The 71,832-nt window shown below is 39.8% G+C and overlaps 8 protein-coding genes and 1 long non-coding RNA gene across 11 annotated transcripts in view; 2 read left to right on the top strand and 7 right to left on the bottom strand.

The window, feature by feature from the left end:
• The window catches only part of LOC135337286 (uncharacterized), a 6,089-nt gene extending 804 nt beyond the window's left edge, over positions 1-5,285 (bottom strand). Inside the window, exons 1-2 of the mRNA XM_064533200.1 lie at positions 313-5,285; positions 1-219 (exon numbers count right to left, since the gene is read on the bottom strand). The exon at positions 1-219 is cut by the window's left edge and continues 57 nt beyond it. Of these exons, the coding sequence (XP_064389270.1) occupies positions 1-219; positions 313-5,074 (4,981 nt within the window). The 5' untranslated portion in view covers positions 5,075-5,285. The remainder of the gene's footprint in view (positions 220-312) is intronic.
• Positions 5,286-19,865: 14,580 nt separating this feature from the next.
• Positions 19,866-22,573, bottom strand: LOC135337285 (uncharacterized). The gene is made up of 3 exons (XR_010395041.1): positions 22,359-22,573; positions 21,828-21,965; positions 19,866-20,173 (listed from the first exon to the last, which is right to left on the bottom strand). It is a non-coding gene; the product is annotated as an uncharacterized LOC135337285 (long non-coding RNA).
• A 99-nt stretch (positions 22,574-22,672) lies between these two features.
• Positions 22,673-23,927, top strand: LOC135337284 (uncharacterized). Its single transcript, XM_064533199.1, has one exon. The coding sequence runs from the start codon at positions 22,720-22,722 to the stop codon at positions 23,806-23,808; it is 1,089 nt and encodes a 362-aa protein (XP_064389269.1). The 5' UTR covers positions 22,673-22,719; the 3' UTR covers positions 23,809-23,927.
• A 5,360-nt stretch (positions 23,928-29,287) lies between these two features.
• Positions 29,288-33,613, top strand: LOC135337961 (uncharacterized). The gene is made up of 2 exons (XM_064533980.1): positions 29,288-29,387; positions 29,448-33,613. Exon 2 carries the CDS (start codon positions 29,452-29,454, stop codon positions 33,355-33,357), a length of 3,906 nt encoding a protein of 1,301 aa, XP_064390050.1. The 5' UTR covers positions 29,288-29,387; positions 29,448-29,451; the 3' UTR covers positions 33,358-33,613.
• Positions 33,614-34,821: 1,208 nt separating this feature from the next.
• Positions 34,822-43,333, bottom strand: LOC135337283 (uncharacterized). Of its 2 annotated transcripts, XM_064533198.1 has the most exons (4): positions 41,574-43,333; positions 36,006-40,961; positions 35,611-35,886; positions 34,823-35,556 (listed from the first exon to the last, which is right to left on the bottom strand). In XM_064533198.1, the coding sequence occupies exons 1-4, from the start codon at positions 43,318-43,320 to the stop codon at positions 35,267-35,269; spliced, it is 7,269 nt and encodes a 2,422-aa protein (XP_064389268.1). In that variant the 5' UTR covers positions 43,321-43,333; the 3' UTR covers positions 34,823-35,266. The 2 variants fall into 2 exon arrangements, with proteins under 2 accessions (XP_064389267.1, XP_064389268.1); XM_064533197.1 differs by having other exon boundaries at positions 34,822-35,556; positions 36,006-43,333.
• Positions 43,334-43,340: 7 nt separating this feature from the next.
• On the bottom strand, positions 43,341-48,789 carry LOC135337225 (serine/threonine-protein phosphatase 6 regulatory ankyrin repeat subunit B-like). The gene is made up of 3 exons (XM_064533119.1): positions 48,689-48,789; positions 43,420-45,067; positions 43,341-43,352 (listed from the first exon to the last, which is right to left on the bottom strand). Exons 2-3 carry the CDS (start codon positions 45,052-45,054, stop codon positions 43,341-43,343), a joined length of 1,647 nt encoding a protein of 548 aa, XP_064389189.1. The 5' UTR covers positions 45,055-45,067; positions 48,689-48,789.
• Positions 48,790-54,466: 5,677 nt separating this feature from the next.
• On the bottom strand, positions 54,467-56,609 carry LOC135336918 (uncharacterized). Its single transcript, XM_064532796.1, has 2 exons — positions 54,929-56,609; positions 54,467-54,875 (listed from the first exon to the last, which is right to left on the bottom strand). The coding sequence occupies exons 1-2, from the start codon at positions 55,188-55,190 to the stop codon at positions 54,667-54,669; spliced, it is 471 nt and encodes a 156-aa protein (XP_064388866.1). The 5' UTR covers positions 55,191-56,609; the 3' UTR covers positions 54,467-54,666.
• Positions 56,610-61,464: 4,855 nt separating this feature from the next.
• Positions 61,465-71,832, bottom strand: part of LOC135337554 (spondin-1-like) — an 11,555-nt gene continuing 1,187 nt past the window's right edge. The window contains exons 3-11 of one of the 2 annotated variants that reach the window (XM_064533482.1): positions 68,978-69,107; positions 68,479-68,595; positions 68,139-68,223; positions 68,023-68,075; positions 67,590-67,631; positions 63,580-63,741; positions 63,135-63,314; positions 62,486-62,654; positions 61,465-61,881 (exon numbers count right to left, since the gene is read on the bottom strand). In XM_064533482.1, the coding sequence (XP_064389552.1) occupies positions 61,716-61,881; positions 62,486-62,654; positions 63,135-63,314; positions 63,580-63,741; positions 67,590-67,631; positions 68,023-68,075; positions 68,139-68,223; positions 68,479-68,595; positions 68,978-69,107 (1,104 nt within the window). In that variant the 3' untranslated portion in view covers positions 61,465-61,715. The remainder of the gene's footprint in view (positions 61,882-62,485; positions 62,655-63,134; positions 63,315-63,579; positions 63,742-67,589; positions 67,632-68,022; positions 68,076-68,138; positions 68,224-68,478; positions 68,596-68,977; positions 69,108-71,832) is intronic. The other variant, XM_064533483.1, reaches the window with a different exon arrangement.
• Positions 69,355-70,833, bottom strand: LOC135337555 (uncharacterized). The gene has a single exon (XM_064533484.1). The coding sequence runs from the start codon at positions 70,630-70,632 to the stop codon at positions 69,562-69,564; it is 1,071 nt and encodes a 356-aa protein (XP_064389554.1). The 5' UTR covers positions 70,633-70,833; the 3' UTR covers positions 69,355-69,561.

The following is a 71,832-nucleotide window of genomic DNA, read 5'->3' as shown; positions in this document are numbered from 1 at the left end:
GAGCTTCTACCAACATGTTCCAGGTGGGTTCTTGAGACATCCACAGTCGAATTACTTCCTCTTTCTTAGCAATGTCACCAGGGAAGGATGTTTCGTTTTCAATGGCATCTAATTTGTTCCAGGAGATCGAAAGATTTATTCCCAGCAGTTTCCATTGAGCACTATTTACTCCTTGCAAAGCGGAGTGAACCAAGAAGGTATCCATCGGAAACAACCAATCTGTACAATAATAAATATGTGTGTGTGTGTGTGTGTGGGTGGGTGGGTGGGTGGGTGTGTACGTGTGTGTGTGTGTGCATGTGTGAAACTTACTCCAGTAAGATATGGACCATCTTGTTGGGCTAATCCAGTCTTTGATTGGAGTGGAAAAGCATCTTCCTTCTTTATCCATGACTCGCTCAGTGCCCTCTGCTAATGCTTCTTCAATATCTCTAAGAGGGTATTTAACTGCATTTCTAGCATTTGGAAAAGGTTCATCTTTGAGGTTGCTCGGGTCAAGGAGAGAAACAGTAGGCACTATTCCAGCACAGAATTCAACCTTTGCTTTGACTACTTTCTGAATAACTAGTTGCAGAGTGTTGGAACATTCGACTTGATTTTTAACGTCACTCCTTGCTAGTACGATCAGCTCTTTACTATCAGCGTCTTTAGGCATATCGACAAATACCTCCACTCCATTCTTCATAAGCCAATGCAGACCAGTCGACCAGACACGACAGCGAGGATTAGCAGCATTTACCTCCGTAATCAAAAAATCGGAAGCTGTAGTGGAGAGTCTGTAACTTGTGGGCAGACTTTGTTTTAGTGCAAAGTTGTGAGAGAGGTGAACGATAAGCACGTGAAGAAATCGTGATGGGAAGAAATCAAATCTGTTACCATCACATTCAGCATACCATCCCAAAGTAATTTTATCCTCTTCAGATTGTGGCCATTGAATTTCTTCGAGCTTGAGATCACACAGAGCAGGGAAAAATAGATGAGATTTCTCTTTAGTGGCACTATCTGTTGGTACTGTTCCAGGAGTTTCTTGAGAAAGAGTGTGGTCCTCTTCCACATTCAAATTCTCAATTTCTTGACAGTACTGCAGCTTAAGTAGACTTTCTTTTGTGATGTACTCTGGCAGTACTTTCTCAAGTAGTGATTCTGGAATAATGCCTACGCTGAGCTTGAGTTGATCGATGTGCTTGGTAAGGTCCGCTTTAGCAGACTTCGAAAACAGTTTATTGTGTACATCCGATGTGAATGTTGATATCTTGAGAATGATTATGTGGTTCTCAATGGAGTCCCCTTCTCTCTCTATCACCATTAGCAGACCCAAATCATGTAACTCTCTTATGAGAGGGTATAGTGATGATGAATTTAGTAGTAACGGAATTCCAGTCTCTTCAATGTGAGATATAAGGAGGCTCACTTTGCAAGCTGGAACATGTTCAAAGTCTTTCTTCAACAATCCCAAGACAGTGCTTGTCTCTGGGGAAAGTCCGATGGGGGATACTACTTTGGAGAATCTCTTGGTAAGCTCCTTTATTTCATTCACTACAGCTCCTCGTCTACGACAATCAAGAGCAACACTTTGATCTACGTGTAGATCATCAATCTTGGAGCTACTACAGAACTTTTGTGATATGCTGTCCAGCACACATAATGATTGTTCAACTGATGTTTTTTTAACGACATCAGCATGGCTTCCCACTGGTAAAATAACTGTGTTTGAGAATTGCTTAATATTGTATGATAGAAATGAAAGCCAGTAGCTGTATTTAGTGCCAGCAGCTTCTTCACCTTTACTCAAATCACAAACTATCAAATAGATATTACTTCCTTTCGATGTGTTGATTGACTCCATTATTGCAGCATGTGAGGAATAGTACTCGGAATCACCAGCAAAATCGTAGAGTATCATTCTTCCGTAAGCACTACTGTCATAAGTACTTGGAACAATGCCTGCAGTGTGAGGGGCAACAGTTGATGTGCTGAAGTAACTGATCAAACTTTCCTTTTTTATAGTCTCAACAAGCGTGGATTTCCCTGCACCTGGATTACCAACAACAAATAATCTTGTGAGGTTCTTTTCACCACCAAACTCTTGTTTTGCAAGTTTATCTAGTTGCTGGTAGATTGACTGGATCTCAAAATTATGAGTTTCAAAAATTGTAATAATTTTTTGGCTCCTCTGAGCTTTAGCTAAATCGAGGGCGGTCTTCCCATCTTTATTTCGCACAAATAGTGGAGCATTGTATTTCTGCAATAGTAAGCGTGCACAATGAGCTTGTTCAAAGAGAGTTGCTGTGTGAAGAGGGGTGTTGCCATTATTATTAACTTGAAACACTGTCCAGTACTGGTACTCGCAAAGGATTTTTATTAGCTTCTCTTCTTCAGTATGCGGAGTACGACACAAAATATGAAGAGGTGTGTTCCCATCGTTGTCTCTAATTTTTGGATCAACCTTATATTCTGATATTAAATTGTTTAAAGTTTCTATATGACCATTCTGGCAAGCATAATGAAGAAGAGTTTGACCGTTGTAGCCTCTGGCATGTGGGTTGCAATTCAATTTAATTAAGGCATGTATCACGATCTCATGACCCCATTCAGCAGCTAAACACAGTGGAGTAGAGTTAACATTGTTAATGACATTGGTTTCAACTTTGTGCTGAGTAATCAAGTGTCTCACAGTTTCAACATGTCCTTTCATGGCTGCAATATGTAGAGGTGTGTTTCCATCATCATCTCTATCTCCAAAATCGAGGCCATATTCCATCACCAGTTTGTCTATCAGCTCTACATGGCCACCCTGGCATGCATAGTGAAGGAGAGTGCGGCTATTGTAACCTCGTACATGACAACTGCTGTTGAATTCTTTGACTAATGCATCCAACACAGACACACAACCATTCAGCATAGCTAGTATCAATGGAGTAGAGTTCCGATTATTAGTACAATCAATATCAGCACTGTGCTTACTGATCAAGTGTCTCACTGCTTCAACATGTCCGAATTTGGCTGCAATGTGTAGAGGTGTGTTTCCATCATTATCTCTACCTGTGGGATCGAGGCCATATTCCATCACCAGTTTGTCTATCAGCTCTACATGGCCACCCTGGTATGCATAGTGAAGGAGAGTGCGGCTATTGTATCCTCGGACAAAACAACTGCTTTTGAATTCTTTGACTAACACATCCAAAACAGGTTCATGACCATTCATCACAGCTTTCATCAATGGAGTAGAGTTCCATCTATTAGTGCAATCAATATCAACACTGTGCTTACTGATCAAGTGTCTAACTGTTTCAACATGTCCTGTAGCGGCTGCAATATGTAGAGGTGTGTCTCCATCATTATCTCTGTCTGTTGGATTGAGGCCATATTCCATCACCAGTTTGTCTATTAGTTCTATATGGCCACCCTCGCATGCATAGTGAAGGAAAGTGCGGCTATTGTAACCTCGTACATGACAACTGCTGTTGAATTCTATGACTAACCCATCCAAAACAGACACATGACCTTTCAGCACAGCTTTCATCAATGGAGTAGAGTTCCGATTATTAGTGCAATCAATATCAGCACTGTGCTTACTGATCAAGTGTCTCACTGCTTCAACATGTTCGAACATGGCTGCAATATGTAGAGGTGTGTCTCCATCATTATCTCTATCTGTGGGATCGAGGCCATATTCCATCACCAGTTTGTCTATCAGTTCTATATGGCCACCCTCGCATGCATAGTGAAGGAGAGTGCGGCTATTGTAACCTCGTACATGACAACTGCTCTTGAATTCTTTGACTAGCGCATCCAAAACAGACACACGACCGTTCAGCACAGCTTCCATCAATGGAGTATTATTCTGATCATTAGTGCTATCAATATCAGCACTGTGCTTACTGATTAAGTGTCTCACTGCCTCAACATGTCCGAACAAAGCTGCAATATGTAGAGGTGTGTCTCCATGATCATCTCTATCTGCGAGATCGAGGCCATATTCCATCACCAGTTTGTCTATCAGCTCTATATGGCCACCGTAGCAGGCATAGTGAAGGAGAGTGAGGCTATTGTAACCTCGTACATGACAACTGCCGTTGAATTCTTTAACTAACGCATCCAAAACAGACATATGACCATTCAGCACAGCTAGCATCAATGGAGTAGTGTTCTGATTATCAGTGCAATCAATATCAGCACGGTGCTTACTGATCAGGTTTCTCACTGCTTCAACATGTCCGAACATGGCTGCAATATGTAGAGGTGTGTCTCCATTATTATCTCTGTCTGTGGAATTGAGGCCATATTGCATCACCAGTTTATCAAGTAGTTCTATGTGACTACCATTGGATGAATGGGGAACCTCTTTTGATACGGCATAATGCAAAACTGAGCGTCCTTCTTTATCTCTCACAGAGAGGTCCATACTATATTCTGAAATAAGACTCTCCACGAGCAGTACGTGTCCTCCAAAACAGGCACAGTGGAGAACAGACAAACCACAGAAACCCTCCATATTAAGGTCTGCTTTCTTCTCTGTAACTAACCGATTAATCAAGTCTTTAAAACCAAGTGATGCAGCTACAAGCAGTGTAAAAAAGCCTTCTTCCTTATAATCTTTGAATTGAATATAATCAACAAAGAATTTGCTTATCAGATGCATAGTTTTCTCCTCAGCTTCAAAATTATTGTAGTACTCAAAGAGGACATCCTCAAACATTTTAACATGATGATCATCAACTCTACTACGGCTAAAGGAACATGGTAGTGCTATTCCATTGAAGAGTCGACCACACATTGAAAATAGGATCAGCATGACAATTATTTGTACATGTTTGTTCTTAGCAGCAAAGAACAATGGTGTATTACCGCCATTATCCAAAGCTCCTATATCAGCACCAAAGTCATTGGCTAGTGTCCAAACCATATCAATATGACCATTAGCACATGCAAGATGAAGAGATGTTTGGTTGTGCGAGTTTTTTAGGTCCACTTCATATTGCTTTGTTTTCAACAGCTCTCTGACCTCATCTAAGTTCCCACTGCTTGCAGCAGTGTGCAGGGCAGTATCACATGACTGGCAGTCATCAGCCATTTGTGACTATGCATTAGGTGTATCTGCAATGTGTGTTCAGTTGTAGGCCCTGATTAATTATGCTTTCCCCTCAAATGTGTCATAAAAGTTAAAGGAGCAGATGAGGGGATGTAGCCTTACTGCGCGAATTCTGTAGTTGTGTACAAATTATGCCATATAAGTGCTGCTATTATTCATGATTTCATTATTATTATCATTATCAGCCACACATGTACAGAGCACTTAGCACATTACAAACAAGGGAATGTTTAAAACGATAGTGAATCCGTAAAACTTGCATAGTAAGACGCTCTATCCCCTCATTAATACAAAATTAAACGCAGACATAAACACAGCACACAACATGACTCTCAGTGTTATCTTGCTGATTTAGAATTTCACATTCAACCTTTTTTGGCCATTTTTAGGACGTCATTATGCAAAACTTAATTAAATAACCTTTACCAAAAATCGACATTGATGCCAATACACCCATTTATATTTATGCTAAAATTATTCCGAGCATAATTTATCAGGGCCTAGTAGTATACGTTGCTATATTGATCAGAGAAAAGAGCTACAGAGTGAAATGCTACAACAAACCTATACATTCTTTTATAGTGACCACATGCAGAATTAATTTCTCTGTACCACAGCTATACATGTATATAGATCTGTGTAAGTGTACACTGACTTATTTACGCCATCAGTTTTCTATTTTTTCCATTCATGGCATAGTTAATATAACTTCGGTACATCACATTTTCTTTTGCTCAATCACTTTCTATTGAGCATGGATCACGTGATATTTAGCATGCACATGAAGTGCGGTAGAGGCTGGAATCATCTCACCTTATAATAGTGGATTTCTTCAAAACTTCTCTTGCAGATGACTATAAGTTGGTGTTTTTATGTCTGTGGACTCAGAAGTCATGTTTTTGTCTGAGTTTGCTCAGCAGAGATACAACTTGATGCTCAGATGCAAAAACGTGTAGATATTTAATGAAGCTGAGATCATGGGACAAGACAGTTCCACTAAATTGATTTTCTGAGAAAGGTCATGCAGGCTATAACCAGTCTCCAGCAGCCAGCAACACACTCACACTTGTCCCATAGGACACCACCTATACCCCACCATGCACATGTTTGTGTCTACCTCATAAACACCTAGGGGAGCAAATCATGGAGGCCATTGTCTCCAGCCCTGCCTGCATGTGTGGGGTATACACACCACATTGCATGCATGGGAAGTTAAAAACGTTTATATATCACGTTTTGTATTAGCAATAATTATAGCTTTATGTTATGCAGTGGCGGATCCAGGAAAAATGAAAGGGGGGTCCAAACTAACGAGCGCGCAGCGCGAATTTTTTGAGGTTACGCCCACTTTCGGTCACACGTGGCTAGGGAAAATCCCATACTCAGCCAGGGGAAGTCCCATAATAGACTTACGTAGAGCTAGCTATAGCTGCTACGAACAGTCAACTAGCTAGCCTAGGCTAACCTGAACACTCCTTTGGCAGTTGATACATCAAAACAACAGTACAATCATTGAATCAAATTACAATAGCTACAAAAACTGATAAATAGCTAGCTGGAGTCATTAAGCCTTCTAAAGTTAACTTCAAAAGGTGGGGTCAAGGGACCCCATGGACCCTCCTCTGGATCCGCCACTGTTATGTAGCACATCCACTGAGGCATCAGCATTTCGTTGTGTGTCTTATAACATTTTAACCAGCTCATAAATTGACTCCGCCCATCTCATTGCACTAGCTAAAGCAAAAAGTTGTATCATATTCTGCTTCTGAGCAAACTTGAATTGACCCATACGGTTTCCCTTTGTACATACGCCTGAAATAATAAGCTTGTGTCCACGACTAGGAATTTTGGACATATTCAACTTATTCCAGCCTCCTCTGTGATGGAATTGTAGCAGAGAATTCTGTACATTGTATTCTTTGTCTGTATATTTCAGGATATTATGCAGTTAAATTTATGATATTGTGCACATTTTTTCAAGAGGCCTGTAGAAGGCTAGATGCATGTGTGTTAGCCTCATTCCTATGCGCCCATTTCCTCTCCTTGTTATTGTTTGAGTGCCTGGTATCGACTGCTTAATTGCATATGCGCTACCTATTTAAAAAACACTATGATTGTGTAAAAACTGCATACTTAAAATCCACTTCACTTATCTGTCTCCTCCCAATTTACTAAATTTATAGATGCCATTTCACTAAATTAATCTCACACTACTTTACTAAATGTCTGTCCGAATTTAGTAAACTTTGTGCACTGTTTGTGACATTTATGATAGCTGGCCGCTCAGTGGAGGGCACCGTTTGTTACACTTTAAAGCGTCAATCAATAGCAAGTAAAGGTTTAAGGCTGCGCAGCGCGAGGACATTCATTTAGAGAACAATATTAAAGAGTGTGAGGACGATTTTAATTAGTAAATCGGGAGACCGATACAGTGAGTGTATTTACACATACATGATGTTTTTGCAAATGGCACCCATAATTATACCTATATTCCCAGAATCTGAGGAATTCGTATATCAGTAAAACAAAGATTTAAAAACACATTCAATCACGTATCTAGCTATAGTACATTCGCACAGTTCGATTCTAATAGCTCAGGTCCTATACTGATAGCTTCTCTTAGCTATGCTAACAAAAGACTTACATGCATAAAGCCATACATATACAACGACAATGGGATGACCGTAATCTGAACAGGCAAAAGTTTACACTAGCATTGTGACAAAGCCACAGGAAGAACAATATCTTGGAGTGAAGGGCTGCAACAAACATACTAGAGACTTCTGAATCAGTCAATTCCTGTCTCTATAATTATATAGTTAGCTAGCTATATAGCTCTGCATGTGTATATGCACAATGACTTATTACCCTGTGCGTACACAGCAAACAAAAAGGGTAGAGTGATTGGTGTTGTGTGGACACAAAAATGAGCTGTTTGAGCAAACTATATAGTCTACACTTTCATGGACTTCTTTAACGACATGCTGGTTGAAAAATAATAGGCTATACTTATAGAACTTGTAGGCAATATTCGAAGGCAACAGTTTTTATCGATCTAATCTTTGTTCTTTGCGATCATTCCCGATTCCTATCCTATTATGAGCATCTTGTTTGATTTGATGGATATTTCAGTTTTACGATACATTTCTATACACTGTTTCTGCACTGCGCAAAGCCCCCTTTATTCCCTCGAGGCCTGTAGAGGTGGCCAGATGTTCACATGTGACACTGCTCATTGTGTGTTGTGTGTCAGGTGACTGCTTACAATGCCACTATACACACAAACTGACACAATGCAATGTATTATACTACATGCACATGCATGCACATGCACACCACACGATGTAGATATACACTTTGAAGTAGTGGTATTGTGATAATGCTTAAAGCAGTATCACAACACACATGCAGTTTTACTGTATCTCTCGTGCGGCTACGCCTGGAGGCATAATAACTCTAGTCTATAATTAATTGCATTTTTGCAATGTTTATAATCACTAAATCCTAGTTCCTAGGATCCAGGGTCTGGGGGACACTGAATCCTCCGACACAGGTATATATATGGTAACTAAACCCCGACATATCCCGCATGGGGGGGGGGGGGTAGTGGGTACTGACATTGATGGTGCATTATGAACTCCTGCTATAATTATAGGCTATAGTTTCTAGGATCCATGCAGGACGTGGGGGACACTGAATCCTCCGACACAGGTATATGGTATGCAGATATATACTTTTCACTGAGTGGTACAAACAACACGTTAAAGAGAGCTATTTATTAAACAGTAAATCACACGTAAGTTCTGTGATGCAAGCTGAAGCGAGTTTTTACCTTATAGTCTAGCTTAGAAAACCACTTTTGTCTAGTCTTATGGGCCAACTGGTGCAGTCTCCTTGGTTGCTTGATAAATCAATGGTTAAATTCAAGAGTAGTTCTACATGTAGATTATCCTTGTAAAACAGGAAGTAAGAATTAAACAGGAAATGGAAGTGTGGGAGCTGGTCAACAGTCATCAAATTACACGAATATACTTATAGATACACGAGACATCTGACCCCCCTTGCATGTCTTGCAGTGATCTTGATGGAGCTAAATAGCCTGTTAACTACTATGGTCAATAGGCTTTGCATTTAAGCAAAAATTCTAGTGACAGTGCTTTGTTTGCAGCTATATATGAAAAAACCATTTTAAGGACACAAAGGGATATAAATGCCTGCAGAGAGCCAAACACTCAGTGTGCATAGTGGCCAGGCATCTACAAACAGATTAAAAACATGGTGGAGAAATGTCACACAAAGCGAAAACACAACCACAATGCAGAACAATTGATCAATGGCTTCAATATTTTGAACGTCTTTGGCCTAGGGACTGGCCTGTAAAAGAGCAATTACTCACTTGTCATGGATTACTATTTTGATAGTAAAACTCCCGACTACCATGCACATATGCCGAGGTCATCAAACTGTTGACATGCACCTATATATTGGAATTCCTGAAATCGTGTTGTCAGGTAACGGACCACAGTACTCATCAAAGGCACATTCTCACAAGAGTATTTTAATAGCATCAACACAATCAACAACAACTCTGAGAGATTCTGCATCAATGAATTTTGTTGATCTTCACAGCAAAAAAAGTGATGAACATGTAATCCAAACTGAATCTTACTTATTAATTTTCGATTTAAAAGGAACCAATGGTGAACACAAAAATAATCGTCCAATTCTGAAAATATCACAAGAGCCCAATTTAATATTTGCTCCGAATCCAGTAAACATTGAAGTAAGCTTTTCTTTGCCTCGCTCAAAATCAATGCACAGCAACTTAAAATCAGCCAGACTTAGTATTTTCTTAAGTTCATAATCTCCTCGATTGGTCACATCACACAATATGCTAGGTGCGTTCGAGACAGTGACACCTATTCCTTCTCTCATCGCTCTGTATCTATACACAACAATTTCCTTGGCACCATCATCATGCAGTAGTCATGGTACTTCTGCTCGCCTCAGACAGCCTCATGATCAGGCCGATAAAGTTTGATGGCACAATTGTGTACAACTCATTGCAACCTTGGCTGCCACTCAAGTATATGATAAGTGCTACCACCATGAAAATGTGCTGCCGAAGGTGATTGCTGACAAATATTTTCGCCATTTTCCAGTCGATATCTTTGGGCATGCAATGCAAGGCTCAATTTGATTCTTTGACGTAGCTTCAAGGTCTATATTAATTAATATGTCAGTGGATCTATACTTTTGTACAGCAGTGTATTGTTATTATTATGGAGTTGAAATCTAGTTGAAAACAGCTAGGTATTGCATGATCTGCAAATAAAGATAAGTAGAACGTGGGCATATATAAGGCTTGCAATTGTGATAGTCTGCATATAATTATGTATGAGGGCACAATTATCTTAGCTAAAGAGTTCAGTTAATCCCTCAATTATACTAATGGATAAGTGTATACAGCTATATATAAGGGATGCATGCATACATGACAGTGCATATAAGATTCTATAATAGTATAAATCTTCTCACCACCAATTTTGTCCAGCTATAGATCAATAATTATAGTCTTTTCTCAGCAAGTTTTAGTATGTAGATCATAGTCTAGTATGACTCTTTCTGAACTTCTCTCAATACGTTTTATGTAACAGGAAGCTATATGTATAGTTATTGTTGACATTGTATAAACTTAATCCATGCTAATTTGAATTTTAATGTTTATGTTCTTAGGGTGACTAGATTCTATAACTAAAGACACCAAATATATATTGAGTATGTATATAAGTAGCACATGAGGAGATGGAGTGTCCTACTATATGCATATAGTATTGCTTGTGATCATCAAAGATTCGTATAGGTGATGCTTGCATGCCAGCATTTCAACTTTAAAGTGAGCATAATCGATTGTAAGCACGTAAGACTTAACTTCTTTCTCCTGGCCAGAAAAAAGTGTCTTTTTGTAACCAAGTTTATTTAGGAATTCTATCATCATGAATACATCAGATCAACGTACTGTGTATATAGTGAGCAATTCATTTTGACAGTATTGTATAGTTGTGTGATTGTGTTGTGACCACGGCAACGTTCGTCCTATCTCTGATTCTGCAAGCGTTGGCAGTGAATCTCCTAAACCATCCAAAAGCATGGCTATATACATGCATACCCGTTTAGGGTAACTCTTGATCCAAGAGAGCCAATTCTCTATCATCAGTCTTGTATTTTTACACTTCCATTGTGGTCATACTTATTCTTCCTTTTTGGGTTGATGTTGTCTCATGTAAGATGCTCTGCTCTTTATGGATCCATCTTACATGAGACATCAACCCCTTTTTGTCCACAATTTGTATGGCTGTCAATTATTTCGCTCATGCGCATGCGCAATATACCTGGGCCGCCTTTCTCTTTGCGGTCGGGCTGGAATCGAGGCTACACCTGCCGGTGCTCATGGACTTGGACTTTTGGCATCAATCGTTTTTAACAACAATCATGTAGATCATTTCCCACTCCGAGTTTCCCGTGCAAAACAAAAATGCTCATCATAATTATAAATAGTCAATGTGTGTACTAATAGCTGGTAGGTTAGCTTTTGTAGCTTTGACACTTCTATACCCATGGTGTGTTTTCATTGTCTTTGCTTTCTCTCTATAAGAGCAACTTGGGCTTGGGGGCAGAAAAGTCGGTCTGTTGCTTAAATAGATGCAAATCGGCTTCTGTAATAATTATAGCTATAGCCTCTCCAAGCAACAGCTGATCAATATCTGCAAATCACAACACATTTATGAGGATTTGCAAAATTGTTGAACCCTCTGCGGTTCGCATGGCCGCACTGGTGTGATGCGTTGGCCGGCCCTCTGAACGAGGACGGTCGAGTGACACAGTGCATCTCTTACGCTCTGGCGTCACGATATTTCCATTGTGTAAATATACTTCCTTCTAGCAATAGATCGCCAAATTAAAACACCCATCAAATTGTCCAGTTACAGTTGTATAAGGGGTTTGAATTTTGCAGGCCATGGCAATTCCAAGTTAATTCTTACGATTGCTTTTTTGTTGGCTTGTCAATCATAACAGACAGGCAATCATAACAGGCAATCATAACAGAATCCAACCACAATACTGATCACATACATTGTGGTTGCGCGCAGTGCTTTGGAGTACAGAAAACCACTGTAGATTTTGATGTACTGGTTTGCTGCACTGAATAGATCCAGAGGAGGTACGACATCCGCATGTCAAAGGTAATGTTTTAGACACACATTCCTTAGGTCAAAGTTCAAGAATATGTGTGTTTAAGACACGCGGATGACACGCGGATGTCGTACCTCCCAGTGGCAGATCCAGAACAAATGAAAGGGGGTGGTGAAAGTTGCGCAGAGCGCAACATTTTTTTAGTTACTACGCCCACTTCCGGTCAAACGTGACCAGGGAAAATCCCATACTCACCAGGGGAAGTCCCATAATTTTTTCTTTTACTCCCTTTTTGGGGTAATGCATGATACACACATACTCAGTGTATAGGGCAGGTTAGTTCAATGTACAGTGCAATAATTATGCTGGTTAGTTCAATAATAGACTTGCGTAGTGGGGATCCAGGATCCAGGTCACTTTTCCTAAGCACAATGAGCATGCGCATTGGAGAGCCCTGCCCACAGATAAAATGCAGCTGTAGTAACTACAGTACAGATCACGATCATTCAAGCTGAGTTACTAGCTTGGTAAGTTGATCTCCAATGTGTTCTTGTGTGAAAGGGGGGTTCCATGGAATCTATGGAACCTGTCTGGATCCGCCACTGCCTCAGTATATTCCTTGCGCGCTCTTGTTTGTTGAATATACCTATGACCAGACAAGTTGAGCTTTTAGAGAACGCTTTGAAAGTTGTTTGACAAAACTGTGTAACGAGGTAAGTTCCTTAACATGCTACACAGTATAAATCAATTTTTTGTATTATTTTATGCAGAACCGAATTTCTCCTTTCTCCTTTTGAAGGACAAGCAAGTGAACAGTTCATTGGGGCTTTAACGAAGCGGAGACCAATTAAAGCCTATTTCCCTATAAGATACAAGTGAGTTAACTACTGTAAAACCTCGATTTAAGGCGATACTTTACGTTTTGCAAAAGAAGAGTTTTATATGGTGCTATATGGGTGAAATATCCAAGTGTCACATTAGAGGGTCGCCGACTTTACATTGTAATACCTCCAGGCTAAGCCCTCTGTCTTACACACCGCACGAGGGATACGGTAAAGCTGACTGTGTGTGTGTGTGTGCATGTGTGTGCATGTGTGTGCATGTGTGTATGTGTGTGTGTGTGTGTTAGTTGCTCTAGCTGTAACTGCTCAACGGTTGCAATGCGACGAAAACTAACAGCTTCTATATAGGCTTCTAGCCACGTTCTCTTGGATTTTGATTCGTGGATTTGCAAACTAAAGCTTTGTTCTCCAATTTTACTTACAGTGAAGGCTGTTGCAGTCTCTCCAAAATCTTTTGTAACATCATCTGCATGTGTGTGGTTGTGCATGTGTCTGCATGTGTGTAGACTGCTACAGCTGCTCAATAATCAATGAAGTGCAAATAAGTTTCTATATAATTATAGGCTTCTACAGTCATATTTTCTTGGATTTGCAAAATAATGTTTCGTTCTCGAGTTATACTTACAGTCTACACTAAGACTATAAATTTGGCTTCAAATGATGTAATTGTGGTTTTGCATCATAGTGAGTAAATTTCCTGTTTGTGGCTTGTAAATACTACAGTAATTCTCCGTAAATTTAATTATGGCTTCTGTTATGTCATTGTTTACTATCAGAATTGGATAAAGAAACAACTTTTCAGTTTTTCCAGCATCAATACCCAGGTCCTGAAGTGCAAGCCAGGTTCCAGAGTCACAGTACTAGTAGATATAGTATTCATGAACTGGCCACAGGAAAATTAGGATCCAGAACTGGGGAGTACTAATTTGCCCAGAAATCAAAGTCAGTCCAAACAGGATATATCCAATCAACTGGCCAATGTTAGAACACAAGACCTGCTATAAAAAAATACTGGCAAAGCGGATGCTGTTTATTTCTTTGCAAAGACTAACTTCTAGCATTATATTAGCTATATAGGCATGCAGTTTCAAGAAACTCTGGACACTCAAGTGGCAAGTAGGCAAGAGCTAAACTTACTCATTTTTGTCAATGTTTACTTTGTTGTATCTTAGTAAAACCTGGGTCATTAGTGTTCTTATTTGGTCTACTTGTAGTTACCAGTGTTGTCTATAGTCTAGCTCATCTGTATCTGTCCAGCACCCCCAGTATACTGTACGTCATATTTCTCTTGGTTGGTGGGTTGTTTGGGAAGTCAGTTAGATTGTGTAGTATTTTGAAAAGGTGGCATAGCACCGCAGCAAGGCGCCTCAGCTGCAGAGAAGGAAGCCTGGTCAAGGTGAGCAATTCTTCACTTTTCAAATTCCATTTCTTCAGACGAACTCTCATAGCAAATCTCTGGACTTTTTCTAAATTGTTTATTTCACACTTGTGAAATGGGTTCCATACAGAGGGTGCGTATTCCAGATGTGGTCTCACGAACGATGTATACAACTTTAACAGTGTTGTTGGAGAAAAATTCCCAGAGAACCTGCGATGTAGGAGACCTATCAACTTCCTTGTTTTATTACAAATCGTATTGATGTGAGTGTGCCAGCTCAAGTCAGCCGATATGGTAATTCCTAAATACTTGTAGTTAGAAACCTGCTGCAGTACATAACCATTTAGAAGTAGAGTTGGAGCCTTCAATGAGCGCGATGTTTTCTTAGAAACGGACATAAACTTACACTTGCCAAGATTAAATTATAATAATTTAGTGTTCAAAAAATTTGAGACTTTAGAAATGTCCTTTGAAGATTCACGTAGTCATTAGTAGATGTGATAACTCTGTATAAGGCCATGTCATCAGCAAACATATTTAGCTTACTGTCTTGAGAAATAACGTCTGTGACTTGGTTTATGTACGTAATGAACAATAGTGGACCCAAAACCGAACCTTGGGGCACACCTGAGAGAACATGTAAGCTGTCTGAGTTACTGCCATCAATACCCACAAACTGTTTCCTCTCCAGTAAGTAGCTATGCACCCAGTTTAGTAAATATTTGTTAAAATTAAGTGACTGTAGATGTTTCAGAAGATTGACATGGGGGACAGTATCGAATGCCTTTTTGATATCAAAGAAAACTATGCATACTTCTTGACCTTGATCCAGGGCTCTACTCCAGTCTTCTATCACCTGTATTAGGGCTGAGATAGATGAGCGTGATGACATGAAGCCCCACTGCCTTGGAGATATAGGTGCCTGGTCGCACAGGTGTTCCTGACAAAGAGACTTAACGTGTTTCTCTAAAATTTTGCTTATTGTATACTACTAGATATGTATACTACTAGCTGTCTGTTTGAATTATCTCAGGCTTACTATTACTATATGCCTTTGACAAAGGTTTGCTCCCACTGTTTGGCTATGGCCATTTAAATAACATGCAGTTGGTTCTATCCTGAAGATTATTCATCAAGTCAAAAGATAGGCTATAATTCGGTCTCTTAGATGACTATATATCCTAGCTAAATGCCTGATGTTGTTATTTATCAATTTTCTCTTTTCTAGCACTAGCATGCACATTCCCGATCTGTAGCTAAGAAGCCCGCGAGCATTTGTTGCAGGCTACCCAATTCTACTACCTCACGCAATGTTTGGATCAAGTGGAAGACCCTATGAATAATCTCTACCCAAATTCTGTTAGAGACCAAGCTGTAGCCCGGAGTCACCAGTTCTTTTTCTCCCCCCCCGTCCAATCAGAGAAAAGGAGTGGCTTGCGAGTCTACTTTTCATACTTCATCTTGTAGATGTACTCAGGGGCGTAGCCAGGATTTTGAGGAAGGGGGTGCTATTATGACGAAAGAGGGCGCGAAGTGCCCGATTTTTAGCCGCACAGCACCAAAATTTGGTTGACCGAAAGCCACACCTCTTATTAATGACGTAATAATTAATAGTTGGGCGTGGCCCAATCTTCTATTTGCATAGAGAAGCCTATTTTGCTACGAAAGAGAACTAGTCTATAGATCTAAGCCAGAATAGCTAACAGTTTAAAGACCAATTCGTTTTGCTTGCCTACTAGCTAGCTAACTGCAGCAAGATCTGGAAGAGAAGGGGGTGCTCAGCTAGACAATCAGGTACACTTTGTGTACAATCTCAGATAGAAAGGGGGTGCTTGAGCACCATGAGCCCCCCCCTGCCTACGCCCCGTGGTACTGGCTAACGGTTTACACCATGTATACTATTCTGTATAGCTTCACACACTGCTCAGTTTGCCTGGTAAATGCGCTTCAAGTACCATTTCACAGTGTGGTGGGAGGACAGATAATGCGGTTTACTCTCGCCCACGCTCAGTAGCAGTCACCAGACTTATATATATAGCGGGGCAGGCTCTCCTTTTTCGTTTCCTCTTTGTTCCTCCAATTTCTCCAGTATTACAGAAAAAGGAGAGGCTGCGAAGGAGGCTACAGTATAATATATAGTCGGTGTGATGTAATGTTTACTGTTTAATTTGCATGGTTTCTCTTTAATATACTTCCTGGAAGTCATCCTATGGTTTCCTGGAGTCAGTGATAAAGGTCGGAATTAACCTATTTTTATAAACTGAAGTAGTGAGTCCCTTAGTGTATAATTTTATATACCGGTAGTATGTCAAACGTATAAGTGAAACAGAAAATAAAAAATTACATAATATACACGTGATTGTCCAGTTTTATAATTAAGACGGGCTTCCCCTTGAATGGTAACGTATATGTATATATTAAAGTGTGGATTCGCAGAAAGTAAATTGTAGCATCATCTGTTTGCACAAACTTTCCTATTGTCGACATAGTGTTATTTTAGAGACAAATCGGTCTGGGAATGCAGGTCACTCTTGGTAAACAAGACAGTTACAGAGTTTCTGACATGTGTGAAATGATGATATTGTAGGTTCTGTGGACCCCTCTGGATACTATAGGACATTTCAAAAGAAAAATAGAAAACGAAACTGGCTACCGTCTTTGTTCTAGTTATATATAATTATATGCACCAAAACAATTAATTCGAATCTAGAAAAATGGTCTACGTTTAGAACGAAAAAAGTTGAGAATTGAGAATAGGGTGGAATATTCATAATATTACAGTGACCTGGTTGCAGGGGCAGATCCAGGAATTAAAAAGAGGCTACTAAAAAAAACGGTCAACTGTTTTTTAAAGGTTCTCAATGAGAGGACAAGCCCAATCAGTCAGGGGCGTAGGGAGGGGCAGGGCTTTGGGGGCTGGAGCCCCCCCTTCCTCTGCAAAAACCACACTAAGAGCCCAACCTTCTCTGATGACTGTCTTCAGCCTGGGAATTACTGGTATAGATTAGTAGCAGACAAACAGCATGTCCAAGAGCTAGCTATACTATACTAGTAACTTTGATTCTTCAGTGTAACTAGCTTCTTTAATTTAGCATGCATGCACATGCGCAATGCACTGACCCACTGTGCAACTGATTAATAATCTACCACAGAGGTTGATTGAGAGCAGCAGCTATGTCGCAGAAACTGGACCACTATTTCTCAAGGCCAAGATCTAGTGCCAACTTGCCAAGCTCTAGTACTGCCAGCCTGAGTATTGATGAAGAGCCAGCAAAGTAACTGATTAGCTATATTATCATATACATTGTACATAATAGTTAGACACTGTTTGGATCATAGCAACCATGAGTATTTAGCCAATCAGATTTGAATATTCTTATCTAATCTTTGCTACATGATTTTCTAAGTAAGTACATGATTTTCTATAAGTACATGATTTTCTAAGTTGGATAGAACACTTCCTTTAGCCAATCAAATTGCAGTATTTATTGCAAACATGATCTAAATGTAGTTAGCACTGTAAATATTAGCAATGTTTCGCATATTAATTGTTATTACAAGTACAACAAATTGTAACATCATTATAATTATTACAACTACAAGTAACAAGTACAACAAAATTAATTTTCCCGGAAATGAGTCATTAATTAGGAGGTGTGGTTTCCGGTCGCCGAAAAATGTTCGGTGCTTCGCACCCTCAGCTCAGCCCCCCCCTTCCTCAAAATCCTGCCTACGCCCTAGCCTCCTTCACCGGCCTTTGAAAGAAGGCCTGCTATCGACTGCTTGCGCATGCGCCAAATTATTGGATTTTTTCCCCGTAAATATTCCTATAATACTGGATACATCAGAGAAAATATCCTAAAAGTCATACACAGAGCTATATAGCTAGCTAGCTAGAGACAGAGCTGTGTAGGTTTGTTGTACTGCTATTTCTTCTGATAGAATCAGTAGCAGTAGTTAGTAGACTTTCACCAAAGTTAGTGTTAAATGGGCGTGGCCTGTCTCTTATCAGCTGTCACTCCTTTCAGACGATCGTCATCCACACTGTTGCAGGCTGTGAGTCTTTTGTTAACATAGCAGGCTAAGGGTAGCTATCAGAGAATGCTATCCGATGGGACCTTCAATCGAACTTTCTATCTACTTCCTTCAATCCACTTCCTTTGGTTGCGATGTCATAGTTTTACTGAGCATAAACGATGTTATCCAAAGCCCCCAGATACCGGGGGGATATTAGCGCATGCGCAAGCAGTCGATACCAGGCCCACTTCCCTAGTGGGAAGTGCGGCCTGGGATCGAGCCTACCTACGTCCCTGCTATCCACTTTCTTCAATCCACTTCCGTTCGTTGTGACGTCATTGTTTTACTGAGCATTATACGATGATATCCGGAGTCCCCAGTTTCTGGGGATTATGTGGTGCATGCGCAAACAGTCAATACCAGGCCCTCCCTCTCTTTGAGGAAGAGCGGCCTGGGATCGAGGCTAATTCCTGATCTGTAGCTAGCTAAGAAGCCCGCGAGCATTTGTTGCAGGCTACCCAATTCTACTACCTCACGCAATTAAGTGGAAGAACCTATGAAGAATCTCTATCCAAATTCTATTAGAGACCAAGCTGTAGCCCAGAGTCACCAGTTCTTTCCCCCCCCCCGTCCAATCAGAGAAAAAGAAGTGGCTTGCGAGTCTACTTTTCTTGCTTCATCTTGTAGATGTACTGGCTAACGGTTTACACCATGTACTGTTCTGTAGCTTCACATACTGCTCAGTTTGCTTGGTAAATGCGCTCCAAGTACTGTCCTGGCTTGCAGACTCTGTCCTTGAAACCGTGCCAACTGTATTTTATAATCAGTCATTCCGCCAGCGTGACCGGATGCCTATGAACTCAATGTATTTTATTTGCAATGGAAGATTAACTTCCTGTCCTTAGTTTATTGTTTGTGGTTTTGCTCATTATATATTCATGCTCTTTTTTCTACACTTGTGTATGTCATGCAATGCTTTGTTGTAGATTTAATGTTAAGCAAAGTATCAAACTATTGTTTTGTGAGCTCAAAGGGAGAAAAAGCGCTCAGTACAAGTCTCAGTACATAGAAGTGCTAGTGGTAGTGTATGTACAGTAGTGCAACAAAAATTGCGTAAACATTTTTTCTGACAGTCCTACAAAAAGGTTTTTTATTTGGACGAGTAGCCCAATGATAAAGGTAGGTTATAAAAAAATTTGGTGCTGTTCCATTAAAAATTTGGAGAGATACAGGCGTGCAAAAACTCCCCCACAAATCAATCACAACCACTGCTGTTAGTTTTGCACACCACGTGGAATGTAAACAATGTAAGTCTTTTTAACATCGTATCACTGCACACAATACTCTTAGTAAAAACAGTAGGTAGAAGGAATAACATGTATAACATACAATTTTATACAATTATTTCAGATCAGTTTATTATGAGCAGTAGAAGAAAATTGTCGTTCTCTAACTCCGACAGCAGTTTGAAATCGCGTGAACAATGCGAGCTGTGGAATGGTAGCGATACCAAATTCACAAGACCACAGCAGTGGAAAAATGAGTCAGCATGCTCAATTGCCATATCTCTGCTGATAGCTCCAGATGCACCCGTTTGCCAGGCATGTAGACGAGACATCGGACGAGTTGGATCTGACCCCGACTTCACACCTAGATGGGAGTTAGTGAAAGGTAAAAGGGGAGAATGTGTAATACATGAATGTACAGCTGAAGTATTTGCGTCAAGCAAATCCATATCAATGGAAATATTTTGATCAGCACTAGCCGCAACTGGACTCAATGCCACTGACAATATTAACAATCCCATACCACTCTGCAAGCATCATTACTTCATGCTCTATCACTACTCTTCACCAATGCAAACAAATTGTGTATCATGTAATGTGTCCCTTAAACGCATAAATGCTAGATCCTGCCCTAACCCTTCTGAAATTGAACACCACCTTCGTGACAAAACTGAATTTGAGGGTAATATTAAGGATACAGACAAGGTTTGCATGAGTTGCTACAAATTTCATTTGTCAATCTTAGAACAACAAAAAGTAACAAGCACAGACAAAGACCTTGTGACGTTAATTGACTCTATCAACACCAATGAAGATGATAGTGTAGTGAACAACGCTGTGATTAAAACTGTAATTTCTGTTGGTCAGAAATTATTAAGAAATGAGGTGACCCTACTCTCTACAGTTCATAATATATTCTGTCTGCATGCAACAGAGATAGACTTAAGTGTTCATGCTTCACAAGCAAAGGAGCTAACTACTGCAAGGTGTCTTCTAGGCCATCTTAGTTCACACTTGGGCATCATATGTCATACAGTTGCAAAGTTAAGAAGTATGGCACTCTTGTGTATAGGCCTAACACTGACTTTGTTCTAGCTATAAGTAGACTGCTATGGGAACAAAGTAAACCTATTGTCATAGAGCCACTTGAACATCCCATAGAGACCCCAAAGAGTGTTAACACTACAATTGACGATCTTAACAGTTTGAATAAAATAATTCATCAAGAAATCGGAAAGAAATTAGAAGATGAACGGGTGGCTCCCTTCGATTTTAACGACATAAAAATTAATGAGCAAATTGCACAGACGGACAAAACACTATGGAAAGCTATATGCTCTATCACACAGTCTGTAAGGGAATCAAGGAGGAGTATCACTATGGATGAGACCCAAACACACACAAAAAAAGTACGCAGATACTTCATCCTGTGTTGTATTCTGTTTTGCACTGATGCACGTTGCTCCCGGCCTTTGCACCAACTACTTATGAATGTGGTAGAAAGCCAAGGAGGCTCGGCAGTGCTGATTAAGATTTTGAATCGTTTGGGTGTTTGTGCATCAGCAGATACACTTTCCCGTTTTGTTCAGCACAAGATACATACAGGTGTATTGAAAGCTATGAAATGCAAAGACACTTTCATGGCATTATCGGTTGACAATATTGACTTTAGACACGGGTTCAGCAGAGTAAACGTAGGTCAGCAAATAGGATGTTGGAGTGGAACTAATGTCCAGTACATTGAACTTAACCCGTCTTTAGAGGTTATAAAATGATTTATTAATCCTATAAAATCAATACGAGAGCAACATACACATGCAGTGGATCGATAGTATTAGGGACAACATATGGAGTCGAACCAAGTTCGAAAACCAAATGATACCATCTACTGATGCCCTACACTTTCACTGGAAGAGAACATGCTGGATTATGCATATGTGGAATCAGACAGACAAAAATACGATCACCCTTACTGACATGAACAATTTTGGCTGGAAAATTATTGACAAAGAACTCACGATTGTTTGGGACTCAGAGGAGAACATCAGCAAAATCCAAACACGAGTAATTGCCCTCCTAAAAGGCTGCCGGTGCACCACAGGCTGTGCAACGGGACGATGTGGATGTAAAAAGAAGGACTCACTATGTTCGGAGGGCTGCGAGTGTGTGAATTGCAAAACATGGAGCAATCAAACACAGCAAATGCAGTCACAGATGACGTAATGTTAGAAGTGAGTCTTGAAGAGTGCATACAATCAGATATAATGGAAGGCGAAGAAGTGGAAGAGGTGGACGAACAAATGGACTGGGTATTTGGGCCTAGTCTCAATGAAGAAGTGGAACATTTATCAGACACAGAGGACTAAGATTTTCTATTTCTAGTTCAAATTTTTATGAGCTACATGTAATGAGAGGTATATTAAACCACTAAGCTAATACACTAAGCTAATAACACATTCCTATTTGTACAAGTGTAAACTTTTTTTCTGACAACATTCACCTATTCCAACTTTGCACACTAGCAAAACAATACTATATGTACAACATACCTAAAATTGGAGTTGTTCCAGATCATGGCTATCGTTCAGTGTTGGGTCAAAGTAAGACAATGCCCTCTTGTTTAACTTTGATCTGGGGCTGTTTGGGATCACAGCCACTTAGCCAACACGAATTTGACCATTTATACCTCAAATCCATGTTCTTTTATGATAGACAGAACATTTCAACAACAGACAGCAAGTTAAAAAGTTAGAAAAAGGAGTATAACTTTGAATATGGTCTTGTAACTAAGCACCACAATAATAATTACGAAATGGAAATGGCTCATAAATAGAACAAAAATTAGCAGTTGGTATCTTCTATATATAATTATATTTGAGTGGTTCTATAATTAGAGCAGAGCCAGTAATAATGGTGCTGAATAAACTCACTTTGAAGGTGTTGCCATCAGTTGTTTTGCTTGTTTTGCTTGTAGTGCTATGGTATTTACCAAAGTTGCACTTTACGGTGGCAAAAGCTTACAAGCCCTTGACGGAGCCGGGGATCATGAATGAGCAAGCCAATGTTATTGAACACTCAAATTTAAAGGATATAACGACTGAAAAAACAAGACTCACTACGGCGGTCACACCAACTCGCTTTATCTATCTAACACAAACAGAAAACTGTATTCCAGCTGATCTAAAGTCTCCCGAAGTGATTGGTGACTCTGAAGCATGTCAGTGTGATGTTATCATCCTCAGTTACAAAAAGAAGTGCGATGACACGTCATTGCCTCATGTCCAATACTTGTTCAACTCTAGTAAGTCTACAACCTGGACTGTTGGAAGAAACTTGCTTTACGAAGCAGCCAAGGAAAGAAAAGAAACGTACATCCACTACATTTTCATGGACGACGATGTTAAACTACATTTAATATCATCGGACAAACAGAATCCATGGAGGATGTATGAAGAGTCTCTCAAGACCTTCCAACCAGCTGTAGTTATCATCCAATATCACAATAAGAAGTACTCCAAAGAAATTTTTCCTGAGCGAGTGAATTGTGAACCCACACGATACGTACAAATATATTTCATGGATGCTATCTTCAACGCCTTTCACTATCAAGCAATTGACTACATACTTCCATACACAACAACATTAGATTCAGTAAGCTGGTTTTACTCACAAGTGTATACTAACATCAAGTGTAATATCTTATTTAATAAAGAGGTGGTTATTGACCCTCGCTTTGTAGTAGAAAACAAACTGCACCGCAATTACACACAGGGCGCTTTTACTCCGGAACACTGGATTAATATCATCTCTGAAATTCGGTCAGAAGTACCAGAAAAGTATCGAGCTTCAGTTGAACCTATTTTACAGCAATGGTTAACAAGTGATGACTCAAAGGGGTTACTGGGCCAACAAACATGCAAACGTGATTTGTCTGTGCATCCATACAGACCTTACGAGAATCTGCCTAAAAACAAAACTTTGGTCTATACCAAAACTTGACTATGTACATGTACCAAGCAGTACTGACTTTTATAGTGGTGATGTAATGTTTATTGTTAAATTGTATTTAATATGCATGCATGGTTTCTTTTTACAGGAGGTCACATTGTTTTCTATGGTTTCCTGGAGTCAGTTGTAGCTCATAGATAAAGGTCGGAATCAAGGTGTTATCCTACTGAAGTAGTGAATCCCTTTATAATTATACTGGTAGTAAGTATGTCAAACGTGTAAGTGACACAGAAAAATTTAAATTACATGTATATCCTGTTTTCATGCAGTTGCTAGGATATGGCCAGGGGATAACTATGATAATTCCCTCTGATATTTCTCCAGGCATGACATCATAGATCATGTAGATAATTTTGTCAACTTTAATTTGCACAGGCTGCCATATTAATCAATGTTTGGTTGTTTACTGTACTGTACTATAGATCTACAGTCTGTATTACTATTACGGTGATTACGGTCATTACATAGATTATGGTGATTACATGCATTACAGTGATTACAGTACTCGTAATACTCATACGATGATTATACCCATTACGATGATTACAGTGATTGCACCCATTACGGTCATTACATACGTACATTACGGTGATTACAGTGATTACACTCATTACGGTGAATACACCCATTACGGTGATTACACTCATTACTGTGATTACACTCATTACGGTGATTACACACATTACTGTGATTACACTCATTACGGTAATTACGGTGATTACGGTGATTACACTCATTACTGTGATTACACTCATTACGGTGATTATGGTGATTACAGTGATTACACTCATTACGGTGAATACACCCATTACGGTGATTACACTCATTACTGTGATTACACTCATTACGGTGATTACGGTGATTACAGTGATTACACTCATTACGGTGAATACACCCATTACGGTGATTACACTCATTACTGTGATTACACTCATTACGGTGATTACACACATTACGGTGATTACACACATTACGGTGATTACATACATTACGGTGATTAAATGCATACTATATGGGGTGCCAAATGTGTCAAAATTAAAAAAATTGCCCGTATTTATATATCTGTGTGTGTATTTATAAATCCACGTCTGTATTTATAAATCCATGCCAAGATTTATATATCTATGCTCAGATTTATAAATCCACGTCTGTATTTATAAATCCATGCCAAGATTTATATATCTATGCCTATATATATTTTATCTATGCTCAGATTTATAAATCCATGCCAAGATTTATATATCTATGCTCAGATTTATAAATCCACGTCTGTATTTATAAATCCATGTCCATATAAATTATATCTATACTCAGATTTATAAATCCATGTCTGTATTTATAAATCCATGCCAAGATTTATATATCTATGCTCAGATTTATAAATCCATTCTCCAGATTTATATATCAATGCTCAGATTTATATATCCATGCTCTGATTTATATATCCATGTCCAGATTTATATATCCATGTCCAGATTTATAAATCCATGTCCATATTTATATATCCACACCCAGATTTATTTATCCATGTCTAGATTTATTAAAATCGGCCTGGATTCGAGGCTACCTTTGCACTAGCTATTAATCACGTGAGTATCACATGACTGGCATTATAATATAAATCTGGGCGTGGATTTATAAATCTAGACATGGATAAATAAATCTGGGTGTGGATTTATAAATCTGGACATGGATATATAAATCTGGGTGTGGATTTATAAATCTGGACATGGATATATAAATCTGGGTGTGGATAAATCTAGACATGGATAAATAAATCTGGGTGTGGATTTATAAATCTGGACATGGATATATAAATCAGAGCATGGATATATAAATCTGGAGAATGGATTTATAAATCAGCTGGAGAATGGATTTATAAATCTGAGCATAGATATATAAATTTTGGCATGGATTTATAAATACAGACATGGATTTATAAATCTAAATAATTATAGATATATATATATGGACATGGATTTATAAATACAGACGTGGATTTATAAATCTGAGCATAGATATATATAAATCTTGGCATGGATTTATAAATACAGACGTGGATTTATAAATACACACATAGATATATAAATACGGCAATTTTTTTAATTTTGAAACATTTGGCACCCCATACTCATTACGATGATTACACCCATTACGGTGATTACACCCATTACGGTGATTACATACATTACGGTGATTACGGTGATTACACCCATTGCATACATTACGGTGATTACATACATTACAAAAAGTAAAGTGTATCTAGAAAGTGAAAGTACTAGGAGAAAGCAGTGATGTCATTGTAATGATGTCATGGATCGTGTAATCACCGTAATGTGTGTAATCACCGTAATGGGTGTAATCATCGTAATGGGTGTAATCACTGTAATGTATGTAATCACTGTAATCAGTGAAATTTATCAGCAGGTGATGAAAACGAGGTTGATAAAATTAATTATGCTGATGACTATACACATATCTTGTGTACCCAACTGACATATAAACTCCTCCCATCATCAGACCAGCCACGAGGCCGGACCAGCTGAGACTGTCCTATATGCCCTCACCCCCTCACTACAGACTACAGACTGGACCAGAGACTATCCCTCCCCCTCCGAAAGTCAAACGTCATCCTGCTGCATGTGTTGCTGCATGTGCATGTTATTACACCGACACAGAAATCGGCCCCATGGCATAGTGATACAATAATAAAGTCTGAACTGTATAGTTATATAAGGTCTGCATTCTATGGCTATATACATGCACAACTTCTTGTATGATTGTGTTGTATTTTGTGTTATTAATACATGTATACTTATATAGTAGAGATATAGAATGGTTGTGCTGTGATTGTGTCCCATGTATATATATACCGTATACTGGTGTGTTATTAAGTGCATGCGCCTGTATTTACACAGCAATAAGCCCCCGCTGACTGATTTCCCCCAATAATCACTCATACCGTCAGATTGTGGTATGGACTGCAGGGATATACTGTGGGTGCAGCTTAGTGGGCGTGGCAGCAGTAGCAGGACCATCTCAAGAACTCTCCCCCGCCTGAACGCTGTCTTTCCGCCTCAGGCTATTCTCTAACTTTACTGTAGAGGCTGTGGGGTAGAAAATGAAGGGAGTGGGTGGTGGTGGGTGTGGGGAGGAGTGTCATAAGTGATGAGGCGCATTATAATTATGATGAGGGTATATAGAATGAGAGAATGGGTAATGATTATGATAGAATAGGAGAGAGGTAAAATACGAAGCACACACACCAATTTCCCACTCTCTTTATGTTCCAACAGTGAGGTTTGCAACGCTGCATGCATGTCCTGTGAGTTGCCGCTTCCCTCTCATGCCTGATGGTCAATCTTTGTGTTGTCTTTTTCTGCCTCCTCTGAGTGGAACAGACATCAGAGTACGATTGCCTAACCTTTGTCCTCAGCGCTCTTCAGTTGGCCGTGATATAAGGATCGAGTATACTAACAATAATTATAGTCGTCAATAGTACGTGTGATCGAGCGACTGGTTGCATACGATATAATTATACCTAAAAACAGGTTTTCTATAGAACAGGGCGATTAACATCTAGGCTATCTATTGAGTTAAAGTAATGTATTTACGTAGAACACACCCCCCACTCCGTGAAGAGTAACATGTTCACGGAAATAATTTTGGGGATCATTCTCCCATGCATTTTTCCCCTCAAGAGAAAGTAACTACTGAATTGCTTTGTCTAGCTAACAGAAGTGGTCACCACAATCAATTTGGGTAAAGGAAGTAAACACACATCAAATTGTGTAGGAGCCAAGTATGTACACATGCACCACAAATGAATGCTTGCTTGGTCAGTGACTCATTGCACTGTCTATTAATTGAGGTTAATCTAGCCACATTATTAAGCTTCAAAATTTCCCTATAGCATACGTATACACATATCTCCACTTCCTTATTATTACAGGCAGCACTGGTCTCCCCATGCAAGATTGGCTGCTATGAACAAATTTCCCTCCTTTCACAGTTAACGGTATAATAAAGAGCTTGCCCTAGACAACATTCTGAGAATTCAAGACGGGAAATAAATTCTTTGTTGGAGTGACCCTTGATCAACACATGCACACAAGATTCACAGCACTGAGTTCACCCCTAACTAGAGGCCTTGCCCAAATAAATGATAATGAGACTAATATATAATCGGCCAGCCTATAATAGGCAAATGTTGGAATAATAGAAGCACTTAACCTGAATAGCATGAGTAATACCATAATATAATAATAGACGGAATAATTATAAACACATTTTTAGTCTGTGCTGAAGAATTCTCTCATACTTAATTATTTACTCCGGTATACAATCCCCAAACTCAGGTCAATGACATGCATCAATAATAGTTTGTTAGAAGATTATATTGAAGCTTCTGAAATGTCGCAACATAATTATGAAGACTAATGCGAGCATTAAAAAATAGCTTAATAGGCAAATGAGTATAATATTATTAGGCAAGGCCTACCCCTAATCTCTTAATCACATATACACATAAAGAGCGTGCAGTGTGCTGCGATGTGTGTGTGTATTTGGCGACTAAACGGCTGTGGTTTTGTTGCAAAAGTAACAGATGGGAGTATATTTAATTTACAGCAATGGCCATGTGGTACATGAAGCCATCATGGAACACAACACACACCTGAAGCATGGTATCGATGCAGGAATCCTCACAGCAAAAACACATAATTATGTTTTATGAGATGCATCATCGTATTTTAATGTTAAAGCAGATAAAGCACGATCAAGGACAATTAAGATAAAGTCGACTGATAAGGTATCATGGACTAGATTCTCTTGGGCCGAAAACATCCAGCTGTTTAGGAGGCCATTACTTTACTGAAGTTAATACCAAAACGTACTCTGGATGAAATGTATACCAACCACATCTCACAATGTAGGGCTTCATGCTTTACATGTTAGGGCTAGCTTCCAACAGGATGTTTTTGGCTGCACCCTTATCCTGGGGAAAGTACAAACACATGGGAAATACCAAGAGTTCATTAGGAAGAGTACGCAACTCCATTTAAAACCAACCTGCGTCACAACCACATGCTGTTGTATAAACTAATTTGCAATGAATAAACATAGTGATGTTTGATAATTATCACTAATGTTATTCATTTATTATTCATTTACAGGAAAGGCAATGAATAATATAGCCTCGATTCCTTAGGCTTTGTGAAGGAGGCTATGAATAACATAGTTACTAATTGCCTTTCCTGCTAGTTGCGTTACAACAGCCAGTATCTGTGACGTAAGACTGGAGGAATGCTTTTTGTGTACAGTCTATATTGGAGTTGCGTACTCTTCCTAATGAATTCTTGGAAATACCCAATAGGCCAGACAACACAATAACAGCGGATGGCCATGCCATTATGTGGTTGAACTAATGCCTTTTATGCAATTAACAATTAATTTCCCCTAATGGAGGGGATATGCATGCATGCATGGCAATCACTAAGACACAACATTTAAAGCGCTCGTTGACTAGCAAAATTAGTTAAACAGAAAAGAGTGCAGCATCAATTACAACAGTGAGTTGAAATTTATAATTTGTTGCATAATTATATTAATCATCATCACATTCACTTCAGAGAGATGCTGTCTAGAGATTTTCTCACCTGGTTAGTACTACTACTGACCCTAGCTACTGTTACCAGGAGTGAGCACTATCACATTGTGCCGGTGGATTCAACCGACTTGTGTCATGGATATCGAAATGGAACTTGTTTCACTCTCGAGCAGCTTGTTCAAACAGACCTGTTATCTGGTGGAGTCAATCTCACCTTGAGCTTTCTACCTGGAGATCATGTGTTAACTGAGCAGTTATTGATTCGCAACTTTTCACACGTGCACTTTACCAGCCGGAACAAAAGTATAACTGTAGTCAGATTCGATAGCAATGCTACGTTACGTTTTGTTAGTATTACCAAATTGAGTATTAAACACTTGGGTTTCATTGGAGTGAATGTTGGAACACGAAAATCACATCAAGGTTTGACCATTGACAGTGCCCACGATGTCTATATCAACGACTGCTACTTTACGAACTTTTTTGTCTTCCTCAATCAAACTGTCTTGGGAAACCACATAAATACTCAAACTGTAACAATTGAGAGCACTTTCTTTGTGAACAACACTGGTCGGGCACTGCACATTGAGGCTGATGATGTGTACATAACAAATAGCAACTTCACTAGAAATGATGGAGGTGCAGTTTACATTCAATCAAATAGCACACTGATTAGCAACACAGAGTTCAACTACAACAGTGCTGTGACTGGAGGAGCAGTAGAATTGGTATCTGGTACTGTAGTGATCACCTGGTGTAACTTCACAAATAGTGAAGCTTTTCAGTATGGTGGAGCGATTTATGTTGACTCAGGCAGTGTGTCTATCTCCGACAGCACACTGACAAACAGCAGTGCTGACAGGAGTGGTGGAGCGATTGGTGTCTACTCAGGCAATGTGTCCATCTCTGACAGCATACTGACAAACAACAGAGCTGACTACGGTGGAGCGATTGATGTTACCTCAGGCAGTGTGTCCATCTTCGACAGCACACTGACAAACAATAGAGCGGACGGGAGTGGTGGAGCAATTGGTGTTCACTCAAGCAGTGTGTCTCTCTCTAACAGCACACTGACAAACAACAGTGCTGAAGGGAATGGTGGAGCGATTCATGGTAACCTAGGCAGTACTGTGTTCATCTCCAACAGTACACTAAAAAACAACATGGCTACCTACGGAGGAGGAATATTTTTGAGAGAGAGTACACTCTTTGTAAAGAAGCCAATAAAAATCTATCACAACACAGCACTGAATGGTGGAGGCATTTATGCTCATTCAAGCAGAGTCGAGTTTCAATCTGCGTTACCAATTCGTTTAGGTACAAATACACAAAGTGAAATTGTCAAAAACATTGCTGAGAATGGTGGAGGTATATATGCAGTAGCTACAACTATAAAACTAACTCGTTCACACGTTAACATCGACTCAAACATCGCAATTGCTAAAGGAGGTGGAGTGTTTCTACAGCAAAGTTCGAGCCTGTACATATATAAGAAAGACAATGAATATGAGGCTCAGAATATATTTGTCACGTTAATGTTTAACAACAACTTGGCTCAGTACGGAGGGGGAATATTTGTGGCGGATGACACAGAGAGTGGTGCCTGCAGAGGAGGAGTTATAGAAACTGGTGCTACTCAAACCATTTTTGCTGAATGCTTTTTTCAAACAATTAAATTGTATAACTATGGCTACGGATTCGCAAACTATTTCAACACGTTCATGACTAACAACAAAGCTACTCAATCAGGAGCAGACATCTATGGAGGTCTGTTGGACAGGTGTACAGCAAGTCAAAGTGCTGAATACTACTTTTCTTCAAATGGATTAGACTACATAAATAACACTATAAAATTCTCCACCGAATTATCAATCTCTTCTAGGCCTGTGCAAGTAATTTTATGTAACTATTCACAAAGCGACATTGTTTTTACAAGAAAAGGACACACATTTAAAATCAGTGTTATGGCTATTGACCAAGTTGGAAATCCAGTGAATGCTACAATTCACAATTCTGTTATCACTAGTAGTGGTGTTGTTCGTCTCAAAGAAGGACAGGCTGAACAAGTAGTTGGCAATCAGTGCACAGAATTAAAGTACAATGTATTCTCACAAGACAGCTCTGCTCAAGTGGAACTCTATGCTGAAGGTCCATGCATCAATTTGGGAATTTCAAGACAACTTATTAGTATTTCTTTTCTACCCTGCACATGCCCTATTGGGCTCAAACCAATTCTGTCCGATATTGTGTGCAAGTGTGACTGTGATCCAGTTTTGCAACAAGATTATCAGATAACAAGCTGTTCTGAGGAAATTGGGACCATACAGCTAGAAAGTAATAACAACATATGGATAGAAGTCATAAATACCACCAACAAAACAGGGTATGTTGTTAGTAACTGTGTATTTGACTATTGTGTAGAAAAACCAGTCAACATCAATCTAAGCAACCCTGACAAACAATGTGCCTACAATCGAAGTGGTGTCTTGTGTGGAGAATGTGAACCAGGACTCAGTCTTGCTTTGGGTACGTCCAACTGTAAAGAATGCTCTAATCTTTATCTTCTTCTACTAATACCAATAGCACTGGCAGGCATATTGCTAGTTACTTTAATTCTCATGCTCAACATTACTATAGCAACTGGAAATATTCATGGCCTCATACTTTACGCCAACATAGTAGTTGCTAATAGAGCAATTTTCTTTCCTAGTTTTAACAACTTTTTAACAATTTTTATATCATGGGTGAATCTTGACCTGGGAATCGAGACTTGCTTTTACGATGGAATGAACTCTCAAGTAAACGTGCTCCTTCAACTTGTCTTTCCCGCTTACTTGCTTCTTCTAATATTCTTCATAATCGTTTTGAGCAAGTACTTTGACTCATTTGCAAAGCTCCTCTCCAACAGGAACCCAGTTGCTGCCCTAGGCACACTCATCCTGCTATCTTATTCCAAACTCTTACGGTTTGTCATTGCTGCACTACAAAACAGAGTTTTGAAATATTCTGACGGATCCACCGAGACTGTGTGGCTGTACGACGGCAATGTGCAATATTTCACTCACGATCACATCCCTCAGTTTGTTGCTGCTATCATAATCCTCATTGCCGGTGTATTGTTCACTGTACTGCTCTTCTTTGGACAATGGTTTCCTCGCTGTTCCAAGGTTATGATATGGACCAAGAACACATACTACAATGGTTTTAAGGATGCATACCATGCTGCATTCCCTCCCAAGCATCGCTACTGGGTGGGACTGCTCCTCTTTGCTCTGATTGCTCATAATCTAGTAGTTGCCATGGCTCCAGACACATCTCTCCCTCTGCTATCATCTGGCTGTATTGCATTCGGACTGATAGCATTGAACAACCGAGTGTATAAAAAGCAACTTAATGAAACATTTTTTCTGCTTAATCTCGGTATTCTATCTATTGGCACTTTTTATGTTGTTGAAACACACCGACAGCAAGAAACACTGACCATTGTTTCAATGTCTATAGCTTTCCTCCTTTTTGTGACAATAATCAGCTACCATTTCCACCACTACATACTAAAGAAGACCAAAACATGGCTCAAGATAAAAGAAGTCGCAAAGAAATTGAGAACTAGTACTGCAGACAAAAGGAACGAACAACCTAACAACGCCATGGTAATGCATCAGCTTGCAGCCAATGAATTTGAAGACGATGATGATAAGGAACATAAAACTGAGCAAGTAGACATTGTGGACCCACCACCTTACACTAATGGAGTTGTAGAAGAAGCTGACTCTGATCATTACGTTACTCCTCCCATTATCAGATCAGCTGCGAGGCCCGACCAGTTGAGACCATTCTACGTGGATGAACTAGCCCCCCTCATCACAGAAGACAATAAACCAGCCCCTCCCCAACAAGAGTCAAACATTATCTCGTTGTTACACACACAATAGTCGGCCCTATAAACAACAATGAAGTATGAACCGTGTTTTATATAAATAGCAATAAAGTATGAACAGTGTTTTATAAATAGCAATGAAGTATGAACCGTGTTATAAATAGCTGAGGTACCTGTAGGCAAGGTATTCTATAGTTCTGTAACAGTCTTGATAAGAGACACACTTTTAAAATTAAATGCATATGTATGGTTGTGTTATTATTATGTCCGTTGTACTTAATATTTGATTCCAGATACGACCTACAATAATTATATATAGCAGCTTGCATTACAACTCAAAGGGAATATGAAAACAAAGCGTGTGAGCACCATGGAACTGGTTGATGCCTCGGCGTATAAGTGTTTAATGTCAGGAAGCTACTGATACCATAATTTCTAACTGTGTTACTTGCATGCAAGGAATGGTGCAAAAAGAAATTATTGTCCAAACAAACGAACATACTAGCTACCGTAATTGATACCTCACTTGCACATTCGCACACCGAGGCATGTAATGACAATGAGCTAACATACACACATGCAGGTTTGAATGCTAATTTTCATCCCTAACAGACCCACAGCAAATATCAATTAAGAATCCATCAAATGAATGCACTCTGAGTCATTTATAAACTATATAACACATGCAGTGGCATCTATCTAGTGTTCATGCTCAAACAGGAAAACACACATCACATGCATGCTCCTTGAGATGTAACCATAACTTGAGTTTGGAAGGTGAAAGAGAAAAAATGTAGCTCTAGGGAAGGTCTATATAGATATCAGGTGCGTTTAGCTCAATTAATTAGGGCCAGATTTTCCAAGAAAGTTTATATACTCTACAGCCTTCGCCCAGACTGATTCAACAAAATTAATGACTGTACTTTTTTTCAATCAAAGGGACCGGGGCATAAATACATGCCACTTCCCAACATGATTGTGCAAAGTGAATGCACTCTGCTTAAAGTGGACCAAAATGAATACCAAGTACCTTTGTAACGGTCGCTCCGCGAAATTTTATATCCTCGAAATATATAAATGTGTTATACATGCTATACCGTATTCATAAACTACAGCCTTTAAGTGTGCACAATATACTCTGGACTGTATACGACTCTCTTATAGATACTGTGGGCCTATATATACCGTTCCTTTCCACGTTCAGCACCTGAAACTCTCATACCTTTTATCAGGTCATGAACATTCAATGGAAACTTTGCTTTGAAAAGAAGAGTATGCATGCCCTCTCAATTTAAAGAGCACAGATAACATTACAATTTGAATCCAATTTGTAAGACAAATGCATTTGCGAACTCCTTTTTCCCACAATATGCAATACATAAATGGAATGAAATACCACTCGAGCTGCAGGAAAGCACATCGAAATGATACTTACATTAGCCTCATCTTTATTATTTTGTACACGCTGTAGTAATTTGTAAGTTGTGTATAATTATTATATAGGGCACACATTCTATTAGCTTATAATTAACTATGCTACTCGTGTACAAAGACTTGCATTATGCAGAAGTATATAAAAAATAAAATGTACATGTACAGGAATTTCCATAATCGCTATAACATTCATGACATTGGACAACATAATTAGCTAAAGCTATAATTATAGAACTAGACTAAGTGCAAATTGATCGAAATTCTACATCGAACAATAACAATTGACAACGTTAAAATACCAGTACGTATAACGGTTAACAGAAAGGTACTAATCTTGAAGGATGAAAGGTGGTGCATGAAATGATAATTTAAAGTAGAGTAGTATAATTATAGTATTGTTGCTAAGTGGCAAGGCATGACTTCTGAAGTTCAGTGACACAAACACGGTTCGTTAAAGAGCTATAGTAGGTGCAATTGAATGTAGCTGTATAGATATAAATTTGTGCTGTGATGCATGATACTAAACTTTCTCAGATATGAAACACTGAGAGTATACGGAGAGTACGGAGCTTCTCTCTTAACTGACCATAAGTTGCCGTCTCCCTGGCTGCCCACTTCTGCAGCATGACGAGTGCTTGTCTGGTCGGCTCTGCTCCTCTTATCTCTGCCTTAATGCTCACAATGTCTTCAGAAGTGAGGGAGAGGGGAGAAGCAAGACACTGCCATCGAGAATCAATGATAGCAGCAAGCGATTGGAGAACGTCCTCGCCGGGGCAGACGGATGAATTGCTTTCAAGAATTTTCTCTTGTAGAGGCACATCTATATAAAAATATATGCATGAATAAATGACTATAATTATTGTGAGGTACTTACTATGCTCTTGTGAGATTTGACTTGCTTTCTGGGACAATCCAATTGTAGGTTGACTGAGAGCCTCTACCAACATTTTCCAGGTGGGTTCTTGAGACATCCACAGTCGAATTACTTCCTCTTTCTTAGCAACGTCACCAGGGAAGGATGTTTCGTTTTCAATGGCATCTAATCTGTTCCAGGGGATCGAAAGATTCATTCCCAGCAGTTTCCATTGAGCACCATTTACTCCTTGCAAAGCAGAGTGAACCAAGAAGGTATCCATCGGAAACAACCAATCTGCACAATAATAAATGTGTGTGTGTGTGTGTGTGTGTGTGTGTGTGTGTGTGTGTGTGTGTGTGTGTGTGTGTGTGTGTGTGTGTGTGTGTGTGTGTGTGTGTGTGTGTGAAACTTACTCCAGTAAGATATGGACCATCTTGTTGGGTTAATCCAATCATTGATTGGAGTGGAGAAGCATTGTCCTTCTTTATCCATGACTCGCTCAGTGCCTTCTGCTAATGCTTCTTCAATATCTCTAAGAGCGTATTTAACTGCATTTCTAGCATTTGTAAAAGGTTCATCCTTGAGGTTGCTCGGATCAAGAAGAGAAACGGTAGGCACTATTCCAGCACAGAACTCAACTTTTGCTTTGACTACCTTCTGAATAACTACTTGCAGAGTGCTGGAACATTCGACTCGATTTTTAATGTCACTCCTTGCTAGTACGATCAGCTCTTTACTATCAGCGTCTTTAGGCATATCGACAAATACCTCCACTCCGTTTTTCATAAGCCAATGAAGACCAGTCGACCAGACACGACAGCGAGGATTGGCAGCATGTACCTCCGTAATCAAAGAATCGGAAGCTGTAGTAGAGAGTCTGTGACTTGTGGGCAGGCTTTGTTTTAATGCAAAGTTGTGAGAGAGGTGAACGATAAGCACGTGAAGAAATCGTGTTGGGAAGAAATTAAATCTGTTACCATCACATTCAGCATACCATCCCAAAGTAATCTTATCACCTTCGGATTTTGGCCATTGAATTTCCTCGAGCTTGAGATCACACAGAGCAGGGAAAAATAGATGAGATTTCTCTTTAGTGGCACTATCTGTTGGTACTGTTCCAGGAGTTTCTTGAGAAAGAGTGTGGTCCTCTTCCACATTCAAATTCACAATTTCTTGACAGTACTGCAGCTTAAGTAGACTTTCTTTGGTTATGTACTCTGGCAGTACTCTCTCCAGTAGTGAATCTGGAATAATGCCTACGCTGAGCTTGAGTTGATCGATGTGCTTGGTGAGGTCCGCTTTAGCAGACTTCGAAAACAGTTTACTGTGGACGTCCGATGTGAATGTTGATATCTTTAGTATGATTATGTGGTTCTCAATGGAGTCTCCTTCTCTCTCTATCACCATTAGCAGACCTAAATCATGTAACTCTCTTATGAGAGGGTATAGTGATGAAGAATTTAGTGGTAACGGAATTCCAGTCTCTTCAATGTGAGAGATAAGGAGGCTAACTTTGCAAGCTGGAACGTGTTCAAAGTCTTTCTTCAACAATCCCAAGAGAGTGCTTGTCTCCGGGGAAAGTCCAATGGGGGATACTACTATGGAGAATCTCTTAGTAAGTTCCTTTATTTCATTCACTACAGCTCCTCGTTTACGACAATCAAGAGCAACACTCCGATCTATATGTAAATCATCAATCTTGGAGCTACTACAGAACTTTTGTGATATGCTGTCAAGCACACATAACACTTGTTTAACTGATGCTTTTTTAACGACATCAGCATGGCTTCCCACTGGTAAAATAACTGTGTTTGAGAATTGCTTAATATTGTATGATAGAAATGAAAGCCAGTAGCTGTATTTAGTGCCAGCAGCTTCTTCACCTTTACTCAAATCACAAATTATCAAATATATATTACTTCCATTCGATGTGTTGATTGACTCCATAATTGCAGCATGTGAGGAGTAGTACTCGGAATCACCAGCAAAATCGTAGAGTATCATTCTTCCATAAGCACTACTGTCATAAGTACTTGGAACAATGCCTGCAGTGTGAGGGGCAACAGTTGATGTGCTAAAATAGCTGATCAAATTTTCCTTTTTGATAGTCTCAACAAGCGTGGATTTCCCTGCACCTGGATGACCTACAACGAATATTCTGGTGAGGTTCTTTTCACCACCAAACTCTTGTTTAGCAAGTTTATATAGTTGCCGGTAGATTGACTGGATCTCAGAATTATGATTCTTGAAAATTGTAACAATTTCATGGCTTCTCTGAGCTTTAGCTAAATCTAGGGCGGTCTTTCCATATTTATTTCGCACAAATAGTGGAGCATTGTACTTCTGTAATAGTAAGCGTGCACAGTGAGCTTGTTCAAAGAGAGTTGCTGTGTGAAGAGGTGTGTTGCCATCATTATCAACTTGAAACACTGTCCAGTGCTGATAATCGCAAAGGATTTTTCTCAGCTTCTCTTCTTCAGTATGCGGGGTATGACACAAAATATGAAGAGGTGTGTTCCCATCGTTGTCTCTAATTGTTGGATCAACTTTATATTCTGATATTAAATTGTTTAAAGTTTCTATATGACCATTCTGGCAAGCATAATGAAGCAAAGTTTGACCGTTGTAGCCTCTGACATGTGGGTTGCAATTCAATTTAATCAGGGCATGTATCACAATATCATGACCTCGTTCAGCAGCTAAACACAATGGAGTAGAGTTAATATTGTTAATGATATTGGTTTCAACTTTGTGCTGAGTAATCAAGTGTCTCACAGTTTCAACATGTGCTTTCATGGCTGCAATATGTAGAGGTGTGTTTCCATCATCATCTTTATCTCCGAGATCGAGGCCATATTCCATCACCAGTTTGTCTATCACTTTTATATAGCCACGATCGCTCGCAGCATGAAGGAGAGTATAACCTCGGATGTGACGACTTCTGTGGTAATTTTCGACTAGCACATCCAAAACAATCATGTGATCATTCAGTGCAGCCAGCATCAATGGAGTGTTGTTGCTATTATTGGTGATATCAATATCAGCACTATGCTTACTGATCAGTTGTTCTACTGTTTTAATATGTCCTTTAGCAGCTGCAATATGTAGAGGTGTGTCTCCATCATCATCTCTATCTGCGGGATCGAGGCCATATTCTATCACCAGTTTGTCTATTAGTTCTATATGGCCACCATCGCATGCGTAGTGAAGGAGAGTGCGGCTATTGTAACCTCGTACATGACAACTGCTGTTAAATTCTTTGGCTAACGCATCCAAAACCGACACGTGACCATTCAGCACAGCTAGCATCAATGGAGTAGAGTTCCGATTATTAATGCAATCAATATCAGCACGGTGCTTATGGATCAGGTGTCTCACTGCTTCAACTATTCCTGCCTTTGCAGCAATATGTAGAGGTGTGTTTCCATCATTATCTCTATCTGTGAGATCGAGGCCATATTCCAACACCAGTTTGTCTATCAGTTCAATATGGCTACCCTCGCATGCATAGTGAAGGAGAGTGGAGCTATTGTATCCTCCTTGTACATGACAACTGCTGTTGAATTCTTTGACTAACGCATCCAATACAGACACACGACCATTCAGCACAGCTAGCATCAATGGAGTAGAGTTCCGATTATTAATGCAATCAATATCAGCACGGTGCTTACTGATCAGGTGTCTCACTGCTTCAACATGTCCGAAAATGGCTGCAATATGTAGAGGTGTGTTTCCATCATCATCTCTATCTGTGGGATCGAGGCCATATTCTATCACTAGTTTGTCTATCAGTTCTATATGGCCACCCTCGCATGCATAGTGAAGGAGAGTGCGGCTATTGTATCCTCCTCGTACATGACAACTGCTGTTGAATTCTTTGACTAACGCATCCAATACAGACACACGACCATTCAGCACAGCTAGCATCAATAGAGTAGAGTTCCGATTATTAATGCAATCAATATCAGCACGGTGCTTACTGATCAAGTGTCTCACTGCTTCAACATGTCCGAAAATAGCTGCAATATGTGGAGATGTGTTTCCATCATCATCTCTATCTGTGGGATCGAGGCCATATTCCATCACCAGTTTGTCTATCAGTTCAATATGGCCACCCTCGCATGCATAGTGAAGGAGAGTGGAGCTATTGTAACCTCGTACATGACAACTGCTGTTGAATTCTTGGACTAACGCATCCAATACAGACACACAACCATTCAGCACAGCTAGCATCAATGGAGTACAGTTCTTATTATTAGTGCAATCAATATCAGCACTGTGCTTACTGATCAAGTGTCTCACAGTTTCAACATGTGCTTTCATGGCTGCAATATGTAGAGGTGTGTTTCCATCATCATCTTTATCTCCGAGATCGAGGCCATATTCCATCACCAGTTTGTCTATCACTTTTATATAGCCACGATCGCTCGCAGCGTGAAGGAGAGTATAACCTCGGATGTGACGACTTCTGTGGTAATTTTCAACTAGCACATCCAAAACAATCATGTGATCATTCAGTGCAGCCAGCATCAATGGAGTGTTGTTGCTATTATTGGTGATATCAATATCAGCACTATGCTTACTGATCAGTTGTTCTACTGTTTTAATATGTCCTTTAGCAGCAGCAATATGTAGAGGTGTGTCTCCATCATCATCTCTATCTGCGGGATCGAGGCCATATTCTATCACCAGTTTGTCTATTAGTTGTATATGGCCACCATCGCATGCGTAGTGAAGGAGAGTGCGGCTATTGTAACCTCGTACATGACAACTGCTGTTAAATTCTTTGGCTAACGCATCCAAAACCGACACGTGACCATTCAGCACAGCTAGCATCAATGGAGTAGAGTTCCGATTATTGATGCAATCAATATCAGCACGGTGCTTATGGATCAGGTGTCTCACTGCTTCAACTATTCCTGCCTTTGCAGCAATATGTAGAGGTGTGTTTCCATCATTATCTCTATCTGCGGGATTGAGGCCATATTCCTTTACCAGTTTGTCTATCAGCTCTATATGGCCACCCTTGCATGCATAGTGAAGGAGAGTATGGCTATTGTAACCTCGTACATGACAACTGCTGTTGAATTCTTTGACTAACGCATCCAAAACAGACACATGACCTTTCAGCACAGCCAGCATCAATGCAGTAGAGTTCTGATTATCAGTGCAATCAATATCAGCACTGTGTTTACTGATCAAGTGTCTCACTGCTTCAACGTGTCCGGAAATGGCTGCAATATGTAGAGGTGTGTTTCCATCATTATCTCTATCTGCGAGATCGAGGCCATATTCCATCACCAGTTCGTCTATCAGCTCCATATGGCCACCCTGGCATGCATAGTGAAGGAGAGTGCGGCTATTGTAACCTCGTACATGACAACTGCTGTTGAATTCTTTGACTAACACATATAAAACAGACACATGACCATTCAGCACAGCTAGCATTGATGGAGTAGAGTTCTGATTATTAGTGCAATCAATATCAGCACTGTGCTTACTGATCAAGTGTCTCACTGCTTCAACTATTCCTGCCTTTGCAGCAATATGTAGAGGTGTGTTTCTATTATTATCTCTATCTGCGGGATTGAGGCCATATTCCTTTACCAGTTTGTCTATTAGTTCTATATGGCCACCCTTGCATGCATAGTGAAGGAGAGTATAATTGTGATTTCCTCGGACATGACAACTGCTGTTGAATTCTTTGACTAACGCATCCAAAACAGACACATGACCTTTCAGCACAGCCAGCATCAATGCAGTAGAGTTCTGATTATCAGTGCAATTAATATCAGCACTGTGCTTACTGATCAAGTGTCTCACTGCTTCAACATGTCCGGAAATGGCTGCAATATGTAGAGGTGTGTTTCCATCATTATCTCTATCTGCGAGATCGAGGCCATATTCCATCACCAGTTTGTCTATCAGTTCAATATGGCCACCCTCGCATGCATAGTGAAGGAGAGTGGAGCTATTATAACCTCGTACATGACAACTGCTGTTGAATTCTTTGACTAACGCATCCAAAACAGACACATGACCTTTCAGCACAGCCAGCATCAATGCAGTAGAGTTCTGATTATCAGTGCAATCAATATCAGCACTGTGTTTACTGATCAAGTGTCTCACTGCTTCAACGTGTCCGGAAATGGCTGCAATATGTAGAGGTGTGTTTCCATCATTATCTCTATCTGCGAGATCGAGGCCATATTCCATCACCAGTTCGTCTATCAGCTCCATATGGCCACCCTGGCATGCATAGTGAAGGAGAGTGCGGCTATTGTAACCTCGTACATGACAACTGCTGTTGAATTCTTTGACTAACACATATAAAACAGACACATGACCATTCAGCACAGCTAGCATTGATGGAGTAGAGTTCTGATTATTAGTGCAATCAATATCAGCACTGTGCTTACTGATCAAGTGTCTCACTGCTTCAACTATTCCTGCCTTTGCAGCAATATGTAGAGGTGTGTTTCTATTATTATCTCTATCTGCGGGATTGAGGCCATATTCCTTTACCAGTTTGTCTATTAGTTCTATATGGCCACCCTTGCATGCATAGTGAAGGAGAGTATAATTGTGATTTCCTCGGACATGACAACTGCTGTTGAATTCTTTGACTAACGCATCCAAAACAGACACATGACCTTTCAGCACAGCCAGCATCAATGCAGTAGAGTTCTGATTATCAGTGCAATTAATATCAGCACTGTGCTTACTGATCAAGTGTCTCACTGCTTCAACATGTCCGGAAATGGCTGCAATATGTAGAGGTGTGTTTCCATCATTATCTCTATCTGCGAGATCGAGGCCATATTCCATCACCAGTTTGTCTATCAGTTCAATATGGCCACCCTCGCATGCATAGTGAAGGAGAGTGGAGCTATTATAACCTCGTACATGACAACTGCTGTTGAATTCTTGGACTAACGCATCCAATACAGACACACAACCATTCAGTACAGCTAGCATCAATGGAGTACAGTTCTTATTATTAGTGCAATCAATATCAGCACTGTGCTTACTGATCAAGTGTCTCACTGCTTCAACATGTCCGTATATGGCTGCAATATGTAGAGGTGTGTTTCCATCATTATCTCTATCTGTGAGATCGAGGCCATATTCCAACACCAGTTTGTCTATCAGTTCAATATGGCCACCCTCGCATGCATAGTGAAGGAGAGTGGAGCTATTGTATCCTCCTCGTACATGACAACTGCTGTTGAATTCTTTGACTAACGCATCCAATACAGACACACGACCATTCAGCACAGCTAGCATCAATGGAGTAGAGTTCCGATTATTAATGCAACCAATATCAGCACGGTGCTTACTGATCAGGTGTCTCACTGCTTCAACACGTCTGAAAACGGCTGCAATATGTAGAGGTGTGTTTCCATCATCATCTCTATCTGTGGGATCAAGGTCGTATTCCATCACCAGTTTGTCTATCAGTTCTATATGGCCACCCTTGCATGCATAGTGAAGGAGAGTGCGGCTATTGTAACCTCGTACATGACAACTGCTGTTGAATTCTTTGGCTAACGTATCCAAAACAGACACACAACCATTCAGCACAGCTTCCATCAATGGAGTACAGTTCCGATTATTAGTGCAATCAATATCAGCACTGTGCTTACTGATCAAGTGTCTCACTGCTTCAACATGTCCGAATATGGCTGCAATATGTAGAGGTGTGTTTCCATCATTATCTTTATCCATGGAATTGGGGACATATTCCATCACCAGTTTGTCTATCAGTTCAATATGGCCACCCTCGCATGCATAGTGAAGGAGAGTGGAGCTATTGTAACCTCGTACATGACAACTGCTGTTGAATTCTTGGACTAACGCATCCAATACAGACACACAACCATTCAGTACAGCTAGCATCAATGGAGTACAGTTCTTATTATTAGTGCAATCAATATCAGCACTGTGCTTACTGATCAAGTGTCTCACTGCTTCAACATGTCCGTATATGGCTGCAATATGTAGAGGTGTGTTTCCATCATTATCTCTATCTGTGAGATCGAGGCCATATTCCAACACCAGTTTGTCTATCAGTTCAATATGGCCACCCTCGCATGCATAGTGAAGGAGAGTGGAGCTATTGTATCCTCCTCGTACATGACAACTGCTGTTGAATTCTTTGACTAACGCATCCAATACAGACACACGACCATTCAGCACAGCTAGCATCAATGGAGTAGAGTTCCGATTATTAATGCAATCAATATCAGCACGGTGCTTACTGATCAGGTGTCTCACTGCTTCAACACGTCTGAAAACGGCTGCAATATGTAGAGGTGTGTTTCCATCATCATCTCTATCTGTGGGATCAAGGTCGTATTCCATCACCAGTTTGTCTATCAGTTCTATATGGCCACCCTTGCATGCATAGTGAAGGAGAGTGCGGCTATTGTAACCTCGTACATGACAACTGCTGTTGAATTCTTTGGCTAACGTATCCAAAACAGACACATGACCATTCAGCACAGCTAGCATCAATGGAGTAGAGTTCTGATTATTAGTACAACCAATATCAGCATTGTGCTTACTGATCAAGTGTCTCACAGCTTCAACATGTCCGAACATGGCTGCAATATGTAGAGGTGTGTTTCCATCATTATCTTTATTCGTGGGATTAAGGCCATACTGCATCACCAGTTTATCAAGTAGTTCTATATGACCACCATCGCATGAATAGGGAACCCCTTTTGATATGGTATAATGCAAAACTGAGCGCCCTTCTTTATCTCTCACAGAAAGGTCCATACTATATTCTGAAATAAGACTCTCCACGAGCAGTACGTGTCCTCCAAAACAGGCACAGTGGAGAACAGACAAACCACAGAAACCCTCAGTATTAAGGTCTGCTTTCTTCTCTGTAACTAACCGATTAATCAAGTCTTTAAAACCAAGTGATGCTGCTACAACCAGTATAAAGAAACCTTTTTCCTTATAATCTTTGAATTGAACAAAGAAGTTACTTATCAGATGCATAGTTTTGTTCACAGCTTCAGAATTATTGTAGTATTCGAAGAGCACATCCTCAAACATTTTAACATGCTGAGAATCGATCTGACTACGGCTAAAGGAGCACGGACGTCTTACCACTTTCTTCAAGAGGCATTCACCATATATTAATGATAGAATCAAAATGATGATTATTTGTACATGTTTGTTTTTAGCAGCAAAGAGCAATGGTGTATTACCGCCATTATCCAAAGCTCCTATATCAGCACCAAAGTCATTAGCTAGTGTCAAAACCGTATCGATATGACCATTAGCACATGCAAGATGAAGAGATGTTTGGTTGTGTGAGTTTCTTACGTCCACTTCATATTGCTTTGTGTTCAACAGCTCTCTGACCTTATCTAAGTTCCCATGGCTTGCAGCAGTGTGCAGGGCAGTATCACACGACTGGCTGTCATCAGCCATTTCTGTGACCATGCATTAAGTGTATCTGCAATGTGTGTTGTGTGTAGTATAGGCCCTGATTAATTATTTTCCCCATTATCATTCTCATAAAACAAAAATTAACTTATTATAAGTACGCAAACAAAAAACACAGCACACAACTGACACAAGATGTATCATGACTCTCAGTGTTATCTTGCTGACTTAGAATATTCACATTTTTTGTCATGAGGACGGCATTATGCAAAACTTAAAGAAATGACCTTTACCAAAACTCGACATTGATGCAATTATTCTTTAGACACTGCTAAAATTATTCCGAGCATAATATTTATCAGGGCCTACAGTAGTTACATATACGTTGCAGTGGCATTGTGTTCTGTGCTATTGATCAGAGAAAAGAGCTGCAGAGTAAAATGCTACAACAAACCTACATTTATAAACGACTATTAAAGACAATAATTAATTTATCTGTGCCACAGCTATATATAGCTCTGTGTACATGTACACTGACTTATTTATGGATTTTACGGAAGCGCCATCCAGTTTTATTCTTGAACTTCGACTCTGGAATGCACTCTATTCATAACTTATATACATTAAATGTTCCGTTCTGCTTAATCACTTATATAGTTGGAACTATCCATTTCACCTTATTGTCAAGCTAAGGTCAGTAATTGGATTTCTTCCAAACTTCTCTTGCAGAGGACTCAGAAGTTTTTTTTGTAGTCAAACTTTTCTCATCAGCGGAGATACAACTTGATGTGTTGTGTGCCAGGTGAAACTGCGTACAGCTCTGCTAAATTAATAGCTTAGCCATCTAGCCCTGCCACAGAGCTGGCTTCATGCTGGCATGTACTTGCAGTAGCTTGATTGGTACCTTGGCAGGTCTTAATACATGCGTGAGAGAATACCCTATTTCACAATTGTTGTGGGCTACATAACGCCCACGTTCCGATAAAAATCCTTTTTAGTTTTCGTCGCATTGCAACCGTTGAGCAGTTACAGTTGGAACAGACACACACATACTGTTGTATCTCTCGTGCGGCTACGCCTGGAGACATTACTACTCATTTTTTCAATCTTTATATGGTCACTAAATCCTATACTCTATAGGATTTAGTGACCATAAAAATATATAACTATAGGCAGGATCGAGTTCATAAAGAGGAGTATCCAACTATGTCAGTTGGATACACGTTTGGGTATAATAGTATGTCACATACTACGTCACTCTCAAACCACATTTTAACAAGTGCAAAAAACATTTTGTGAAAAAATGGGGAAGAGTAGGGTTGGAAGAGCATGTGCACTGAAGTAACAAAAAGTTTGAAAACAAGATTGTGGGTTGGTATAGTCTTGCATGCTCCAACTAGTTGAGGGTGGGGCACGATCTTTAATAGTTGGGTCCAGCACTACTTCTCGTTACACCTCTTTCTTTATTTGAGACGCTCGATCACCTATTTGACCATCAACTTGTATGTGTTTCTACATAATGACGCTTTGAATGAGGCTTTTTCAAATTAACGTTTCTTTCTGTTACAGCACCGAAACACTATAGGTGTAAAATTAATATTAAATTTGAGACTGTACAGATGAGCCCTGCCCACCCAAAACTCGAAGTAGTGCTGGACCCAACTGTTAAAGATCGTGCCCCACCCTCAACTAGTTGGAGCATGCAAGACTATACCAACCCACAATCTTGTTTTCAAACTTTTTGTTACTTCAGTGCACATGCTCTTCCAACCCTACTCTTCCCCATTTTTTCACAAAATGTTTTTTGCACTTGTTTGTAAAATTTTTTCACTGCATGCATGCGTTATTTTATAAATAGTCCTGGGAAACCACATACAATATTTTAAGCAATTACGTTTTGTGTCTATTCTAATGGGCGTTCCTTTTAGGGTTACTCATCTTGTTCACATCCTTTTGAGCAGCTCATCCAACATGCTACCCTACTTCTCACCATAATTTTTTTCACGAATGTTTTTTTACACTTGTTTGTATCTACACTTTTTTCTTCACAGGTACCATTTATCTATGGTGCTAGCTAGATTAAATATCTTCAGTAGGTGGCAATCCACCCGGCTTTACTATGATAAAAAAGAGCTAGATCTAGATCTAGCTAACTGTACTGAATTTTTACTTGCACTGTTGCAGTTTGTGTCTGTTATGATAATTTTCATGAAGTTTTTTGGTCTTATGCATGCAATAATTTATTATCACAAGCTAACTCAGAGCACGGGCTCAGAATGCAATGAAGAGCTTCACTTTGCGAGCATTAACTGGAGCGGTAAGAATCGACAGTGCAAAACACTACTGTTGCTATAGACCTCAACTGCTCAAGGGTTGCTAAGATAAGAGGGGTGTGGCCATGCTGTCTGCTTTGTCTGAGCATGCTCAGTAGGAAAACAATGGCGAACTGACCTCTGCACCTAATAAAGAAGCCATAGCTTACACCCTAGCAAATTTAACTTCGAGGGAAAGCAATTAGTTCTGGACGTACCCAAGGCGACAGAGGACACTAATATGTGTCTAGTTTGTGCTGTGGAGCTACAGTTCTCTAGATTATCTCGCGGAAGAACGTGAGGAGAAGATGAACAAAAAGTGGTTGTTTTTTTAGTTTTGCTGTTTTTATAACTTTTTCATACAATGTTCAATTCAGTTCATATTTCACACAAATGCCACAAATGATATGGGCAACAGATTATAAACTCAAAATAACTTTGTCTTGCTTCTTGGGTGAGATCCAGAGGGGGCCTTTTTGCTGTTTTCGACCCAACCCTACTATTAGCACTACCGTGCTAATGATTTTTAAGTGGGTGCGTATATATAGGTGTGTGTAGTGAGTGGTTAATTGTAAAAATAATATCAGCACACACACACTTGCATGCCGGTGATAGTTATGTTATGGTTTGTACACGTTTGATTTTATTCATGCATGGCTAACAGTTTACACAACTACAAGTGTTTGTCCAATGGAATGTGTGAGGGAGTTACACCTCTTTATGCACCAGAGGAGGTCCGACATGCGTGCACGAATCACTACAAGTTCAGTGCATTTGGCCTGGATGACTGCAATGACATAATGTACTGAACTTGTAGTGATTCGTGCACGCATCTCAGACCTCCTCTGTTTATGCACCTATCAATGTCAGTTCCCACTACCCCTACTGCGGAGCATATAGTGGGGACATAGTCGGGTTTTAATTGCGGGATAGGGTGGGGAATTTGACTTCCTCAGTATAAAAACCTTCAGCAGTAAAGTATAGCACGTGCACACCTTAGTGCATATCATCCCGGGGTTATTAAGTGGGGGTACGGTATGGGAGGAGAAGTGGGGATTCGATTTCAATCAGGCCCCCAGGGGTCAGGCATTTGATAGTAATGCAAATCAAATCCCCACTAAACCCCGACATACCCTGCATGGGTATACTGACATTGATAGTGCATTATGAACTTCTGCTAAAGGATAATTATAGTTCCTAGGATCCATGCAGGGCCTGAGGGACACTGAATCCTCCGAGACGGGTATATGGTATGCAGATATATACTTTTCACTGATCAGAATATAAGTTGAGTGGTACAAACAACACGTAAAAGAGAGCTATTTATTAAACAGTAATCACACTTAAGTTCTGTGATGCAAGCTGAAGCGAGTTTTTACCTTAGAAAATCACTTTTGTCTAGTCCTGTGATGGGCCAACTAGTGCAGTCTGCTTGGTTGCTTGATAAAGGCTTTTTCAATTTACAAGTAGTTCTACAAATAGATGTATCCTTATCAAACAGGAAGTAAGAAATTAAACAGGAATGGAAGACAGTGTGGGAGGCTGGGACACAAGTCATCAATAGCAGAAGCACATGAGCTCCTCAGCAGTCATCAAATCACATAAATACACTTATAGGGTATACAATTGCAAGGGTATTATGAGACATCTAAATATTGGTATACCTAAATATTTTACCATTGACCCCCTTGTCTTGCAGTAATCTTGGTGGAGAGCTAAATAGCCTGTTCATTATAACTAATGGTCAATAGGTTCTTTCGTGTCAGCAAAAAATTCTATAGTGACAGTACTTTGTTTATAATCTCACACCAGCCCCGATTAAAAATTGGGTCTGGACTGGAGAACTTCCTAAACAAAGTTGTGCACTGCCCTAAGTGCATGGCTGTAAACAGTGGTCACAAATAATATTCATAGTTGATGACGTACAGTGTATGTAGTGAAACAACAGTTCAGCAAATAAATGTATAGGTCACTTAGGACTAGAACATCCATGCAGTGAGTTGCTCTCTAACAACAACATATCTTCAATATACTTTTCTTATACACTATAGTTCACCCCCCTCTATAACACTGTATCACAAAACCGAATGTACAGAAAAATCTATAATATCATACACAAAGACCATCTACGTACGTTCCATCAACTGTTCCAAGCGCATAATAATTATAATACACACATGCACACACACCTTCACTTAAAGCACGAGAGCAGACGAAAGACGTACACAGTAGAATTTGTACAATTATAAACATACTTAATTTGTACACGCTATAGTAATTTGTAAGTTGTGTATAATTATTATATGGGGCACACATTCTATTAGCTTATAATTAATTGTGCTACTCGTGTACACAGACTTGCATTATGCAAAAGTACATAAAAATGTGTGTCTTATAACATTTTAACCAGCTCATAAATTGACTCCGCCCATCTCATTGCACTAGCTAAAGCAAAAAGTTGTATCATTCTTCTTCTGAGCAAACTTGAAATTGACCCATACGTTTTCCATTTGTACAAATGCCTGAAATAGCTTGAGTCCACGACTAGGAATTTTGGACATATTCAACTTATTCCAGCCTCCTCTGCACTTCATGTGTGCGCTAAATACCCTGTGATAGAATTGTAGCAGATAATTCTGTACACTGTATTCTTTGTCTGTATATTTCAGGATATTATGCAGTTAAATTTACGATATTGTGCACATTTTTTCAAGAGGCCTGTAGAAGGCTAGATGCATGTGTGTTAGCCTCGTCCCTATATGCCCATTTCCTCTCCTTGTTATTGTTTGAGTGCCTGGTATCGACTGCTTAATTGCATATGTGCTATACTTATAAAAACACTATGATTGTGTAAAAACTGCATATTTAAAATCCACTTCACTTATCCGTCTCCTCCCGATTTACTAAATTTATAGGTGCCACTTCACTAATGATGCTACTTATAGAACTTGTAGGCAATATTCGAAGGCAACAGTTTTTATAGATCTAATCTTTGTTCTTTGCAATCATTCCCGATTCCTATCCTATTATGAGCTTCTTGTTTGATTTGATGAATTTTCAGTTTTACGATACATTTCTGCACTGCGCAAGGCCCCCTTTATTCCCTCGAGGCCTGTGTAGAGGTGGCCAGATGTTCACATGTGATACTGCTCATTGTGTGTTGTGTGTCAGGTGACTGCTTACAATGCCAGTATACACACAAACTGACACAATGCAATGTATTATACTACATGCACATGCATGCACATGCACACCACACGATGTAGATATACACTTTGAAGTAGTGGTATTGTGTGATATGTGATAATGCTTAAAGCAGTATCACAACACACATATCGTGAAGTTTTACTGTATCTCTCGTGCGGTTACGCCTGGAGGCATAATAACTCTATATAGTCTATAATTAATTGCATTTTTGCAATGTTTATAATCACTAAATCCTAGTTCCTATAGGATCCAGGGCCTTGGGGACACTGAATCCTCCGACACAGGTATATGGTAACTAAACCCCGACATATCCCGCATGGGGGGGGGGTAGTGGGTACTGACATTGATGGTGTATTAATGAACTCCTGCTATAATAATTATAGTTCCTAGGATCCATGCAGGACGTGGGGGACACTGAATCCTCCGACACACAAGTATATAGTATGCAGATATATACTTTTCACTGAGTGGTACAAACAACACGTTAAAGAGAGCTATTTATTAAACAGTAAATCACACTTAAGTTCTGTGATGCAAGCTGAAGCAAGTTTTTATCTTATAGCTTAGAAAACCACTTTTGTGGGCCAACTGGTGCAGTCTGCTTGGTTGCTTGATAAATCAATGGTTAAATTCGAGAGTAGTTCTACAATCTTTATCCTTGTGGAAGGCTGGTCAACAGTCATCAAATTACATGAATACACTTATAGATACAAGAGACATCTAACCCCCCTTGTCTTGCAGTAATCTTGATGGAGCTAAATAGCCTGTTAACTACTATGGTCAATAGGCTTTGCATGTATAAGCAAAAATTCTAGTGACAGTGCTTTGTTTGCAGCTAATCAAGACCATATAATTAATATGCTTCTGGTCATACCAATGACAGAAATCCATTAAGGACACAAAGGGGTATAAATGCCTGCAGAGAGCCAAACACTCAGTGTGCATAGTGGCCAGGCATCTACAAACAGATTAAAAACATGGTGGAGAAATGTCACACAAAGCGAAAACACGACCACCATGCAGAATCATTGATCGATGGCTTCAATAATTTCGGAACGTCCTTGGCCTAGGGACTGGCCTGTAAAAGAGCAATTACTCACTTGTCATGGATTACTATTTTGATAGTAAAACTCACGACTACCATGCACATATGCCGAGGTCATCAATCTGTTGACATGCACCTATATATTGGAATCCCTGAAATCGTGTTGTCAGGTAACACACCACAGTACTCATCAAAGGCACATTCTCACAAGAGTATAATTTTCTCACAAAACCAGCAGTCCACGTTACCTCCAAGCGAACAAAGCGTGGCTAAAAGAGCAGTTAAAACTATCAGAGCGTTTTTAGACAAAACCCCAGTTTTTTGATGGGTAGATGTCTTCGCACGACATTGCCAGTGTTCCCAATCCCACACTGCCTAAACGAAAGGAGATGATAAAGGATAGGCAAAAAAGAAACTTTGATGACATCCGGCCTCTGATTTAGAGCTCCTGAAACAGGCGAAAGTGTCTGGATACCTGATGGTAGCATGCACAGAGGGAACGGTAACTGCTATGGCTCCCCCACTGTGTGCACCGAACTGAAGATCGTGGGTGCCTGTGTAAAAATGTGTGAGCTCCTGAACAGGCTCTAATTTATCCTCATCTTCTTCTGATGGCGGTTGTGGCTCAGAGGCAAATACTTCTCTTGGGATTACAAGTACACTGTCATCTTTACCTTCTGAATCATTGTAAGGAGCACAATTTGCTTCCAAGTCCAATGGTAATTGCTCCTGGATTGGACATAGTACACTTTCACAAACTCGCTTCAGTTTGAGCTTCAAAAGAGCTCCTTTTCCATTCCATGAAGAAATAGCATCAACACAATCGAAAAACAACTCCGAGAGATTCTGCATCAATGAACTTTGTTAATCTTCACAGCAAAAAAAGTGACGAACATGTAATCCACTGAATCTTACTTATTAATTTTCGATTTAAAAGGAACCAATGGTGAACACAAAAATACTCGTCCAATTCTGAAAATATCACAAGAGCCCAAATATTTGCTCCGAATCCAGTAAACATTGAAGTAAGCTTTTCTTTGCCTCGCTCAAAATCAATGTACAGCCACTTAAAATCAGCCAGACTTAGTATTTTCTTAATTTCACTAACATAATCTCCTCGATTGGTCACATCACAGAATATGCTAGGTGCGTTCGAGACAGTGACGCCTATTCCTTCTCTCATTGCTCTGTACACAACAATTTCCTTGGCACCATCATCGATCAGTATAGTGCGATTCAGCATAAACTTCCAAAATGTTGTTTTACAATTAGACATAATAACTCAGTAATGAATCACTAAGGCCACTATTCAATTATGCAGGTCAACTAAGAGGTGGTGGGCCTACATTTTGTAGGATTCAATTTTCATGAATACACTTAACGCTTCACTAATTGATTTGAACAATGGATTGATTGATTTTGCTTCAAAAGGATTCAACTCCTCCCCTGCTCAATTTTACAACACCAAATTTGTTATGCATGCCTTACATTCCATTGCAAACCATTCTACGCTCAGGAATTTTAAAAATGTCAATGCAGTGAACCACAAGTCACTTTTAGGGGTTTTTCCTATAAATGGATTCTAGTCAATCACTGTACACATACAGACATCAAAACTTCATATATAGCATTATAAGTGGATGAAGAAAAAGTTACGCTCACAAATTTTGCGCAGATGGTACAGGGAACAAGTTCTGAGGTAGTTTAGGAGTGAGCGTGGCCTAACATTCGTTTGGACCAACCTTTTGTGCCATTTTTAACGTCTTCCATTAATTAATTTTTTCAGAAATAAGTTCCTACACTCCTAATAATGTAAGTAATCACTAGTGAGCCTTCAATGAAGCTGTTGTAGAATACTCAATTTTGGAGTGCAAATACAATTTCGGAAGTTTATGCTGAATTGCACTATAGTCATGGTACTTCTGCTCGCCTCAGACAGCCTCATGATCAGGCCGATAACACCATCAATGATGTTACTTTCTTGAACATTCAGTAACTTGCTCCCACGAAGCATTTCTTTAATGTTCGGGAATTACCAACCATACTGTTTGAACTTCTGAATCAACACGTCCTCAGTTCCACTCTCTTGGTCTGTCGCACCACCAAGCTTGGGGTGATCACGTTGACAATCGGAGTTGAGTGTTTTTATAGTCGCAGTGGCATGCTTAGAATAAAGCTTTTGACACCCTTGATCTACCACACTGGTGTCCACTTGCTGGGAGTTAGAAGCTGCCATTGTTCAATATCAGAAGGAATCTGGAATCTAGAATCTAGAAATTCTTGACTGTCCAGTAAAGGTTAAGCAAATTAAGTAAGTAGAATTATAGTATAAGATTCTGACCATGGTAACCACACCAACTGAGCAGGTATACGGTCACAATCCCTTACAAGCTAATTACCATTCATCAGCTAGGTGAATACACCACATACCAGACATAGTCACCACTACCTCACAATGCACCCTGATGTGATGGCCTGGTCATGCAACACATGCAGGCAGAAGAATCAAAGGACAGTGATACAACCATCATCCATCTACGTACGTTCCATCAGCTGTTCCAAGCACATAATACACACAAGCACACACACACACCCTCACTTAAAGCACGAGAGCAGACAAAAGACGTACAGACGTACAATTATAAACATATTAATTTGTACATACTTAATTTGTACACGCTGTAGTAAATTGTAAGTTGTGTATAATTATTATATAGGGCACACATTCTATTAGCTTATAATTAACTATGCTACTCGTTGTACACAGACTTGCATTATGCAGAAGTATATAAAAAATAAAATGTACATGTACAGGAATTTCCATAATCGCTATAACGGTCATGACATTGCACAATTAATTAAATATATAGAACTAGACTAAGTGCAAAAGTGCTCGAAATGCTAAGTGGCAAGGCATGACTTTTGAAAGTTCAGTGACACAAACACGGTTCTTTAAAGAGCTAGTAGGTGCAATTGAATGTAGCTACATATATACATATAAATTTGTGCTGTGATACATGATGCTAATTTTTCTCAGATATGAAACACTGAGAGTGTACGGAGTCTCTCTCTCAACAGACCATAAGTTGCCGTCTCCCTGGCTGCTCACTTTTGCAGCATGACGAGTGCTTGTCTGGTCGGCTCTGCTCTTCTTGGTTCTTGTTTGATGCTCACAATGTCTTCAGAAGTGAGGGAGAGGGGAGAAGCAAGACACTGCCATCGAGAATCAATGATGGCAGCAAACGATTGGAGAAAGTCCTCGCCGGGGCAGGTGGATGAATTGCTTTCAAGAATTTTTTCTTGTAGAGACACATCTATATAAAATGTATGCATGAATAAATGGCAATAATGATTGTGAGGTACTTACTATGCTCTTGTGAGATTTGACTTGCTTTCTGGGACAATCCAATTGTAGGTTGACTGAGAGCCTCTGCCAACATTTTCCAGGTGGGTTCTTGAGACATCCACAGTCGAATTACTTCCTCTTTCTTAGCAATGTCACTGGGGAAGGATGTTTCGTTTTCAATGGCATCTAATTTGTTCCAGGGGATCGAAAGATTTATTCCCAACAGTTTCCATTGAGCACCATTTACTCCTTGCAAAGCGGAGTGAACCAAGAAAGTATCCATCGGAAACAACCAATCTGCAATAATAATGTGTGTGTGTGTGTGTGTGTGTGTGTGTGTGTGTGTGTGTGTGTGTGTGTGTGTGTGTGTGTTTGAGAATGGTATATACAGAAGTATAGGGGGTGGGATCGGGCTTTCCGACACATAATTACTGACTCAGCCTAAGAGTAGAAAAGAGAAAAACATCTACTTGTAACAGGTCCCGCGTAATCCGATCTTATAGTCTATTTATATAATTATTGTTCTGGTATAGCAGTTTAAAGTGTTGTGTAGGTATAAAATAGGTAGCTTAGCTTGCTGTGCTAAGGTTAAGTCACATGGTGACTGCTTATACAATGCACGTGGGTGTTGCGAATGACCCTAAACTACCCAATAGTACATAATTATTATGTGAACACAGGAAGAGCTATAGTATCTATTGTAGTGCGAGGTTAGTAGGCTTATGCCTTCTGCTCTCGGTTAATTGAATGCACCGGTCATCAGGGGAGAACCTAATCTGATCCTCGTCAGGCCACGGGTTTCGGTTCCTTTAATTTCCCGACCCGTGGTCGACTACAGAATAGGCGGAACCACTCCCTATGGAGTCCGGATTTGCTATAATGCCAACAAATGGCATTATTATAATTATCATGTAACATTCATTACTACATTACTTCCTATTCTAGCAGTAGTTATGGGTAAACTTGTTAGTGGGGGTGGTCTATACGTTGTCATTACGATAATTCATGTGAGCTAAGTTGCTATTGGTTTCTTGGGCATACAGAATTAAGGATTTTGACATGTGCTATATATTGTATATAGTTTTATGTATTCATACAAGTGCAGCATAATAATATCATAAAGGCCAAATATTGCTTTACTTACTGGATGGCTTCAGATGACTTTTTTTGGTTACACTCCATTTTATCCATTTGTTTCTATATGCATGGCATGCTTGGATCATGTGAGCTTTAATTTAAGGCTCCCTCAAGGTGTTACTACTGAGGGTTATGTACATGTACCATTATTTTTTACCACAGAGTTCTAGTTGTCTGTGTGTGTGGGTGGGTGAAATCACAACAGCTTTTTTGGTTCCTATAACTTGACCTATAGTAGGTACCATAGCTTGGTTCTAGTGTATATATTATATGCATAATGTGTTGGGGTAGGGTCAGGCTGTTCGTTAGGTATTAAATCGACCTATGGGTGGGAAAGGCTCATTAGTTAATTACAGGTTGTATGACCATGACTGTGGTAGCTGGTTCATATAATATTAGCTAAATATTCCGGTGTCAGTGTGTGTGTACATATTGGTCTTCTATCGGGAGTAGATAGCCTTATGTTCTTAGAGTTAGCACTAGGCATTAGTCAAAATGAATAAGTGTGTGTGTGTGTGTGTGTGTGTGTGTGTGTGTGTGTGTGTGTGTGTGTGTGTGTGTGTGTGTGTGCAGGGGCGTAGCCAGACTTTTGACACAGGGGTTTCCTTTGAAAAACCAGCGGCGCGGTAGCGCCGGGAAATTTTAACCACGCCCACTTCCGGTGCCACACCCTCTTGATTGGGGCACACCTACTGGTTACACCTACTGCTCATTGTTTGTAATTACATGTTTGTGAGAAGCTAGCTAGCTATAGACATTCTAAAAGGCAGGTGTCAATTGTGTATTGCTAGTCTAGCTGAGCACCATTATATTTACCTGAGAGGTTTCATGTGGCTGAGATTGTTCTAAACTTGTCCTTCCTGAATATCGAATAAAGTTGTGCTTAGAGCTGAGTCTGAGAATACTGGAGCATGCAGGATTGATACTAGAACTTAAGTCTTGGTCTTCTTTGTTTGAGGTAGCTAGCTAGCTAGCTGAGACAAAGCTAGCCAAAGTGAAACGATTCACGGTGCTATCTCTACATGATTTGCAGCCACGTGCATAATGAGCTACCTAAAGACAGGCGCGCTCGGCGTCGTTTTTCATACACTGTGAATGTAAAATTTAATGGCTGCTCTTCAATTGGACATAATTATTACACTTGGTACTGTTTCATCCTCTGGAATGTACTTAAATCGTTTCAGGTTGAGTTTCAAAAGTGCTCCTTTGACATTTTGTGAACAGGGATAACTGATACAGCCAAAAAAGAAATTAGATAGCCAGAGAGAATAAGAAGCACGTATGTCAGGATGAATGATAATTCTTGCGTAGTAGTTGTTATCAAAGTATATATTGATATTCTCTTCCCCTGAGTATTTAGTGCATCTGTGAAGGTAGGCGAACAATCTCTCTCACTGTTACCCTGTCATACGAGTCATATGATTTCGAAAGATCAGAACTCGAAACAATAATCAAAGACTTGATCCCAAACGTACTCGTGATATGTTAATATTTCAATAACATCTGATGGACAACGACCAATATTGTACAGTAACTTCAGGTCCACAGTTTCGAGTATCCTCTTGATTTCCTGAACATAGCCTTCTTGATGAAAAGACAAGCTAGGTGCGTTCCAGACAGTGACGTCTATTCCCTCTCTCTTCGCTCTGTACAAAACAATTTCCTCGGCACCATCGTCAGTAGTGATGGTACTTCTGCTCATCTCAGACAGCCTCAAACCAATAAGACCATCAACAATATTACTTTCTCGTAGGTCACCAAGAACTAGAATATCCAGTGACTTGCTCTCACGAAGCAAATACTTTTTAAGATTGAACAAAGTATCGTTTGTGTCCACATGCTTAGAGTCAGAAGTTCCCAATGTAGCACTATCAAGCTTGGAATGCAGACTTTGCCATTCTTGATCTTTCACACTGGTGTTCAGTTGCTTGGAGTTAGATTCTCCTAATGCGACGCTTGCACCATCGAGTTTGGGGCGAAAACTTTGATCTTTTAGGCTGGCGTTCAGTTGTTTGGAGCGTTTGGAGTTAGAGGTTCCCATCGTTCAGTTTCAGAACTATTTATATAGTAGCAGATCGTGAAGATAAACTTAACGCCGTAAGAAACTTAACTCAATGTATTTCTGAGTGTTTTAACCGGTTCTGTTCTAAAGCACTGTGAGCATGCAATTTGCATTGCCATAGACTATGAATATGTTTGACACTACTGTCATGTTGCTCCTTAACTATGTATATGCTTATTATTGACCTTTGTAGTCAATCAGACAGTGTTGATCAGACAGTGTGGCTCATCACCACCATGCACTACTAATGTCAAGAAACACTCTTTTCAAGGCAAGCACCCGGCCTTTTTATAGTGTCTTCAAATCATGGCGAGAGGCATTAGCACAGCGCCAGCTTGAACACTAGTTCTCATAATTGTTATAAAGGTGCCTATTATGCCAACATAATTCTCACCCAAAAAATGTGCCTATTATGCTCAAAATTAAGCCTGCATAATCTACCAATCCCTAGCTGAAAGGGATTGAGTGGACTTAGCCTTGTTCCTAGGCCAATTCTTCTTCATAATTATAGAGACAAGTTAGACTCGCAAGCCGTCACTGTTGCAGGCGAACAGTGACGGCTTGCGAGTCTAGAGACAAGTCGGGCTGGGAACAAGGTTAGGGTGGACTCAATGCATTCATAAAAACATGAAAGCCACACAAACAGAAACATATAGACATTTAAAATTCTGTCATTGAATAAGGTGACTCTGATACAATTTTAAAGCCAAAAAGGAGATAATAAGGTGGTCACAATAAAAGCTCCAGCAATTGCTTATTAACAACTGAGACTCACAAAAACACAATTACATACAAAGTGTCACAGCTAAGATGAAGGGATCCCTCACTGGGTGTGACTCGAGATCCTCTTATCGTGTGCACCAAACTGAATATACTTATACACAACAATTCCTTGGCACTATATGCATCACTAGTACAGTGGTGCGGTGGTACTACTGTTCGACCATTAACACATGCAGGAACTATAGAACATCCAGTGACTGATTTGCTCTCACGCAGTATGTATTTGAGGTTGTGAAGATTAAGGCTATTCCAACAAAGAACGTATAGTTTCCCGTCTTGAATTTTCAGATTTTGATGAGCGCGAGCTCGATCTTTATTACCACTATCCATTATTATGAATAATTATGTATTATGAATATCCATTGAAATGTACAATAAAATATTTTGCCTGACAAATTTTTCAGCCACATGGCCTTGATGATGTTAACAAATAATGAAGAAAGAGGGTATAAAGGTCAATAATGGAAAAAATAATGAGGTAGGCTGAGAAGGATGTGCACTCAGGACAGGAAACTAAGTTCTTTGTTGGAGTGGCCGTCAAGTTAAGCTCTTAGAGATTTCTTGACCTGTTGCAGCTAGTTTTGCAGGTTAAACTCTTAATTTGTTGCTACTCAGATGTGTCTGGCATGCAGAAATATCCCTATTCATTGCACACTCAATACACAATCCCATACACATGAACATCATGATGTCAAATGCCGGAAATACAATAATGTTCATGTCAGTAATTATGATCAGAGAGTGCACTGGCAGTCGTGATGCAATTAACTTAAAATTATTGGAGCACACACAAAAACAAAACAAAAGAATAATGACATTGGCAGCAGTAATACATAATACGTTGGTCATCACTCACTTACAGAGTGAATATTGATTCGTGAGTGCTTTGGCAGAAACGCTCGCTGCATGGACATCATGTGAGCGCAATGCAACCACAACTTTGGAGGTATCGTAGGTTTAGAACGGTATAGGCTGTACCTGTTTGTCTGATATTTCGACTTATTATAGCCCATTTTCAGTTAGTATAGACTCTCGTTAAATTATTTTTGGATAGTGTAAAACATATAGGCTTGTTTACTTATGACTGCATGCTTGAACAATCATTGCGTCTGATAAATCGATGCTATAATAATTATGGATCAAAACAAAATAGGAACTTATGCAAATCCTATAGTACAGTAGAAGCACACATAAGCATTTAGTATACAGGTAGCTATAGAAACAAAAAAGGAATTGTGTGCATATCCTAGTACAATAGAAGCACGTAAGAAACATTCAATGAACATGCAGGAAACAATTGCACTCGCAGAAACCATTATTACTTATCGGACAAGAGGTAACTAAAAGTAGTTTAAGTTTATAGTCAAGAAAACCCACAAAAGGGCGCTATGTATAATAGCAATAGTGATAGAGTATACAGACAAACAATGGGAACCTATTTTTGATGCAGGGAACCTAAGCCTGAGGTATCATATACAGAGCCTATACTAGCTAAAATAACTAACCAACACTACGTGCACTTGTCTGTACATTGCGTCCTCTTGTCTATAAAAACACGACACGAATGCCACAGAATAACTATTCCTCAAACTCTTACAACTACTTACAACCGACTCAAGAAACGCTCAAACATGAAGGTGGCTATTTTTGTCCTGGCATTTGTTGCCCTCACAGCCAATGTGGCTTACACTGCTCTTACTGAAAATGAAGATGCTGAAATTGAGGCATTTCTGAACAAACTGATGGAGCAAGATGAAGCGTTCGAGCAAGATAACCGTGCTGCTCAAATTGAGTCCTTACTTGCCCAACTCCAAGACGAAGATGCTGAAAGCGAGGAAGCAGCCCTTCAGGAGTTCTTTGCTCGAGAGCAGGTTCCAGTTCAGTTGCAAGGATGGTTTAGAAAAGCATTCAGAACAGTGGGGAGTGTAATCAAGAGGTATGGACCAACAGCACTAAAGGTCGGAGCGGGGCTCGGAAAGTTGGCATTGCGGGTATTACCCCTACTCGGTCGTCGTTAAGCGTCAGTGGAAACCTGCTGTCGAGAACTGAGAAACTCCTGTAGAAATAGACTAGTGTAGAAGAATATAGAGCTTAGAAATGTTGATTTCTAGAATGTAAAAATATAGATTGTGGTAAAGTGAATGAAAACCTGAACCAAGTATACAGTGTCAACATTACACTTAAGAATGAGCTGAAAATGTGTGGAGTCAGATATAAACAAGGGCAGAACGAGTTTAGAAAATCAGTTAGACTTCATGGTTCTGCATGTGAATTGTTTCTATGGTAGCTAGCTACCTGTTAATCGAATGCTTCTTGCGTGAGTCTGTTAATTGTACTAGGATATGCACAAAATTCCTTTTAGTTTTATCTATGCATGGCTACTAAATGCTTAATGCGTGCTTCCATGTACTAGGATTATGCACAAAATTAATTTCTTTTTTGTTTACATCTTGGAACAATTTTAGCGATGCAATTCTAGTTTACTATGAGGATGTCTAGCAATTATTATTATGATTCATCTACTAGAAACGATAAATTTCACATCAAGTGACCACAATTACAACATCTAACAATGTAATTCAATTAACCAATGGTATGAATATACTTCCATAAAAAATGAATGGAATCAATTACTGATTGCCAAACTTGAGGGATAATGAAAATCAATTTCAGAGGTTATAATGGGAGGAAATGTAGTTAGCAATATTTGTCTGTAAAAATAACATGATTTGAATGTGAAGAATGTCAAGTGTTTGATACTGTAATCTACTAAACATTGTTAGTGCTCATGAGATGAGTGGTAACTTGTGACATCATGATGTGATGTCACCACCATCGCCACGGAGGAAAAGGGTTGAAATAAGTTCCTTCTTCGAACGGCAGTGGGACTCCTCCCCCTTCTCCCACACACGCACACTCGGCCACAAAGGGTATCTCAGATCGGATGTAGAACGGGAAACCGCAGTCAACTTGCTGCACCTTGACCGGGTAACTGCAGGTGTACAGACAATAGTACAGTCATGCATGTCAGCGCATCACATGAAACATGTCTAGGACTTTAACAATAATAATTATACTCTACTCAGCACATTATAGTACTCGAAAAGGTCTGTATATAATTTATAGCAAGAGCATTGTACAGTGAAACCTGTCTATTGCACAAGCAGGTCACACTCCCATTCCAACAAAAATCCAGAGCATGTCCCCAGGGCATGAATCACCTGACTGACCTGGCAACGGAAGATGGGATTAAACCTGGGGTGGTTGTTGATTTTCCCTCAACTGATTGCGTGAGCTATCACTGTCTCCATGGAGACTAAGTCACTTTGCCCGTGAGGGGTATACACACTGATTACTATACGAAGTAGCTATAATTATTTGTTTTGACTATTAGTAGTTGCATGTTCTGGGCCCTGTGGTTAATATCTAAGGGGTTGCTTCACAAAGCATTCCATATTGGCACTGCTATGGGGGTTAGTGTAAAGCAATGGGAACACAGCTGACATCACAATAACCCCGAGGGCACATACATTGTATAATACAAAACAATATTATTATTCGATATGCTGTATTTAACATTTGTTGCCTCCACTCACATCCATCGAACTGGCTTGCAGCAGTCAGTACCGTTATTGCCATGACACTCCCCGCCACAATAGTGGTATTCGTATTTCCCCGTTGTGATACATTTCTGATGGTATTTTCTCATTGGAGCTTGAACAAAATTTTTAGGCGAAGAGCCTAAAGTTCTTTTTTTGCAAGGACCTGAGAATAATAAAACTACCGAGTTACTGAGTGTCTACTAAAATAATCCAGTTGAAGCATGTCCCCAGGGCATGAATCACCTGACCAACCTAGCAACGGCAGATGAGATTAAACCTGGGGTGGTTGTTGATTTTCCCTCAACTGATTGCGTGAGCTATCACTGCCTCCATGGAGACTAAGTCATTTTGCCCGTGAGGGGTGTACACATTACAGATTTAAACTTTAAACACACTATAATCATTTAAGAACCTTTAATTATGTTATAACGTACATAAGATTTAAAGGCGTAGCTTCCGGTTAGCAGTAATTCCGCGAACATTGTGCAACGAAATGCTTTTAGAGGCCAATCCACGAAATATAAATGCCTCGAAAATTTCGCGCTATACGGTATCTTAAAGAGCAGTTGAAGATGCTACTGTTGGGAGTATAGCTCTAGCCATTACGTAATTGTTATGCTCAGGTGCAAAGGTTACGACTAACCTGTTGTAATGGGGCAGGTTCGTACATAGCGGCACGGCTTCGTCTCCAACAGGGTGCATGCTTTCAACGTGATGTTCTCCGCTTGATTATTCTTGATTTCTCGTGTGCGAAAAGAGACTCCATCACCGCAGGAAACTGAACATGGTGACCACGGCGACCACCAGGTGTAGTCACATGTGACTGTGTATGGGGGGGGGGGGGTTGGTATATACAAAATTGAAAAGTGCTACTCAAAACGATACAGGTCCTCTCATAAAACCGCAAAACAGTGCACATGCAATTAAATCTAATCACAAAATACCACCCTATAAGTAAATTACTGTTGGAGCCCACACACACACACACACACACACACACACACACACTTAGGGCACAACAGGCAGGTGAAGTACGTACAGACATTATACATTAGAATTTACACATTAGTAGAGACGTTGACACTCACTATTGCAGTAGTCATGGAAACACTCCCTTGTCTCTTTGGCCGCCCCCGCACACATGTACCCCTCAGCCCGGTTGGTGCAGTTCCTGTAACGACTCTGGGTCCCGTTGTAGCACCCACCTTCACAGGGAGTCCACTCGGACCACTGTTTCCACTTGCCTCTGACTGTGGGGTGGGTGGGGGTGGAGTTGTTGGCATGAGTACGAAATATGACACGTAGTAAAATCTGACTAGAGGAGTACATACAATGTAACGGGTTCTGCGCTGTATGGACATGCAAGTATGTTGCAACCACAACTTTAGGGGTTACTTTTAGTTATTGTTTTTACATGCAGAAGTGACTCACAGCAAATTCACCACAATAATTATTATTCGTCTGATTACACTAAGTTAAGTAGGTGATATTTAGGTGCATACAATTTATCTCTTAATTACTTGTTTCTGTCCCATTGTATATGCCTTAACTCTAGGTAAAGAAACAAAAAGGGATTTGCACAATAATAGAAGCATGCAAAAGCATTCGGTAAACAGGTAGCTATATAAGGAAATTTGTGCATATCCTAGTACAATAGAAGCACGCAGAAACATTCAGTAACAGGCAGCCATGGAAACAATCGAATTAACAGAAACTATAAAGTATGATAGCATGCAGGCAAAAGAAAACTAAAAGTAGTGAAGGTTTACTGTCAAGGACCCACAAAAAGGGCGCTCTGTGTAGCAATAATTATAGTAATAGAATATACAAACAAAAAATAGGAACCTAGCTTGTCTGTACACTGTCCTCTTGTCTATAAAAACACGACACGACTGCCACAGAATAACCATTCCTCAAACTCATCCAACTACTTACAACCAAACTCAAGAAACGCTCAAACATGAAGGTGGCTATTCTCGTCCTGGCATTTGTTGCCCTCACAGCCAGTGTGGCTTACGCTGCTCCTACTGAGAATGAAGATGCTGAAATTGAGGCATTTCTGAACAAACTGATGGAGCAAGAAGAAGCCTCCAAGCAAGACAAAAGTGCTGCTCAAATGGAGTCCTTTCTTGCCCAACTCCAAGAAGATGATGATGACGAGGAAGAAGCAGTCCTTCAGGAGTTTTTCGCTCAAGAGCAGATCCCAGCTCAGTTGCAAGGACTATTCAGAACTGTTGTCAAACAACTGGGGAATACAGCCAGTAAAGTTGGGGGTTTTGTCAGGAAGTATGGACCAACGGCATGTAACCTATTACCCCTAGTCACTGGTCGTCGTTAAGCGTCAGTGTTTCAGTGGAAACGTACGGCCAAGAACTCATGTATAGAAGTAGACTATAGTGTAGAAGAACAAAGCTATAGAAATGTTGTGCAAAAATAAAATATAAATGATTATAATTATTGGAGAATTAAACTGTGACAATTTTGAACAACAGTATATACATACGGTGTCATGTGAACTGAAAATGTGTGGAGTCAGATATAAACAATTAAAGTCAGAACAAGTTTACTTATAGAGGAAAGTTTAAACTCCTTGACTGAACGCCATCTTGTTTAAACGCCCATGGTAAAAGCTCTGTCTTAGTCAATACGCCCATCTTACATGTATAGGGTGTGGCACTGTGGGTGGAGCTAAAGTAGTATGGAACCAGTTGCAAGCATGGTAGCATAGAATAATAATTATGATGGCAAAGAGAGAGAGATCCCGCCGACACAGAGGGAGAAACACCATGCACTCCTATGACTTAAGATTTAAGCTGAGAGCTAGCTGTGACAGAAGCATAATAACTGCTGATAAGCAAGAGTTTGAAGTAGACATAACAATAAACACCCGTTTCAAATAAGCGCCATCTCGTTTAAACGCCCCCTCTACAGATACTGCTAGGAGATAAACACCCGGGCGTTTAATCAAGTAAATATAGTACTTTTTGCAGCATTCATGAAAAGGCTGCTATTCCGCGAAAACCTTTCTAACGGTCATTCCGCGAAAGTTTATACCCTCGAAATATACCCGCTGTATGGTACATACAGTAGAATGGGAACATTCTGCTGTATGGACATGCAACTGTGTTGCAACCACAACTTTGGGGGTTATATTGTCCTTAACAGAACGTGACTCACAGCAATTTCACTCGCAGAAGGTTATATTTATTTTTCTTCTTCTGATCATGTGCGTATCACATTTTCAGCTCATAATTAATAGTTGATATTTATCAATTCTGTGCATAAGAATAATTTTTTTATCTCTTGCTTGTTTCTTTAGAATGAGTGCCGGAACATTCATTGTATATACCTATATACTCTAGGTATGGAAACAAAAAAGGGATTTGTACAAATCCCATTACAATGGAAGCACGGTACAGTAGCTATGGAAACAAAAAAGGAATTTTGTGTATTCCAAGAAGCCACGCAAGCAGCATTCGGTAAACAGGTAGCTATAGAAACAAAAAAGGAATTTTGTGCATATCCTAGTACAATAGAAGCACGCAGAAACATTCAGTAACAGGCAGCCATGGAAACAATCGAATTAACAGAAACCATAAAGTATGATAGCATGCAGGCAAAAGAAAACTAAAAGTAGTCAAGGTTTACTGTCAAGGACCCACAAAAAGGGCGCTCTGTGTAGCAATATAGTAATAGAATATACAAACAAAAAATAGGAACCTATAGTTTTTAACACAGAGCTAACACTATGTGTACTTGTCTGTACACTGTCCTCTAGTCTATAAAAACACGACACAACTGCCACAGAATAACCATTCCTCAAACTCATCCAACTACTTACAACCGAACTCAAGAAACGCTCAAACATGAAGGTGGCTATTCTCGTCCTGGCATTTGTTGCCCTCACAGCCAGTGTGGCTTACGCTGCTCCAACTGAGAATGAAGATGCTGAAATTGAGGCATTTCTGAACAAACTGATGGAGCAAGAAGAAGCCTCCGAGCAAGATAACCGTGCTGCTCAAATTGAGTCCCTCCTTGCCCAACTCCAAGACGAAGATGATGATGACGAGGAAGCAGCCCTTCAGGAGTTCTTTGCTCGAGAGCAGGTTCCAGCTCAGTTGCAAAACTGGTTCAAAAAGGCATTCAGAAAAGTGGGAGGTTTCGTCAAGAGGCATGCACTACCAGCACTACGTTTCGCAGCAAAGCATGTAGTACCAATCGCAGTAAAGGCAATCGGCCGTCGTTAAGCGTCAGTGTTTCAGTGAAAACGTACTGTCGATAACTGAGGAACTCAAATAGAACTAGACTATAGTGTAGAAGAGTAGAGCTTAGAGACATGTTGCTTTCTTATAATGCAAATTGAAATTGATAAAAATGTGCAAGATACAGAAAATTGAGCATTTGTAGCAAACGTACTACATGTAATAATATTAACAAAGTTAATTATTGGGCCGACGTATTATGTCAGGGTGCCATACAGGGGAGGGGGGGAAGGGGGGATATCCCCCTCATAGCTCCAACCCCCCCGGCCCCTTTTTTGCATTCAGGTACTAGTTGTATGACTGAGTGTCCATAGCTGGCAATTTTACATACTATAACAGGGTATTGAAATAACAGTTGACCTTTTTTTAGCAAAATGTTTATTTCCCCCCTCTACTTCAAAATCCTGTATGACACCCACCCTGTATGTGCAGAACATAGTTACGTTCAAGGAGCAGTGAGCACAATACGTAATGTAACAATATAAGGTGTCAACATCAAACAAAACTATGAATCGAAACCTTGTAAATATATATACACAAGGGAAAAAGGTGTTTAGAAAATCAGATGCCAGAGAAATGCATGCAAGTTTTAAGCTCATGAACACACGTAGCCTCATTCCCAGGCTGATTTGTCTCTAAAATAACGCTAGGTCGACAACTAGGCCTGGTAAAGATTGTATATGGGCGTGTCTTAAAATAAAACAACCTGCTATACGGTAGTACACACGCCTGAGACGCCAATTCGTTCAAAATGGCTTAATTGCCAAACCTTCCCGTTCCACAGTAGCTAGCTAGATCTACCACACAATTTATTGAGGGGCATGCACTTAACTTACATGGATAGTACTGGACACGGTAGTCGGGCTCTGGGGCATTCTCTGCATTCAAAAAGAAAAAATTAATTTGTGATTCAACTGCATTGCATGTACACTTTTATGCAGTTGCATGTCTCTAGTCCCCATGGCAGACCAACACAGTGGCTGTATTACAGAGGGTGGCCTGCTAACACATGTCCAAACATATGCTATGGAGACCTTGGGGCCCATTAACCTGGCTGTATTATAGAGGGTGGCCTGCTAACACAGGTCCAAACACATGCTACGGAGACTCTGGGGACTGGCTGTATTAAAGAGGTGGCCTGCTAACACAGGTCCAAACACATGCTACGAAGACTCTAGGGCCGTATTATAGGGGCGTCCTTATGGTTCACTTTACCATAAAAATTATCGTGATTCATAGTTACAAGTATATCACCCGCCATACATGTACCTCCACAGCCTGGTACTGGAGCATTGTAGAGCACGCCATGTGAATTGCAAACCCTGTAGTTGTAGAAACACATTTCATTAGTATGAAGACGTGCATTTCTATGACAAAGAACTCACAGGTAGTTGCAGATGTCATTGGGGATTGGTATGATTGTGAAAGGTGAATAAACACGGCCATTGTAGGTGCATGAAGGAGCCATGTCTGAATAATATAATCAAAGGTCATCACTACACACACAATAACATAATAGTAATAAAAGTTTTCTATTTGCAATGAGAATGGGCACTCGTACAATGTTGGTCATAGATTAGTGAAAATTGAAAATTGTGTATACCGTTGGAATCTCATAAATAATGCTTTGAAACTTTTTTATAGTCGCCATAACTTGAGTTTCGTCAATTGTATAGTGTTTATGGAGTATGTGTGTGCATGTATATTGTGTGTGCATGTATATACCATTATCAGTGTGGAGTGAATCGTTCTGAGCTGAACTCTCCGATAATGTGTTGTTCTCTATCGATTGGTTAAAGGTTGCTGGAGGTGTGGTCACGGGATCATGTGACACCACTGTCACTGTGTGTGGGTGGGAAAATCACGATACATTCAGTTAATTGTACTGCTCGTATTACAGAATTGCAAAATGGAGCAAGCACTTTAAGCAACGAAGTACAGTACATGGGTTCTTAACAACATACACAACTACAACTGTCTATGACATCTGCTATATAAAGCCTAGGGTACTAAATTTGGTAGAACTGTACACTTTTGGGGCCGCTAGAAATGTCGTGCACATTCTTTGAAGCCATTAATTTCTATGTGCTTTTATTAACTTGGGACATGGTTGAGTGTTCTGGTGACTGTATTATTCGAATTTCAAATTTTACATTATTTACAGGCTCCACTGTACAGTGTAAGCTAGCTAACACACCAGCTATAGTTTGAGACTTGTATTTACCTTTTCTTTTGCGTTCGCACCGTCCCTCGTGGTTGATACCGATGAATCCCTTCTTGATCGTACACTCCGCCCACTGCAGGTGACAGTGACTGCGATAGTTAACTCCATCATTACCACACAACGGGTTCTCCTGATGAGGGAGAAGCGGGAGAAAAGGGATATAGTAATAATTATAGTAATATAGTACGTACACAATAATTTGAACTACAGTGAAACCTGTCCGGAGATAGACCAACAGTGGCTTATATATTATAGAGGGTGGCCTGCTAACACAGGTCCAAACACATGCTACGGACACTTTTTGGGATCCATTCCATTATAAGCTATTCATAACGTTGGCAATTACTTGTAAATATTATTATTTCATTGCATGTACACATTTAGAGACATTGTACTTTCATTCACAGAAATCGCAAAAATTAATACCCACGAAATTATTATGTCACGTACATTATTAATAATTAAGGTTACTCCTCATAGTGACTATAATTATGATATATATATATAACCAAACACAAAACAAGTTTTGACAATTATACAATAATTAGTAACACTGAGGAAGTTAATGTATAGTTTCCACACGATTATTGTTGGTTTGATGTAGGGGGTTCCGCACTGGGTGTGGCTTGAGCTCCCCCACCGTGTGCACCGAACTGAAGATCGTGGGTGCCTGTGTAAAAATGTGTGAGCTCTTGAACAGGCTCTGATTTATCCTCGGCTTCTTCTGGTGGTGGCGGCTGTGGCTCAGTCGCTAATAGTAAATCATCATCCTCGTCTATTGAACAATCTTCAACTAGTTGTAGCTCGGTTGCTAATAGTCTTCTCCGCTTTAAAAGTAAACCATCATATTTGGCTGCTAAACATTGAACACAAATACTCGGAATAGATGATTCTTTAAACACTGTGAATGTAAGTGGTTGCTCTTCGACTGGATATGGTACATTCGATACTGTGGCACCCTCTAAAATGTGCTTAAATCTTTTCAGGTTGATTTTCAGAAAAGTTCCTTTAGTGTTTTGTGAACAGAGATGACGGACACAGTCAAAAAAGAATTCAGATTGCCAGCGGTCGTAAGAAAAATGTACTTCAGGGTGAAAGATAATGATATTAGCTGTTTCAAATAAAGCAGTTTTGTAGAGGTTAAGAAATCTAAATTTCGAATCAATCTGCCTCTCTATTGCTTGATACAAATTCCCAAAGACAGAACTTGGAGCAACAATCAAAATATTGCTCAAAAACTTAATCCCAAACGCACCCGTGACATGTTTAACAATATCTTCGTCCATACACTCATCAAGATACAACAATTTCAGGTCCACAGTTTCAAGTATCTTTTTGATTTCCTGAACATAGCCTTCTTGATGAAAAGACAAGCTAGGTGCGTTCCAGACAGTGACATCTATTCCTTCTTTCTTTGCTCTATACACAACAATTTCCTTGGCACCATTGTCAGTAGTGATGGTACTTCTGTTAACTTCTTTTGAAAAACTCCACTTTATCCCAGTAAGACTATCAACAACATCACTATCTTGTAAGTCACCTAGCACTAAAATATTCAGTGACTTGCTCTCAAGAAGGATTTCTTCAAGGTTTGGGAGCTTCAGGTGTTTCTTTAGCATCGAAAAATCATCCACTTGTTGTAAAGTTGCCATCATTCAGTATCAGAGTTATAAGCTATTATTCTATGTGGCCTGAGATATCTATCCACTATCCAATGTATAGTGTTTATTTTGTTAGACTACTTCACAAAACTTACAATGAACTATGTATATATTATTGCACAAGACACATTTATACCATCCTGTAGCTATGCCAGAAGGGACATGCCCAGTGTATCGAATGCATGCAAACAAACACCATATAACATTCATGGATGTGCCCACACTGGTGATTACTAACCACAACTAGACAAAGCTTAGGCTTAATTACTATCTTGAATGAAAAAACACCGCAGGTGCTGATGCGTCAGTGGAGAACTATAATACTATATGAGCTACTACATCTAGCTATTAAATTTATATGGGGTGTACAGTCATACGAGGCATAATTAAGATTTAGTCACCATTTTGAAAATTTTGGGCAAATATCTGATGTACATCAGTCACGCATACAGTGCATGCTAAAGCAAAGCCTTGCATGAGCGAGCATCCTCTCAGGTTTTGCTGGTCAGCAGAAGCCAATAATAATTATTGTGTAGTCATTATAGTGCCCTCCATCATTATTGCCTAGCAACAATGTTTAGCTATAGCAATTGCATCCAGTTTACTGGTTGCTAGTGCGTGCTGAGTCAGCACTAAAGACACACATTCACTATACGCGTACTCAAAGACTACGATTAACTGACATCGCAAAATTGTATACATTCACTTTCAATTATGGGCTTCATATTTCTGAGGCTACTCCAATAGTTCTGATCATTATTTTTTATGAATTGCAAGCAGGCATTATAATTGCGATAATCAAGAAATCCTTACAATTAATACGACAATAATAATTATGACTATTAATTTACTGTATACACGTAAACTAGTGCGGCACATGTGCAGTAGAAATAAAAATTGACGGGAGTGGTGAACCAGAAACCATGCAGATAATCAATTGGTGTTATAACTATACTGAACTATTACCTAAGGGGTCTAGCTAACAACTAGAACAGGGATTTGCCCACATTGGTCGGTACTAACCACTTCTTACACTGTAGACCTAGTGTTAGGCTATAAGAAAGGAAAAGTTGTGTGATTATAAGGAGTGAAATAACTGGGCATACCGTATAGCGGGTAATTTTGGGGGGACAAAATATTCGTGGTTCAGCAATATTGAGACATTTCGTGGGTAATATTTTCGTGGTTGCTGCT

Source organism: Halichondria panicea, chromosome 6 (assembly GCF_963675165.1).
Source record: "Halichondria panicea chromosome 6, odHalPani1.1, whole genome shotgun sequence".
Lineage (NCBI taxonomy): Eukaryota > Metazoa > Porifera > Demospongiae > Suberitida > Halichondriidae > Halichondria > Halichondria panicea.
The sequence above is the reverse complement of the archived record's forward strand: the minus strand, read 5'-3'. Positions and strand labels throughout refer to the sequence as shown.

Coding starts and splice junctions, on each gene's coding strand:
- LOC135337555 (XM_064533484.1), bottom strand. CDS start 70,632: ATGATGGCAACTTTACAACAAGTGGATGATTTTTCGATGCTAAAGAAA.
- LOC135337284 (XM_064533199.1), top strand. CDS start 22,720: ATGGTGCTGAATAAACTCACTTTGAAGGTGTTGCCATCAGTTGTTTTG.
- LOC135336918 (XM_064532796.1), bottom strand. CDS start 55,190: ATGGATACTTTCTTGGTTCACTCCGCTTTGCAAGGAGTAAATGGTGCT. Junction 54,876..54,928: donor TCAAATCTCACAAGAGCATA/GTAAGTACCTCA, acceptor CATTTTATATAG/ATGTGTCTCTACAAGAAAAA.
- LOC135337225 (XM_064533119.1), bottom strand. CDS start 45,054: ATGGTCACAGAAATGGCTGATGACAGCCAGTCGTGTGATACTGCCCTG.
- LOC135337961 (XM_064533980.1), top strand. CDS start 29,452: ATGCTGTCTAGAGATTTTCTCACCTGGTTAGTACTACTACTGACCCTA.
- LOC135337283 (XM_064533197.1), bottom strand. CDS start 43,320: ATGGATAAAGATAATGATGGAAACACACCTCTACATATTGCAGCCATA. Junction 35,887..36,005: donor ATGGTCCATATCTTACTGGA/GTAAGTTTCACA, acceptor ATTATTGTGCAG/ATTGGTTGTTTCCGATGGAT. Junction 35,557..35,610: donor TCAAATCTCACAAGAGCATA/GTAAGTACCTCA, acceptor ATTTTTATATAG/ATGTGCCTCTACAAGAGAAA.